The 72,089-nt window shown below is 36.8% G+C and overlaps 1 pseudogene; it reads right to left on the minus strand.

Moving 5' to 3' along the window:
• Window positions 1-34,446: 34,446 nt before the first annotated feature.
• LOC149142083 (18S ribosomal RNA) lies at window positions 34,447-36,259 on the minus strand (annotated as a pseudogene).
• Window positions 36,260-72,089: the final 35,830 nt, after the last annotated feature.

Genomic DNA, 72,089 nt, shown 5'->3' on the forward strand with positions numbered 1-72,089 from the left:
GCCATTTTTTGTGGGCTATATTTTCCAGATATTATGCTTGCACATAGGACTCATTTAATTGTCTTGGGCTCAATTAACATCACTTGCATAATGCCACTAGCTACTTGATGGGAAATGCTACTACAATCACACTACTCATAATGATATATTATTTTCGAAAGCAAACAAATCCTAACCATGTCATGGTATTTCATGAGCCTAATAGTTTTTTGGTTTACATGCATGTAGTGAAAATGCCCAAAATGCAGTACTTTTTACACATATTGATCGAGGAGGATATTGTTAGATCAGTTGCACAGGTTTAGTTTCTTTGTCAGCATTCAGTGTCTGGTATCTTCATCTTCGACAGTAATGTTATGGTTTTGTACATGGTTGTCATCAGTTCTGCTAGGATTTGGTTGTCGACATGGGTTCGTCATCCGTTTTGCAGGGTTTAGTTGTCAACATGGGTTGTCTTCATTTGATGTTTGTTGCAAATGTAGCTTTGTGACAAAATATGTGTAAATGGGTTTTTTTAGATGTTAAAATGTAAATCTTGACTCTAAAAACTAAAACCTAAGACATTATGCATTAAAAACTTAGTCCTAGCTTTAAAACTATGGTACAAACCTAATGATAAACCCTAACACTTAAAAGTACATCTAAAACCTAATCTATAATCATATGCGAATCAATCATGTGATCAATACCATGAATATAGTTTTTAAGCAAAGACACATGGAATGCATCATGAATATGAATGGATGTAGAAAATAAAAGTTTATATGGAACTGATCTGATCCTCTCAAGGATCTCAAATGGTCCACAATAGTTTGCTTCCAATTTGGCACAATTGTCCAACTTTACTGAGATCTTCTGCATTTTAACCTTAAAAAACACACAATCACCAATTTTAAATTATTGATGAATGCTATGCCTATCTGCATAATTCCTTTTCTTGTCCTAGGAAAATTTCAAGTTATTCCTAATTTTTGCAATTTGTTCTTCCATATCTCTGAGTAATTCTGGACCAACCATGACTCAGTTCACCATATTGCTACAACTCATAGGAGTATGACATTTCCTTCCATACAATGCTTCAAACAAACTCATTTTTAGTGAATCTTGATATCCATTATTATACACAAACTCCACCAAATGTAGACAATCCTCCCACCTAGATGGTTTATCCATCACGTACATTTGCAAAATATATTCAATTACTTGATTAACCTGCTTAGTATATCCATCATAATCTAAATGATACAAAGTACTAAAATTCAAATCAGTATCGAATCCCTTAAATATTACTATCCAAAAAATAGACATAAACTTCAGATCTTTGTCCAGGATAATTTTCCTGGGCACACCATGTAACCTAACAACTTCCCTCATAAAAGTATAATCCACATTAGCTACTTTATATGTTGATTTCACTCAAATAAATGAGTTTCTTTGGTAATATTATCAACTGCCACCATATTCACATCATGCCCTTTTGTTTTCCTAGGAAATTTAGTAATAAAGTTCATTGACACTACATCCCACTTCCAGTCTAAATTGGGTATGGGATTGCTGGGTGCTTTTGCTTAGTCTTATCTCTCTAACATTATAAACATCTTGCTATGTAATATGCTACATCCTTGTTTAACCCAAGCCAAAATTACTTTTGTTTGGTTTCTGTAATAATTTTTTTGATAACCCAGGTGTCTAGCAAAAGGAACCTTATGCATCTCCTTCAGAACCAACTCTTTCACCTCTAGCACATTTGGCACATATACATGAATTCTATAAATAATAAATCCATCTTATCCAAGCTCATAATCCAAATATTTTGGTTGTTTTTCCTCCTACTGCAACTATTCTTGATATACAAATATTGTTGATATCACTTCCTAGATTGCAAGATTCTAGTCAATATATTTGTCTTACAAACACTTAATGTAGAAGCATTCATCAAGTACGCTCTCTGGCTAAGAGAATATGCCACCTTATTATATTTTCCTTTAATATACTTAATCTCAAAATCATATTTAGCTAACAATTCTAGCCACCTAATTTGTCAAGCATTCAAATTTGGCTCCTCAAACAAATGTCACTATCTGTAGTGATTAGTTTGCAACTTAAATCTCCAGCCCGTTAAGCAATTTCTCCACATCTTAAGAGCATGAATTATAGCTTCCAATTCCAAGTCATGTGTATCATAATTCTTTTCATGTTCCTTTAACGTTCTGGACTCATAACACACCATGTGTCCATTCTGCATAAGCATTCCCTCTAAACCTTCTTTACACACATCAATGCATATCATAAAATTTTCTTTTGTGTCTACAATCTTCAATATTCAAGCACTTGTTAACAAATACTTTAAGTGCTACAAATCCTTTAAGTTCTGAAAGGCTCCTTCACACTTAGAGGTCCACTCAAATTTAACACCCTTCCTTTGTAACAAAGTTATGGGACAGGGAATCCTAGAAAATCCTTCAATGAATCTTCTATAATAACCATCTAGGCCCATAAAATACCTAACTTCCATAACATTCTTTGGTTCCTTCAATTCCTCTATAGCCCTAATATATTCTTGGTCCATAACTATCCCATCCTTCAAAATAACATGGCCTAAATAATGAATTTACTTCTGATAAAAATAACACTTACTATTTTTAGCATATAATTGGTGCTCTTTGAGAACTTGTAAAACTAACCTCAGATGTTGCTTGTGCTCCTCCTTTGACTCAGAATACACCAAAACTATCATCCAAAGAGACAATAATGAACCTTTTTTTTTTGTATATACCATTCATTAAGCACATAAATCACTTACTATATTAGTTAATCCAAAAGGAACCACCATGAGCTGGTAATGTCCATAACCAATTCATGAAGTTATCTTGCTGATAACTTCTTCCTTAGTCTGTGATTGGTGATATCCTGACCTAAATTTAAGCTTGGAAAACACCTTAGCTCCTTGAAGCTAATCAAAAAAATCATCCATCCTTGACAATGGATATTTATTCTTAACAACCATTTGGTTTGGTTATTGAAAATCCACATATAACAACAATGTTCCATACTTTTTCTTAAAAAACAAGACTGTAGCAGCCCAAGGTGAGACACTTGGTCATATGTACCCCTTCTTTAGTAACTCTTCAAACTACTTTTGTAGTTCTTTGAGCTTTCGAGTGCTCATCAGATATGATGCTTTCGATGCTGGAGCAACTTCAAGCACCAGATCTATGGAGAAACAAATATATCTTCCTAGAGGTAGTTTAGGAATCTTAAAAAACACATCAACATATTCCTTTAATATACGATAATCCTCTAAATTAGTTTGTTGATCCCTATTAGGTTCCTCCAAATGGATTGCCAAAAATGGCAACCTTTCCTAAAATTATTTCTTACTTGCATAGTTGATATCTCTTTGAAAGATACTAGCCTAGGAAATCCTTGGACTTGCCTATGCTAACCATCATAATCAATATAGGAAAAGGACTTGTTATAGTATTCCAAAACCACATGGTTCCTCTCTAGCTAATCCATGCCGATCAAACAATCATAAGATCCCAATGAGATTATATTCAAATCAACCACAATATTCGGCCCATACATATTAGTTAAACATTCATTCACCAATTCTGTAATTTTCCTTTTTACCCTAGTGGCTAATTGAACCAACCATTCCTTATGGTGCTTAGATTTATTCAAATTAAAATTTGCTACTAGTTTCATATCAATATAACTATGACTAGTTCCTGATTCAATGAAAATAATAATAGGTTGATTATTTAACTTGCCTTCAACTTCAATCATATGTGCTTGGTGCTGAGCTTGATTGTTATCCAACTTTTCATAAATCTTGTCCATGCTTCAACCCACATCCTCTACTATATCAACTACCTGAATATTATGCATAATCTTTTGACTTCCATCCTTATGAGGGCAGTCCTTGAATCTATGGTTTCCCTCACAACCCCAACATTTCAGAGGTTGGAACTGGGGTTTCTTGTTCTAGACATTACTACCTTTGGACTCAACAAAAACTAGAGTTGATTGTTGCTTCAGTTGGGACCCATTTATGAAAGGTGAGGGTTTAAAATCCTTCTTCCTTTGTTCCATGAAGCTCTTCTTCTTATTTTTTCACATCTTATATATTACTAATTTAATCTTACTCTACTCTTATTATTGTTTATCCATCCTCATGGCCGCAACTAGACTCTTGGCCTCATCAAACTTATTTTTGTCTACATAGAATGAAGGTAATATGCTAATATACCTCTGGATTTTTACTTTTTCATCCTTAATGAATTCCACATACCTAAATAAATCCCTAAAACTCTAATCATATTCCTCCATAGTCATATTTCCCAACTGAATTTTGAAAAACTCGCATATTCTTCTCATAATAACGCTCATACAGAAGGAGGAGGTAGGAGCAGGAGGGGTTCTGTTTAGCCTTGATGAAAAGAATTTGTTTCAATGTTCTAGGGGTCTAGGCATGACAACCAATAACCAAGCTGAATTCATCACCTTGTGGAAAGGTTTGGAACTTGTAAAGAGAATTCATAGAATAATGTTTTTGACGACTCTGTGATCATCATTAGACAAGTGACTAATGCAAAAAAAAGATTTGAGCTCAAACTTCCCTCCCATTTTGCAAGAATCTCTTTAAGTGTCTCTTTGTTCAAGCATTTACACCTTCTACATGTTTATTGAAATCTGAATTCTGAGGCTCATGTGGTGGTAAAAAAATGATCTACCTTAGGACAAGGTAAAATAAAGATAAACCAAGGTATTATCAACCTTGATCCAATTCCCTAAGTCCTTTTTGAAATTTGAGAAGCATGAATAATATTCTAATGATTTCCATCATAATAAATATTCCCTACCTTGGTTTGAGGTCATCAGTCTTGATCTCCATTCGTCTTGAGAATTTAATGAGTGATATGGTTAGGTTGTTCTCCATTTTCTCTCCGGGAATTTTTAAAATCCCTGCCTAGTGGCACATAATGGGTAATAAGTAATCAATGTCAAAAATTTCTATATGCATGAGGAGGTAATTACATTTACTTAATTTGCACATGGAGTTGGTGCAGTTTATTTTAGGTATTTAGAGTTGTTCATTGAGAAAAGGTTCAAATTTAATGCCACCATCCTGCATCTACCATCAATAGTTTCCTCAATGTCCTTTAGAGAATTTATGTCGAGATATGGATTTTGTGTTTCAGATTGGATCATGCGAAAATTTTAATGTGGTTTACTTATTGGTCCCTTGGGATTCATGGGGACTTTACGAGTTAATTTTTGTTTCCATCTTAGGCGAATGTCTCTACTATGTTGGTGAACTTACAACCTTTATCCCAACATCTATCTCTGAGTATGGGAAAGCCTTAATTTAATCTAGATCATGATAATGATGCTTTTTTCTAATGGAAAAAATACTGGAATCAACCAAATCTCTGTTGGAAGCCAGGCAAAGGAAAAATGACATGGTGGAAAGATAAAGACAATCCTTCTAGCTTTTATTAGAAGCTAAATTGCTTTGTCATGTGAATAACATGGAACATATGATAAATACATCGCATGGGGAGGGCTACTCTCTTAACTTTGGAAAACTTCATCTCAAAAAATGTTCAACTTGGCTTCAGAGGCTATGGTCCCAATATTGCTCATGAACAAACAAAATCTCATCATCCGTACAACCTTCCTAGAAACGTTCGTATTTAAAGAATGGGAACTTCAATGCTTTTGATGTTTTCTTTTAGTTTCTATGTTATCCTATAAATACTGTTTACTTCTTGGAATTTCCTGTCGTGTCTTTAACATAAGCGTTTTTGGTGAAATTTTGATATGCAACTCTAGAGATGGAATTTTGTATACTAAGTCAAATGTATATCTCTATGTACAAAACTTAGAATTCAATTGTAAGGGTTTTGGGGCACTCTCAAGCTCCTATTAATATAACATCATTAACCATTTCTTAAAAAAACACTTAGACAAATGATTGATAAATATGTAGAAATTTGAGGCTTTGAGAGAAGTAGATGGATGGAGCTCTACAAACCCTCATAATGGCTAGGGTTTTGTCTTAACTAATCATTCTATGCTTATTTTACATGAATATTTTGTATATATTTTTTGTAATAGAGAATTCGAGTGATTCGACAAAAAAATTAATTTCTTTTGTAGGTATCGTTGTTGGTTTAGAAATATATTCTTTTGTTTCGTATATTTCCATGGTGAAATTTGGTTCTGGTCTTCCGATGTTTCAAGAAATTCCTCCCTCCATGTTCTTGTGGATGATGAAGCTATCACTTGTGAAAAAGAATTCAGAGTAAGGTTTGGTTTGCAAGTTTAGTGGTTTTGGCCATGGCTAGCTAATCAACATAAATGGATCACTAAGATATGGAATCCCCTTTTGATGGATTAATTAAATATTCACCCTTTGGCATGAGCTTTTGTTGTTGTGGTTTTTGATAAATAGAGGAAAAGAAGGCAATTTATGGGTAGTGGTTTTGAAACTATCATGCAACCCTCGACTCCCACTTTTGATCTAGTAATGGCATTAATCTCTTCAATTCCATTTTGGGTAAGGCTTCCGAACCTTCCCTCGCAATTTTGGTGTTGGGAAAACTACTGAGAGGGGGTGGGTGGAGGGATTCAGTATTTTAAAACCACTTTAACTTTTCATTTCATATTCTGATTTCTGTATAATACTTTCATTCATATAACCAATGTATGTACGTGACTTTAGTGAAAGTAAGCAATGTATATGCATTTAACTAACTTTTCATATATTTCATCACCTGTTCATATTTAACTAGTGCATCATTACTTCATTGTTCATTCATTAAGCATAAACCATGAGTAGTAAAGAATAGATAGATCATCAACACACAAGAAACATATAAACACACATGAAAATGATTTTAGGTGGAAACCCAATGTGGGTCAAAACCACTGTGTCTGTCATCTTTGTCTTCTTCTTTTATTATTAAGAAAAATCCTTAGAGTCTTGTACTAGTGCAAAATCTTACGAGTATGCAGGCACCCACTTGCAGAAGGCTATAACCTTCTATCATTCTCCAACACCCACTAGAAGGGATCTCCAACCCCCTGATCTCATTTACGACATGTTTACCAGATCCTACTAGAAGGGAGCACCTACTTCATACACAAGTTTACCATCTACCATTGGAAGGAAGCACTAACTCCCTCACTGAAGGCTCCAACCATCAACACCTCTTTGTGGACTACGTTACATAATATTTCATAATGGATTCACCTGACTCAAAACATCAAACCTTTAGGCCACTTTTAATCATATTTTCAAACTGGACCCACTTCCAACATTAAGACCAATAGAAAGTAACAATTTTGAAACCAAACAATGAACCAATTGAATCACTGTATTACCATCAAACCAATCACTGAATCTCAATCAACCATTGCAACAAGATCAAACCAATCCATAACAAATATAAACCATCACAACATACCAATGTAAAACCATTACAGCAAGACATACATAGTTCATCATCACAAAAACAAAGTGTTGTCACTTCAATCCCTGATCAAATATACTTCAAAATGTATACACTATTGTTCTGAAGAATTCATGCATATGTATGTGCTTCCTCTGTACAAAACCCACATACAGTACTCAGTTTACTAAATACTAAATCCAAATCACTGTAATACTCAATCAACCACTTAATCACATACTGAATCAAACACATATTTCTGAATCAATCACTAAACCAATTGCAGATCACACTGTAACATCATTATCAATCAATGTTCCATTCCACAATCAATTCAACCCATTCAACACTATTAAACAAATATCAACGTGATCAAGACTTCATCGGCATACAATAAAAAATAAACTTGGCATCATCAACTGTAAACATCAAGCATCAGTTCAAATACTAGTTTGTAAACACTGCTTCCATAAGGCATATCCACACATGTACACACTTGCCATACACAACACATGCGTACATATCTTCACATACTGCAAAAAAATTCATAAAATATATATGCAATCTTATAGATATGAATCCACTTATGTACACAACTATTCCCAAACACACATGCGTACACATCTAAAAAAAATTTGCTGCAAAAACAATTTCACTTTCTGCAACCTTTGCTATCAATATTATAGACTTCTGAATAATTCATTTATACCACAACATCATTATAATTCAGGATTTATCATTATTAACCATTTTGACATTTGTAACAAGTAAATAAATCAAGCATATATGTCAACGCATTTTTAGATCTTTCAGATCTAAGTCTTCTCCATGCTCCTTGGTGCACACCTGTCCCAAATCAGATCACACATGTATAACCCATTACTTGCACACCTAACACCTTGATCTCCATCTCCTTATCTTTAGCCTTATCCAATACCTTAGGACAATAACTTGGTAATCTCACTGGTATTCTTTGATGGGATCAAATAACAGTTGACACACCAAAGCCCCAAGGGTTAGCTCAGCTAGTCGAGTCCCTGTTGTTAAGTTCCTCACCGATCGGGAGGTTATAGGGTCAATTCTCCTCAATGCCCTTGGGGTTAGTCCCTGCTAGTCTGGTCGACGGGCTTTAAAAGAATCTCTTCGTTGTTGATCTGCACATATTTTCCCATGGATGTAATGGCCACCCAGTGTCCGTGAACCACAAGTTAAAAAAAAAAATAGTTGTCACACCAATTCCTATGGCCCAATACCATGGTAATGACCCCTGGTATTCAAAATATCATGGTTTAGACTTTGTATGTGACTTTCCCTTGTAGGAATAACGTATGTACGTGACCCTTCTTCATAGGATCCGTGTATACTTTCTCAAACCTCACTTTTAACATTTATATACCTCTAATCTGTCATTTCCCTATCCATACCATATGTAGCATTTACATAACCATCATGTTGATATCTTTATCAAGTAGGTTGGCATCAAGGACAACACATTAGCCATAATGCCAACAATCTCCCCCTTTGGACTTGATGGCAACCATTTTTGTGTTTGGTCATCACCTAGAAATACCTACAAACACACTTGAAAATACCAATATTCTCACCAAGCTACCAAGACTTCTCACCAAGCCTTTCTCCAAACATAAAACTTCTCTCCCCCTTTGACATCAAGGGAAAAGAGTTGAACAATGTTGAATGAAGGCTTCATACTTTGTAGAGAGGATCGTTGTAGGTCTGACCTACTAAATATGAAACCTGTATACTGACCATGTTCCCCCTAAGCATATTTTGAGTTGTCTGAAGATATTCAATTGATGACTTAAACAAACATGACCTCTCCTATGACCAATGACTTTATGTTCCCATGATTACATCAATCAACCAACATGTGGGGTGTACACATTGGACCAAAAATTTACAACAATGTCCCAACATAATGAGATTACATACATGACATGACTTGATTCCAAGAGGCCATATATGACTTAATTTTACAATGATTTACAATATGGGTCTTTTCATGACTTTTACATCAAGAGACATATATGAAATTTATAACCAAAAACAAGGACCTCAATCAATGAGGTAGTAAGATCATGATAGTCATCAAAAACCACCATACACCAAATAGGAACCTGCAACATGATCATCTGATCACAACAGTATAGACAACAACATGAAAATCTTCATCATCATCATGTGGGATATTATAGTCATCAATATGTGACCAAATTTTTAGTGTTTCCAAGCATCAACAAGTACTTGTATCAACAACATATCAATAAACATCATCTTGACTTCATGTAACATGTTTTTTCCACATATAGGAAGAGCTATAATACATAGGAAACAATATCAATCTCTTGAACCATAATGCCATCATATTATCTTCATGCATCCAACAAAGATAAGGCGAACCTTCAACATTAATAATGACCATAGCATATACTTCATCAAGTGTATCAAGTAGAATCATCACAATATAAAAAACTTCATCAAAATGAAAGTCAAGTAATCATACATAAGATCCCTATATGAAGTTCATCTGTCATTTATAACCCATGACATAGTGACATCAATATGTATATATATTCTCATCAATGAGATGTTCCAACAACAATAAGTAAATCATGAACTCATCAAGCAATCGTAGCATAAGATTTTTCAATCAGGCTATGTTAGTAATTCATCTCCTTGATCCCATATCATTAATATCAACATGCTCTCTTCAAACATAAGAAGAGTCACAATCCTCAAGAAACATATACATCATCATATGTAGCATATGCATCAACAACATTTGTACAAACAAAGATAACCTTTAGTCATCACAAATATGACCAACAACATCATTAACCAATGTCATATTCATATCTTTAAGCTTTAGCAAGGGTAGGACACCATTAGTCATTTCAGTGAATGTAACTCAAGCAACATATAAGCATCATCCATAACTTCATCATATGGAATCCATGTATCGTTGACATAATGACAACAATATATGTATCTTCAATAGTAACAACAACAACTGTACATCAAAAACTATATGTACTCATCATAAACATCAACATGCAACAAGGAATGGACCATTTAGAAGCATAATCGATGCTCCCCCTGAACTTGTGCCAACTCTTTACTATCAAATATGATTATATCCACCTCATCAATCAAAAAATCCATCAAAGAACCACATCAACAATAACATTTTGCAACAACTCATGAACCATCATGAAACAACATCATTCCTAAGCAACATATGGGCATTATTAACAATCTTCAGTAAATCAATGTCAGTTCCATAATGCCAATAACCAACTAATAAAAACATATGAGAGACTCCCCCTAAATTTTTTCCACTATTGATTCATCACTGAGAAATATAGTTGACTGTCTAGACCAAAAAAAACTTATACACGCCACTGTCCTTCATGTGATCCATGTACATAAAGTAAACTATTGATTTTTCATAATATATAGGACCTCCTAAACATGACATGTCTGTTCCTATTCACTGTAACTTCATCAAATGTAGTGTCATTAATATAAGCATCACTAGATGAATATCAAAACAGAATAAGTAATTAAGATGTACATTCATAGATCCCCCTGAGATCATACACCAGTGATCTTGTGGACCTAATAATCATCACCTGCTCTTCATGAGGTTATGTACCTTACATTACTTTTTCAATCACTGTTAGAAGAACACATTAAGAAAAATAGACTATAATGGGGATCATCTTCTTTTACACTAAATCTAAAGAAGGAGAGGAACTATACCTCTTATTTCTACCTGAATTTGTCTCTGCTAGCACATATAATTTGTCTGGATTTTTGTATCCTCTTGCTATAACCTTTCAAGTTTCTTCGTCCTTTGACAACTATTTGACCTACACTTGGAATATTCTGGTTTAGCCCTTGAACTAATAATGCATCAACTAATTTTTCATACTTATCAAGTTTGATTCTACCTTTTCTCATAACTTTTGCTAGAGAACTATTTCCAAGAATCACCTTACCATATTTATTTTTCTTGAGTGACTCAAACTTGTCCTTATCTCTTGTCATGTGATGAGAGCATATGCTATCTATGCACCATTCATCTTCATATGCAAATGAGAATAGAGCAAGACCAAACCTTATTTGTTCTTATTCCTTTTGCTTAATATGAGAAATGCTGGTGGATCCATCTTTATCAGGTCTTTTGGTAACAGTTTTCTTATATGGTTGCTTTCCATGTTGTCTATGAAGAGCCATTGATTTGTTCCTGCATTATTTTACTAGATGCCCAAACTTGTTACAATAATAACATCTTATATGACTAGAAAACAGAGCCGAGGAATCATAATATTTCTATTTCGTATTCCTTCTATTGCAATCAATAACTTTGTGGCCAAATATGTTCTAAGAAAAATAATATCCCTTATAGAAACCTGAGTACCTGGGAGCTGATGAATTTCCTATGATGTGGCTATTTTCTTGAGGTGAAACAATCTACTTTTGCTATTGGATGCAACATGTCCATAATTATGACATATAAAGCATTCAACATTATTGATCAGAGGAGAGAATCGATTAATGTTTCTATTATTTGGAGCAAATGATTTCTTTTGAAAATTCATCTTCCTTGGATGTTGATCTGGTTGACTTCTTATCTCTTTAACATGAATTTTAGATTTTGTATTTTTATCCTTCAAGATCCTTGCACAAGCCTATGAACTAGATTCTCCTTTTATAGTTTCATGGAAACCAAGACTAAATTTAATGGAAGGAGACCTTTGAATGCTAAGAATGTTATCAAAAATCTTAAGACTAGCTTGAATCTCAAGTGTTTATCCTTTTCTTCTAATTTAACTTTTAGAATGCTTACTTCAACCTCCATTCTTTGCTACTGTTTTTGGTTTTCCAGATAATACTTCCTCATTCATTCTTCAACCTTTATTCCTTCTTCCAATTTCTCCTTTAATTCAATAATCTCTTCCTTCATCCCATTCTCTTGTTCTTCAAATACTTGAAGTAGCTCTTCATTTTTCTTGTTTTACTTTTCAAGAACTTCTCTTAGAGAGACGATCTCAAATTCAAGTCCTTCACAATATTTTTTAGATTCTACTGCAACATTTACTTATTTAACATGATCTCTGTTATCATACACATGAAACATATCCTTAATATTGTTAATCCTTTTTAAGGAAAAATCAAGTTTTATTCTAAGATTAATATTTTCCTCTAACCTGTCTTCTTCTAAATCAGTAACTCCATCTGACATAACATACTCACATTTTTATATAAGATTACATGTTGGTTCTCCTGATGAACAATGTTCCTTTGTTTTTCCTTCATGGATTGCTTGCAAATCATCCCATAATTCATTTGCAGTTGTATAATGCATAACCCTTTTTAATGTTGAATCATGTATGTTATTAATGATGTCACTTAGTGCCTTATTATTCTTTTGCACTTCTTCACCTGATGGGGGAATTTTAGTGTAACCATTTTATACTAAATGCCAAACATCAGAACCAAGGTCCATTAGATTAGACATCACATTTTCTTTCCATTCTTGATAATTATCATTACTTAGCATAGGATATAAAACCCCTGGTGAAAATTCCATGTAAAAAAATATGTAAGACCACGATTGATGGGACATGTATTTAGGGCTGAATGGTGGGAGAAACATCCTAGTGGGTGTTGATTCAATTTATTATGGCTAAGGGAATTGGAAAAGGCAATGGACAAGGTTTTGGAAAGGCATGAGGCATTAATTGGCCTTTATTTATGAAAATAATGGAAATTAGGAGAAAAAGGAGGTGAAAGGTCACATGTTGCATGCGAGGAGGAAAATAATAATGGAAAATGAAGAAAATAGAGGTCTCATTCATCAAAAGGCTTATGAGGATCAATTGGTAGGCTTTTTGACAGGTTTGGTGGAGTTCTCTTCTATTCTATTCTCTCTCTCTCTCATACTCTTGGACACTTAGAGTTTTCTTGGAGCACTCTTGAAGAGTGTGGCACACTTGGAGTTGTGGAGCAAGAACGCAAAGGAAGAGTAGGAAAGTGCAAGAGAACATTGGGATCACCAACTACAATGGTTTTTTCTTGTAGGTACTGAGTTGCATGTATGTTTTCCTCACTAGTTTTGGGATGCATGTGGTTTATTGTTATGATCTATCACTGACATGGAATATTCCCTGGATTGATAGTGGATTAGCCAGCCTTGCCATTTCTAGGATAACGATGGTGTTGTGGGTTTATTTATTTGTTTTTTTGGTTGGTTCTCATGTTTCCTTAGCTTGGGTTGAGTTACTAGTCTCGTAGGCTTCGTTGGACAAAGGCTCTAGAGCCTTGTAACAACTTAGGTTAAGTTACTAGTCCCATAGACTTGGTTGGAAAAACACTCAAGATCCTTGTAACAATTTGGGTTGAGTTACTAGTCCCATAACCTTGGTTGTACAAACGTTGTGGAGCCCTTGGTGGGTTCAATTAATAGTCCTAGAGCCCTGGTTGGACAAATGCTCTGGAGCCCAGTAAAAGTTGTGGGTTGAGTTACTAGTCTTGGAGCCTTGGTTGGATAAATGCTCTAGAGCTCGGTGTAAGCTATGGGTTGAGTTACTAGTCGTGGAATATAGGTTGGAACAAATGCTCTAGAGCCTTGGAAGGCTTGGATAGAGACTGATTTCAGGATAGCTTTGTGATGTCCGATCATGAGGTGGAATCACAATTTGATGGCTTGCGGTGGATGGCCTTTGGAAGCCCTGGATGAGTTTTGATTGACATGTTCTATGAGATCCCACATTCATGCTTGGAATATGGCATGAGGGTGAATGAATGAAGAGAGATTTGGCTCAACCATTGTACGATTGGGTGGAACATGGAAGTCCCATCCAAGTTTGGATTTTTCATCATGAACGAAAGGTTATTTCTCCTTATATTTCTATGAGCATTTTGATCGATTATATGTGGTCTATATGGTTGTACTTTCATGAGTATTTATACTGCTATTATGCTGGTTATTTATGTGTTTTATGACAACAACCATGTATGTCTTTCATCATGTTTTTACTTGTAACTGAATGATAAATGTAATATATGACCTAATGGATGGAATGTTAGTTGATGTGTTGAGGCATCAATGGTTCTTAATGATTCTTAGCTAAGTATGGGACTCCTATGCCCAGAAATGTTATTTACACTTGTAGATTACATATTCATGATATGTTTGACAAAATGCTTGTCATGGCTAGTAGGGGTCCAGTCAAGGTCTTGAACAAGTATTTTCTTTAGTATTTCCATTTCCATGTTATTTTATTGATATGAAGAGATGGTTCAGGGCAATGACTTGGGTTTTGGGACTAAAAAAGTGGCTAAAATCCGAGAGTCCCTGGCATAGCATTGACAAATTTAGTCTCTGGTCATTGGAAGGCAAGCCTGTGAGAGTGACTTTGGGTTTCTAGTCGTTGTCATGCCTATAGCACGAGAGTGATTGAGGCTTAAGTTGTCCAAAATTTTAGTGGGACCCAAGGGCAAGCTATCTAAAGTATATGATTAGTTCCTGAGGGTCTTGTAGCTAATGTTGAATGTTTGTATGGTGTGTTTCTGTCGGTTCCACTTCCTTAATGTGACTTAGGAGGTCAAATCATATCATAGTGGCCTATTGTTGCATGTTTACCCTAGCTAGTTGGGTACTTGGGTAGATGTGGGAGGAGAGTATTAGAAAGTGGTATCAGAGCGTGGTTATGCTCTCCTTGGGATGTGTGTTGATCATGCTTTCATGTTGGTTGCATATGTGTTCATTGTTTGTAGTCCATGTGCTTGTTGCATTTGCATGATGTTGATCATGGTTATAGTGATGTCGCCATGTGAAGGTTGTTGATGTTGTTGTCGTGGAGTATGTTGTCATGAGTGTACGGTTGTATATGAATTTGTTATGCATGTCAGTGTTCACATGTTATTAAGTGCACATGAAGTGGTTGTTATTTTCATGCATGAGGTCATGGTTTGTGTAGTTGATATGGTCATGCATTGATGGTTGGACCCTAGCGAGAATGATGTGTATATGGTTTCATACTCATGTGTTATTTGTCTATATGCATTTTTTATGCATGCATGGTCTTGGTTATAGTTATGCATGAAATGTAGGTCAAACATGCCTTGTGACGCCATTGTATGAAATTTAGGTCATCGTGATGCTATTGGTTGTTATGATGCTAATGTGTTGGATGAGATAGAGTAGGAGATCCAGATAATCAAAATGAAGTTGCAACGTTATACTTTGGGGTAAGAGCAGATCACCATACAAGTATTGTATGTTTGACATGCATGTATGTAAGTTAAGGATTGTTATTTGCATTAGGCTTATATACATTAGGTTTATGTACATGTCTTTTGATGTTATGGTTACATACATGATAGATGATTGTTGGTTAGTATAGTCAAATCCACATGTGTCAAATAATCAAGAAGGATGGTAACATGTGGTTGTATGCATTGCTATTATTGTCTTATGTCAAATAACTTGATGATTATGTTATATGTTGTTAATGAGTATGTTACAGCTTAACTTATTATTGTTATATGATAGTTAACTTGATGATTAGGGTTATTTAATTTAAGATCTTGATGTTGTATGTCTCATACTAAGTTGGATTGGTCTATGCAAATGATTAGGGTTATGACATTTAGGTATGAGTTAATATGATGTGATATTATGTTGTGCTAATCTGGATTCATTGTGCAGACAAGATAGCCTGCCTTGAGACATATTAAGGTATGAGCTTGCTTATGTCGTCTACTTTGTGCTTGACTATTTGATTATGTCGTCTATTTGGTGTTTGAGTGTTTGATGTCTAATATGTCATCTAGTTGATTTACCTAACATGGTATGTTTGTGAATTGTTTAAATGTTTGATTAATTGCATCATATGAGTATGTATTGCATGAAGAAATGATCTTGCTTTAAGATCACTTTACTAACACATATGTGTTGAGATAGTTGATATGTACTTGAATGTAGTTGATAGTTGTAGCATTATGTCTTATGACTATGAGTTGCTTATGGATTATGACATGATTGTTAGTCTTGCTAAATGTTGATTTCGTATTGATAGATATGATGGTCTTGATATTTAGAACATATGGTTGACATGTGTGAGCATTTGCAGGGAACATGCTTGGTATTAGCGTGATAAGGTAATAGTTGATGTATTTATATAACTAATAGTTGGTTGATGTAATAGTACATAGTAAGCCTCGATTGCAACAAGTTAGAAAGGTAAAGGAAAGGAATTTGGCAAGCATTCATTTGACTATGTTTGGAAACCCTAATTATTGAAAATAATACTCGGGGGGGTGAATCATTATTATCAAATTCTTTTTCAATTTATACAAAGATTTGCAGATCTGAGTAATGAAACTTGTGCATACCTTCCAAACTTATAATTTAATTTATTCTTCAGATGTTAATCATTAATCTATGTGTCAGAACCATATACAGTAAGCAGGAATAGAAAAGTAGAGCAGACAGTCACACAAAAGAACACAAGATATAAGGTGGAAACCCAATGTGGGTGAAAACCACCTGCTGCAATATGTCTCTATCTTCTTTCAATTAGAAACTTTTTTTTACAATGATTCTGTACTGGTGCAGTCTTATACGAGCATGCAGGCTTCAACCTGCAAAAGGCTACAACCTTCTCTCGTTCTCCAGACTCTCCTGGAAGGGAGCTACAACCCCCTTAGCTCTTGTACTAGTTGAGGTACCAGTACGTAGGTGATGACCTACAGAAGACTTCTCTTTTCTTCCAGGGACCACGTTTCATAAATTTTCAGACTAGATCCATGAATATCAATCAAACATCAAATAGATCTGCAATCAACCAACTTCCTTGTACAAATATTGAATCAATAACTTCTCAGAACATAGAACCAGTAAGCAGACACCAATTCAGAACCCGGAACACTGTAGTAATAAACAAAAGCAGCTAAAACATATTTCAAGAAAAGTCCACTACTTCACCAATAGAAATCTGCGTACATACGCATATATGTCAAAGCGAACCTGCGTGTATACGCAGTATTCACTTCCTTAACCTGTGGGTATCTGCACCTCTGCTGTGTCGAACCTACGGGTATCCGGGTCTCTGCTGTGTCGATCCTGCGGAATACGTGCTTGTGCTGTGTCAAACCCATATATATCCGCGCCTCTGTTGTGTTGATCCTGCGGAATACGCGCCTGCACTGTGTCAAACCCACGTATATTTGTGCATCTTCTATGTCGATCCTACAGAATACACGCCTGCGCTGTGTCAGGCCCGCATATATCCGCGCCTTCGCTGTGTCGAACCTACAAGTATACGCGCCTCCACTATGTCGGACCTACAGTTATATATCTATAAATGATAATTTATCCCTTTTCTTAACCAGACTTCAATTATACCCAGATTATCAGATTTATAGATCTAATCATGCACCAAAGAGATATCGACCTATCAGTAGATCTTAACCATCTTGTAATGATCAGGTTCCTCCTTGATTTAGATCCAACTATAACTCACCAACCGATCACCAATATTTCAAATCTTGCTCTTCTCAAGATATTCAACACATCAGTCACCTGCAAGCCAAATGATCTCCTTTCCTTTTTATAGTCTAGGCCTTACTCAAACCATGGTCCAAAACCATAGGGATCCAATACTAGGGACCCAATACCTAGGTTCAATACTTTAGATGCAAAACCACAGACCAAAACCATAGGTTCAAAAATGTTGGACTAAATACCATGGACCAACCATAAGATTTCCCATGTGTGCACGCTTTTCTCTGCATGAAAGTGCGTGTACTATACGTACGCACCTTTTGATTGGTACACCTGTGTATATGTATGCACCTTTTTATTGGTGCACCTACGTATGTACACGGCTTTGTGAAAAGGAACATGTGGGTATCACATTTTCTACCATTCTGAGAGCCTGAACAGTGATCTGCTATTTGAGTGAGTTGCCATCAAGGACAACACTTACGTCATCGAGCCAAACCTGTGCCAAACTTGTGTCATAATGCCAACAATCTCCCCCTTTGGACTTGATGGCAACCCAAAGTCACTCAAAGTCTTTTCTCCCCCTTTGACATCAAGGGCAAAGGGTTATGCTCCCCCTGAGTACATGCTGAAATCTCTGCTCTGCTGTGCTGTCCAAGCTCCCCCTGACATATAGGCACGATCGGCAAGAAGGTGTTCTACAAAAGAAATCCGACTTTATACATCATAACTGACCTTCCTATCACCAAAGACTCATACATACGACTCCCAACCGTGGGGATACATGATATAATAAGCACATTACATTATCCATCCTAGGCATAGTGGGGCAACCAAGATAGGCCGTTACATGACCTTGATAAAAGAAATATAGAGACAAAATATCTACAACAAGACTCTGACTAACATTAGCAGCATCTGTCAATCATTATTCAGATCGATATCCATGTTCTCCTTCTACACTTTCTCCTCCTGAAATCAAAACAACTGAATAATTGAACCAAGATCTTCTACGATAATGCCAACAATGCATTATTAGAAGAATGTATGCTCCCCCTGTACCTATGCTAGATGGTCTCTGACAGACCCATATTGGACTCTTCTCATCCTTGCTTTTCTTCAAGTTAACATATACACGACTGTACCCACATAAACCAACGTATGTACGCGTATATCCCATATGAAACTCGCATACAACCAACAATCTCTGAACCAGACAAGATTCAACAGCAAGATGATGCATCAACTACCCCCAGCTTTTGTCTGAGGTATTAAAAGGTCTCCCTGGGCAGTGGTTTGGTGAGAATATCAGCAACTTGTTCCTTAGAGGGAACATACTCTAATTTGACCTTTTGTTCAAGCACTTGTTCTCGGAGAAAATGATACTTGATTGGTATGTGCTTAGTCTTTGAATGCATGATAGGATTCTTTGAAATATTGATAGCACTTGTATTATCACAGAAAATGGAGATAGGTGGAGTAGAAGTGATTTGCATATCATGCATTTTTTGCATCATCCAAAGGAGTTGAGTGCAGCAAGATGCAACAACTACATATTCTGCTTCAGCTGTAGATAATGCAATAGAACTTTGTTTCTTGATGAACCAAGATACTAATCTAGGACCCATGAAGAATGCACCAGCACTAGTGCTTTTTCTGTCATCCACACTTCCTGCTCAATCTGCATCTGTATATGCATGAAGTGTGAGATCTATACCTCTAGGATACCATAAGCCATAGTTTTGAGTTCCTTGAAGATACTTGAAAATTCTCTTAACTGCCTAAAGATGAGTTTCCTTTGGATTTGCCTGAAACCTTCCAACTATTCCCACTGCATGCATAATTTCTGGTCAGGTACCTGTTAGATAGAGCAGACTACCAATCATGGATCTATAGGTTGGTTGATGTATTGCTACCGATTCATCATTTGCGCCAAGGCTGCATCCTGTCACCATAGGGGTACATACTGGTTTTGAATCCTCCATCCCATATTTCTTCAAGATCTGCTTGAGATACTTGTTTTGTGATAGAAAAATGTCGTCTTTGTTTTGGTTGACTTGTAAACCAAGAAAATATGTGAGCTCACCAAGCATGGACATTTCAAACTCTTTCTGCATCACCAAGGAAAAATTTTGACTCATGTCTTCTTCATTGCTACCAAAGATGATATCATCAACATACACAACAAGTATTAGCAACTTATCATTGTCAATTTTTATATATAGATTGCTATCAGTTGATCCTTTTATAAAACCTTGCTGATGGAGGTACTTATCCAACCGATAATACCACGCCCTTGGAGCTTGTTTAAGGCCATAGAGAGCCTTTTTGAGTCTGCATACAAGTTTTGGATCATTTCCAAGAATAAACCCATCTGGTTGTTCAATATATACTTCTTCATCCAAGTCTCCATTCAGGAAAGCAGACTTCACGTCCATTTGAAATACTTTGAACTTCTGAAAGCTAGAAAGGGCAAGGAACATCCTTATGGCCTCTAGTCTGGCAACTAGTGCAAAAGTTTCTTCAAAGTCTATGCCTTCCTGTTGAGCATACCCTTTGCAAACAAGTTTGCCCTTGTTTCTAATCACATCTCCATTTTCATTCAAGTTATTTTTGAATATACATTTTGTTCCTATGACATTCTTATCTTTTGGTCTAGGAACCAACTCCCAAGTGTTATTCTTTTCGATCTACTCAAGTTCTTCCTCCATGGCTTTTACCCAGCATTCATCTTTGCATGCCTGTCTTACATTTTGTGGTTCAGTGGAGGAGAGCAATGCTAGATAGCCTGAAGCTTCTAAAATGGTTCTTCTTGATTCTACACCTACCTCTTTTTGCCCCAAAATTTGAGATTCTGGATGATTCTTCTGAACGTAGCTGGATGGAGTCTTTTCTTCTATCCTTATCTGTTCTTATGGTGCCTCATGGGTTTCTTCTTCATCATGAATCTAATTTGATGTTGATGGATAGTCCTCATCATCTTCGAAATCTTCAGATTTTACCTGCCTAGGAGTGTTTCCTTCTTCATCAACCACTACATCAATACTTTCAACAATTTTTCCAAGTCTTTTATTGTAACACTTGTATGCTTTGCTATGGGGAGAGTAACCAAGGAGAATGCCTTCATCTGCTCTAGGTTCAAACTTGCCAAGATTTCCATCAGTCTTCTTGATGTAGCATTTGCTTCCAAAAATTTTGAAGTATTTTACTGTGGGAGTCTTACCATACCAAATTTCATGAGGAGTCTGAGTGCTATTTACTCGGACATTTGTCTTGTTGAGAATAGTGACTGCAAAAAATGTGGCTTCACCCCAGAAGGTTGCGAGAGTTCCAGACTCATCAAGAATAGCATGAGCCATTTGTTGAACTGTTCCGTTCATCCTTTCCACTACTCCATTTTGCTGAGGAGTCCTAGTAGTAGAGAATTCCCTTCTTATTCCATGTTCTTCACAAAAATCAAAAAATTCATTCGAGGTAAATTCTCCTCCTCGATCAGACCTGAGGCATTTGATTCTGCGATCTGATTCATTCTCCACCAAGGCTTTGAATGATTTGAATTTTTTGAAAGCTTCATCTTTATGCTACATAAGTCCTATCCAACGCATCCTGGAAAAGTCGTCAATGAATAATATAAAATATTCTTCTCCTCGAGGTGATCTTTTCCTAGATGGACCACATACATCAGTATGGACAAGTTCAAGTGGCCTTCTAGTTGATCCTTCCTTCTCAAGGAAATTAGTTCTGGTTTGCTTACCAAATTGACATGATTTTCATATTGTACTGTCTGGAATTTTGATGTCAGGTAGATCACGAATTACCTGATATTTGCATGATTTCCTTATTTGTGAGAAGCTTAGATGCCCCAATCTTCTGTGCCATAGCCAGTGTTCATCATTCTTGCTTAGATAGCATTGTTGTTGTCCTCCCTTGAGTATATATAAGTTGTTTGGAGTTATTATGCCTTTGATCGTTGTTTCTCCTGTATCAAGCTCACGAACAATGCATCCATTTGATCAAAATATTACTTCATTTCCTTGATCACACATTTTACTGACACTTAATAAATTATGCTTCAAGCCATCAACATACATAACATTTCCAGCCTTGACCTTTTCTTTCAAAAGAACATAACCTTTACCTTTTATGAGTGCAGGGGTGTCATTTCCAAATGAGACTTTCTTTTCCTTTTCTAAGGCACTATATGACTGAAGGTTATCTTTATCACCTGTCATATGTTTTGAGCATCCACTATCGATGTACCACTAATTTTCTTGTCCTTCTGCATATAAGGCTATCCCACATCTTTCTGGTTGCAATTCTTTGTTTTTCCATGTTTTGGGAACTAATGAAACTTGCTCCTTCTGAGTTGTTTGCCGAAACCTGCTCCTACATTTAGAATGTGCATGACCGAAATTGTTACAAATAGAACATTCTACTTCATTCTCAAGAGCAGCAAAGTTATTGTAGGTCCTGTTCATGGTCCGAGTCATACTCCTTTGTTTTTGAGCTTCTCTAGTCATGATTGTCTTGTAGGAAACACATTGAGCTGCCTTGTGACCAAATTTATGACAAGAGAAACATTGGCCATTGAAGAAGCTCCTACAATTATCAAATCTACCAACCAAATGATTGTAGTTTCTATCCATTCTTGAGGTAAATTGAGAATTATTTTCCTGTGGTTGGTTGTAGCTTCTGTTCATCCTTGAAGTAGATTGCCCCCGATTTACCTGGTAGTCTTTGTTCATTCTTGAGGTAAATTGTCCTTGACTTATGTGGTGATAAACATTATGCTTTTGCTAAGGATTGTTAACCTGTTCACTTCTCCTTGCAGCTTCAAGATAACTTTTGGAAGTAGATGGCTTCTGTGCTTGAGATGTTTCTTTGGTATACCCAAGACCTGTCTTGATTAGAGGAGAATGTTGCACTTTGATAATCTCATCTAAAGTTTCAAATCCTTTAGTAAATCTAAGATTAAGAGCTTTTTTTATTAATGTCCTTTCTAAGCCCCACAATTTCACATTCTAACTTTTCATTATGTTTCTCCATTTCAGCAAGTTGGGAAGTCAGAGTATCTATAATCATATTTTTCTCTTCTAAGCAAATTTTGAGTTTAGAAATTTATTCATAAAGACTTTCTTCATCTATAGCATCCAAGAAATCATCATCTTCAAATGCCATCAAAAGTCTATAATCATTACCTTGTTCATCTTCATCGCTATTTGAAATACCATCACTGTCTTCATGTGTGTAATAACTTTTCTTACTTACATTCTGTTATCTATTCCATCTAACTGGTTCCTTACCTTTGTCAAGCTTACCTTTATGAGGACACTTGGCAGCATAGTGACTGACTCTTCCACAAGAAAAAACATTTGAAAGGGAGCTTACCTCTGAATCTTCCAGAACCCCATTGAAGGTCCTTGAAAAAATTTGACTCTTCCTCTTCTTCCGACATATGTCCTGAGTCATTGGAATCTCCTTTTCCCGAGGCTTTGAATGCAGCTTCTCTCCTGTCTGATGGTCCACCTTTTCTCATTTCATAAGAAGTTAGGATTCCGTGCAGCTGTGACATGGTAAGGCTCTGTAGATTCTTCTTTTCTTCTATGGCAGAAACTTTTGAATCAAACTTAGGAGACAAAGATCTTAGAACTTTTTCAACCAAAAAAACTTCTTTTATTTCTTCACCCATGTTTTTCATACAATTAACAATCTCATCTATGCGAAGGAAATAGTTTGCCACACTTTCATCATTGTACATTCTGAGCTTTTCATATTGAATTCTGAGAGTTTGAAGTTTTTCTCATTTTACCTGATCATCTCCTTCATAGCTCAGAATGATCTTGTCCCATATTTCTTTTGTGTTTTTAAGCTACATAACCTTGACTAATTATGATTGAGATAGACTCCCTAATAGGGTATTGACAGCCTTTGCATTTGTTTCATACTGCTTTTTACGAACCGTATCCGTAGGAGTTGCTGAAGGAAATGTGTATCCTATTTCCACAATATCCCAAACTTTTGTACCTAGAGATTGAAGATAGGTAGTGATTCTTACCTTCCAATAAACAAAGTTGCTCCCATCGAAAATTGGTGGCCTGATTGATGCTTCCTTTTCATACTTGCTCATGATGATAGATCTTCCTTCAAGTGATCAAGCTTCTCCTGAAGGACCTGCTCTGATACCAATTGTTGAAAATAATACTGAGAGGGGGTGGGGGTGAATCAGTATTATCAAATTCTTTTTCAATTTATACAAAGATTTGCAGATATGACTAATGAAACTTGCGTATACCTTCCATACTTATAATTTAATTTATTCTTCAGATGTTGATCATTAATATGTGTGTTAGAACCATATACAGTAAGCAGGAATAGAAAAGTAGAGCAGAAAGTCACACAAAAGAACACAAGATATAAGGTGGAAACCCAATGTGGGTGAAAACCACCTGCTGCAATATGTTTCTATCTTCTTTCAATTAGAAACTTCTTTTTACAATGATTCTGTACTGGTCCAGTCTTATACCAGCACGCAGGCTTCAACCTGCCGAAGGCTACAACCTTCTCTCGTTCTCCAGACTCTCCTGGAAGGGAGCTACAACCCCCTTATCTCTTGTACTAGTTGAGGTACTAGTACGTAGGTGCTGACCTACAGGAGACTTCTCTTTTCTTCCAGGGACCACGTTTCATAAATTTTCAGACTGGATCCATGAATATCAATCAAACATCAAATAGATATGAAATCAACCAACTTCCTTGTACAAATATTGAATCAATAACTTCTCAAAACACAGAACCAGTAACCAGACACCAATTTAGAACCCGGAACACTGCAGTAATAAACAAAAGTAGCTAAAACATATTTCAAGAAAATTATGCTACTTCACTAATAGAAATTTATGTACATATGCATATATGTCAAAGCGAACCTACATGTATATGCAGTATTCACTTCCTTATCCTGCAGGTATCCGCGCCTCCATTGTGTCGAACCTGTGGGTATCCGCATCTCTACTGTGTCAATCCTGCGGAATACGCGCCTGTGATGTGTCAAACCCGCGTATATCCATGCATCTGCTATGTCGATCCTGTGGAATACGCGTCTGCGCTGTGTTAAACCCGCATATATCTGTGCCTCTGCTGTGTCGATCCTGCGAAATACACGCCTGCGCTATGTCAAACCCGCGTATATCCGTGCCTTCGCTGTGTCGAACCTGCGAGTATACGTACCTCCACTATGTCGGACCTGCGGGTATAGATCTATAAATGATAATTTATCCCTTTTCTTAATCAGACTTCAATTATACATAGATTATCATATTTATAGATCTAATCATGTGCCAAAGAGATCTCGACCTATCAGTATATCTTAACCATCTTGTAATGCTCAGGTTCCTCCTTGATTCAAATCCAACTATAACTCACCAACTGATCACCAGTATTTCAAATCTTTCTCTTCTCAAGATATTCAACACATCAGTCACCTGCAAGACAAATGATCTCCTTTCCATTTTATAGTCTAGGCCTTACTCAAACCATGGTCCAAAACCATAGAGATCTAATACTAGGGACCCAATACCTGGGTTCAATACTTTATATGCAAAACCACGGACCAAAACCATAGGTTCAAAAATGTCGAACTAAATACCATGGACCAACCATAAGATTTCCCACGTGTGCGCACTTTTCTCTGCATGAAAGTGTGTGTACTCTATGTACGCACCTTTTGATCAGTACACCTGTGTATATGTACACACCTTTTGATCGGTGCACCTGTGTATGTACGTGGCTTTGTGAAAAGGAACCTATGGGTATCTCATTTTCTACCATTCTGAGAGCCTGAACTGTGATCTGCTATTTGAGTGAGTTGCCATCAAGGACAACACTTACGTCATCGAGCCAAACCTGTGCCAAACCTGTGTCATAATGCCAACACTGATTCCAAACAAATGATTACTTTGCACATAGGAAGTATTCTTGACCTTAATATTGTCTGAAATTATATGGATACATGCTATATTCATGAACATGTACTTGACAGGTATATTAGCTAGTCTCTAGTTCTAGGTGGATCTGTCAAGGGGATTGGAGTCCCTTAAGAGATGGAATGGATGTGTTCAACTACAAGGAAATGTGCTTGACACAACAAGATAAGGTATCTGGTTTATGGTTATATTTATTTATGCACTGATAGTTATGTGTTTATGGTAGTATGATGCAGGGGATTGCATGGAAAAGAAATTTCCATGAAATTTTGAAGAAGGATCTAGTTGAGATTTCCTTAGGAACCATGGGGATTGAGTCATGGTGTTTGTTGCCAATCTTGTGCTTGTGGTCTTTGGTGAATTGTTGAGCTTGATTTTTGGTTTTTCTTATGTCTGGTACAAGTCCTTGCCACTTTTGTTGTGGTGTCATATTATTGTTATGGGTTTTCATGGTATTCTTCTTGTTTCTCTCTTGTCTTGCCTTTTATGTGTTGAGTCTTGGGAATTGGTTTGGGGAATAGGAAATTTAATGGAGTTCAAGAAGAATTAGATGAAACCTAAAAAGTAATGTGAGATTCAAATGAAGCTTTGTACATAAGTAAGCACAATGGAAGGTAAGACTATGATAGTTGGTTGGACTAGTTGGGTCCATTGCGGTAAATGGATGGTGGAAAGATAGTCATGATAAAGGTAAAGTAAATAGATTTGAGGTATCATATGCCTCGACTACGTCAGGAAAAATTCTCTAAAAGTTGTGCATGGTGTGTGTTAGGGCCTAGATCGACCTCAGGCTGAAGGGAGGCAATCTTAGGATAACCACAAACCAAGCTTAACCTGGTAGCTAGCCCTACCAGGTCGGGAGAGGGCTCTCTCCTTGTCAATATCAGTTGAGATGACTGATTCAAATACGGATTTAAGGCTAGGTATAGTAGATCTATGGTTTTTGGTTGATTTTGATGGTTGGTTGCTGGATCAAATGGAGCAGGTAGCTTGGGTCCAGGAAATCAAGTCAGGAATGCAGGGTGTTCTGTAGGGTGAGGTAGGTAGGTGTTCCAGCACTTGGATTTGATGAGATGGTAGGTCTAAGACTTGTGAGGAGATGAATAGGGCATGCAAAGATCATGAGTCCTCTTCAAGAAACTGAAAACATCAAAAACTAAATGTATTCCCAAGGCAGAGCACTGTTACCAATGTATTCTACCTATCTATCTTGATTTCATTTAGTTTAGAAGAGTGGAATAGATTATGGCACACATAAAACATGAGAAAAACCAATGATAGAAGGAGAAACAATGCAAAAACACATTACCACAAGAATCCCATAAAAATAGCTGCAAAACCTTGGTTTATTTCCTTGCCAAACTGCAGAAGTGATGTATAATGAAGCTCAAAGCATACACAAGAGTCCAACCTTTACAAATGACTAAGAAAGTACATAATGTAGGCACCAAACCACCTATTCTAGTCATCAAGGGTCAAATCCATGAGAAGATGTGTTAGGCCCCTATACTACTAGTGTAACCCCTTATTGTTATTAGTACAACCCACTTATTATATTGATGTACCCATGTAGTGTCCATATTGTTACTATTGTGCCACATAGAAGCCCACTATTGTTATTGTTGTGCCCTACAATATTATTGTTATGTAGGCTTTGATTGTATTGGGACCACTTAGACTCCTATATATAGAAAGGAGGTATTTTCATTTGTATCATCCAAGAATTGTTCATTTATGTAATGTAAAGGAGGTTGCCCCCTCGAAGAGGCTGAATTCTAAGGTGTGGATCTCTCTTTTCTATCTTTTTGTGAGCTGGTTTCATAACATTTGGTATCAGAGCTTTGGATTCTAGGGTTTCGCTGCTTCAAAGAGGTCATCATGGAATTTTCGCTATAACTTTTTTTCTGTGACATTTCAGAAGTCGCAAGAAAAACCCATTTGAGAAGAATTGGTGCTGAACCGTGGGTCCGAATTTCAGATATTTTCGCACGATATTTTCGGAGATATAATCTGAGGAAGTTGGCCTTTTTGCAGACTCCTGAATTACATTTAAAACAGGTGACCTGGGGAAAATCGTCATAACTCTCTCTCTGAGGATCATATTGAAATTTCGTAAAAAGGTACAAAAAGAGGACGGACTGTTGTTTCTTGTGTGTGTGTTTCAGATTCAAAGGTTGAAACAGTGACTCGTGGAACGTGGTACAATTTCGCTCTGCTGAAATAGTCTATAATCAGGTCATCTTGGGAGATTGTGCATAACTCTTTCTTGGAGAATCCAATTTGGATCAGATTGGTGGCATTGGAAAGAGGACACAGAGGGCTACTACAGGCTAGAATTTCAGAACTTAAAGATCTACAAGTACAGAGTTACAGTCGTTTCAAGGTAGAGCTCCTAAAATCAAGAAAAAGCAAGATGAGGAAGTTTGATGGCAAGGATCCGGTAAATTGGATACTTCAGATGGAGCAATATTTTGATATAAATGGTGTACAACTGTTACAAAAGGTATGTATTGCATCTTCATATTTAGAACCAGATCAATTTTTATGGTACAAAGGGCTTTGTTCTCGTAAAAAACTTGTTACGTGGTCAATTTTCACGGAGGAAATGATAGCACATTATGAGGATACAAAGAGCAACACCTTCCTTAGAGCAACACCATAACAATTGGAAAGTGTAAAAGGGCTTTGTGACATAGTGGAAAGCAAAATTATGGAAACCAAGAAGCATACCCCTCACAACTATAAAGATGGAAGTATTGTTTCTCCTAGCCTTCCACAACCTACAAGGGTTACACCACAACAATTGGAAGAAAAAAGAGAAAAAGGGCTTTGTTACAATTGTGATAGAAAATGCATTACAGGTCATAAGTGTGCTGAGAAGAAATTATTTTACATAGAATATGAAGAGGAGGAAGAAAAGGATCAAGAAACATCAAAAGAAGAAGATATGCGCCAGGACCCCATCCCAGAGAAAGAAGAAATGAATCCAACCATATCTTGTAATTCATTGGTCGAAATTACCACTCCTCAAACTATCAAGATAGAAGGACATATCAAGAAGAAAAATGTTCAAGAAGTGAAAATTCACATTGAGCATCAAGAAATGAACCCGACCATATCTTGTAAAGGACTGGAAGAAATTACCACTCCTCAAAAGATAGAAGGACATATCAAGAAGAAAAAGGTTCTAGCAAAGAAAGATCACATCGAGCATCAACAGCAAGTTCTCCAACTTTTAAAGGATAACGCCACTTCGGTGCAAAATCAAACGAAACAACAGGTAGATCAACATCGTAGTGAAAAATGTTTTGATTGGGTATTTTTACTGCTACATCTCAAGCAAGCTATTTATGAGAAGGAAATGTTAGCAATATTACATGCACTTAAAAAATGGAGACCTTACCGAATGGGAAGACTCTTCAAAGATGAGGATGTGGAAGCATTGTTTTGTGCTATTTATATTATCCAACCAAATTAGATAAACGAAGCAAGGGAAGAATGGAAGAAGGACGAAGAAGTATGGCCACTAATTCAAAAGTTGCAAAAGATCCCAATTCAAGCAATATTGCCAGAAATTGAAGAGGAAGGAAAAATCATATTGGAACCTGGAGCAGTCACAGAAACAAGAACCCGACAGCTACGAAATCGATCAATTTCAGAGTATCTCATCAAGTGGAAGAACTTACCCGCTGAAGATTCCACAGGGGAGGACAAGAATCTTATACAGAAGCATCAAGAACTACTCAAGCGTTGAGGACAACGCTTTTTGAAGGAGAGGGGCATGTTAGGCCCCTATACTACTAGTGTAACCCCTTATTGTTATTAGTACAACCCACTTATTATATTGATGTACCCATGTAGTGTCCATATTGTTACTATTGTGCCACATAGAAGCCCACTATTGTTATTGTTGTGCCCTACAATATTATTGTTATGTAGGCTTTGATTGTATTGGGACCACTTAGACTCCTATATATAGAAAGGAGGTATTTTCATTTGTATCATCCAAGAATTGTTCATTTATGTAATGTAAAGGAGGTTGCCCCCTCGAAGAGGCTGAATTCTAAGGTGTGGATCTCTCTTTTCTATCTTTTTGTGAGCTGGTTTCATAACAAGATGGGTGGTTTCAACCATATCTAGACTAAGAATGGGAATATAGGCAGTGGAACAACTTGCCTCTAAAACCATGGAAACTGATTCAATCAACCTCAAACCACCTCAAAATGATGAATCTACCCCCAAGAGTCTTTTTTAAATTACATTTACACACAATAGCATCATTTAAATTCATAGATTCATCCAAAAGGAGAGGAAAATTCAAATTATAGAAAAACTAGGCGAAATTTTGATTTTTGGGTAAAACTGGCAAAATCCATCCTATGCGCAGCGCCTTTTCAAAGCCAGTTTTGAGGGCCTTCCCCTTAACCAAATTGAGCCCAAGATGGCTTGTTGGAAAGGTATATCTATTGAGTTTCTGAAGCATCTTGAATTTCTGAATTTGGAGGTCATTTCCCCCTCACAAATGGAATCTCCCAAGACTGCTTCATGTGTGTCGAAAAGGTGGCAGAGAGGTCATTTTTTGATGGTTTTTTGACCTTTAGGTGACCAAAATCTTCTCCAAATTTGTTGAAACTCTCAGGGATTGATGTTTTCATCATGCTGAAATTGAATATGTAATCCACTTCTCCAAAAGGTTCCCCCATCAAAAGCGCAACGCCACCTATTGGGGTTTCTTGTGTTTCAAAATTCAGAATTTGAAAATTACAAAATTTTGTCAAAATTGTCCCGGAACTAGCACAAGGCACCCTCAAGCACTGCTTTGATGAGCTAATGATGCATCAGCTAGGATTGCTAATTTTTTTTGCTCCTTTTTGCTTCTCAAATCTTTCCTCAGTCTCGCCTTAAGCTTCCTTATCCTCATATTAGATATCTTGTTCTGGGTCATATAGTGATAAGCCATGTGGCAAAGCATTTTCTTCTCTTTATTGGCCTTCTCTATCAACATCTCAAGGTGGATGTTCACCCTCTCTATTCAAGTTTCCTGGTCATTCTCAATTTTTTGCTCAATTGAGGTCATCTTGACCTTTGCCTTCTTTGCCTTTTGCTTCTCTTCTCTAATCATTTGCAACTCCATAATAACTTGATTGTTAGTTAATTTCTTGTTTTCCTGGTCAAGGTAATTAATGATCCACTTTTCCCTTTCCAAAATTATTGACAAGGCTTGAATGTCAGCCTCTTGTTTCTTGATGGTGCCTTTAGCACTTTGGGTCTCCAAATCAATGACATCAATTCCCTGTGCTTCCTCATGAACAACTAGGTCAAAGTCCCTATCTTGCTCATCATTAGGATTCTCCTCTTGCATTTTCTCTTTGGCTTTACCTTTGTCCTTGTTGTGTTGCCCAACATGTAACTGTTTTGTTGAGGAAGAAGGCAAAACCCCTTCCACTCCTTGTGGAGATGGCATTTTCCTGTGGCCTGTAGATGAAGGTGAGACCCCTTCGACTCATTTTGGAGATAATATTCACCTAGTAGTTGCAAAAAGGTTCCTAGTGCCTCTCTCACAAGTGAAAAATACTAGCACTCCAACAGTTTTAGCTTCTCTAACTTGTTCATGTTTTGAAGGTTCACCTTCCTCATGATGAACTGATGAAAATATTTCAGGGCCTTTGAACACTTCATGAGAAATGAAGGTTTCCCATGGCATATTCAGTAGATTCAACTGATTTAAAACAATGATCTTGATCACAGAGAAGTGGTAGATGCTATTCAGTTGTTGGGGATATGGCTTTTTCTTAACATAGTGTGCCCTTTTTTCAATATTCTGGAACATGAAGTAATAAATATCCATCATTCTCACTCTAGTAAAATGCATCAATCATCTAATGTGGTAGGCATATAACCTTGAAAACCTACCTTCACAAGTAAAATATTTAATGATGATTTTCATGAGTGGAGCAAACCTGTCCTCCAGGAATTTGAAGGGAAACACTCTTTTTAGTTTTCCAAGACATGTAGCCTTGATGTAAGGCTCATAAAACTCCCGGTCAATGTACTATCCTTTGTTCCATTTTTCACCTACATTTGGAATGCCTGTAGCCTCTGAAATGATAGTAGGTGAAAGAGTGAAGGTAACTCCAGCAAGTTGTACTTCATTATTGTCCAGGTGTGTCACAAATAGCCTCGCTAATTCATGATGGAATTTGACCCTCTCCACCATTTCAGAGAAACCATAACATGACTAATGTTTGAAACATGAGATGGCAAGTGAACAAGCAAGTAACTCTCTCAGACTAATGGGCTCCTCCCTGGTTATCTTTCCCCTTTTGTGAGGTCTCTTCTGCTGCCAATTTATTTCCCTAGAGCTGTCACTGAGGGTCTCCTCCCCAATTTCATAATCACTTTCCATTGGTTTTAATGACTGTGAATGCTAGTGAGTAATGAAGGAGTAGTGTGGGTGGGTGATGAGTATGAAGAGATTTAAAAAAGAAGGAAAATAAGTGAGGAGAAATGGGGATATGAATGGGATTAAGGGAGTGAAGGGTTTGGAGATTTAGGGAATAAGGGGAGTGAGTAGGTTTTGTATATAAGATATAGGGTTTTAGGGATTATGTATGTAAATAGGGTTTGGGATTGTTATGAGTGGTAGGGTTTAAATGGGATTAAGGTTTTAGTGTATGGGAATTTGGCAGTAGTAGCAAAAATGAATGAAATACCAACCACAGTGAACAACTATAATGAACAGTGAAAACGAGGGTTTGATTTTAATGGATGAAGACCAACAAGAAAAACACTTTACAACAAGGAGGAAGAGTGCACTTGCTTGTAAAGGAGGTGAACCTGGAAAGTTGAAGTGTTTTGAGGCAATTTGAGGTAATTTAGGTGATTTAGCAATGTTTTGGGGGCGCTCAACAGGTGCACAGTGCCCTCCAACAAGTGCATAGCACCAATCCAATGCGCAACACCAGTGCTATTTAACACTGGCAGAAGATCCCAGGTGCGCAGCGTTCATCCAATGCGCAGCACCAGGTGATAGGTGCGCAATGCCAGGTGATGGTTGCGCAACACCTGCGATTTTCTTCAACAACACCAAGACTTGCTTCCCTTTGCCCAATGACAACTAAAAATCACTTTTTGAACTCTCTTTGGCTATTCAAACTTCAATAATGAGGTGGCAAAAGATATGAATGACCTCTTATAACTTTTCAACCCTTTTGATTTTTCATTTCTCTAAACCCACTTTCTAATGTTTATTTGCTTTCTTGAAATGCTTTGTTTCATTGATATTTAACCTTTTGGTTTTGGATAGGTTGACTTGATGCTAATTTCTTTGACTTTTTTGCAGTGGCAGGAGTTGGCAATGTCACTAGGTGACCAGGAGCAGCTTAGGAATATTTATTACATATAGAAACCATAAAATACATTGAATTACATGAAAATAAAATAATAAAATACAAATGCTCTGTTTTACCTCAAAACAAGTTTTGAGGTTTAAGAGCTTTATTAAGCTTACAAAAAAGGAAATTATTATTATTTTATTTTAACTTTGTTAACCCCCTCATGTGTCTACTGACATTTATTACTCTTTTGAATGACCATGGTGAAAAACCCTAAGACCTAGTGAGACTAAAATCTAAGACTGATTTTTATAAATGAAGTGAACTGGAATGACTATGAATGATTGAAAAGACATGCGAAATAGGTCAGCAGGTATATAGCATGAGGGACAAATGAAATGAAACCCTACCATCAGTTGATCCATGACGTAATGGAGTGTAGTTCATCAGAATGGGACACCTGATATGGAATGCAAATGAGAAATTTCATCATTGATGGTAGTGTAAAATCATTGACACTAACATTGGCTCTAATGGGGATGGTATCTCCTTGGAGGTGCCAAGAACCATAGATCTCTGGAAAAAGTAGACTAGTGCCTCTTCCATTGGGCAATACGTTCAATACATTTCGAAAACTAAAAACCCAAATGACTCAAGACTCAAACTAACTGAAGACTCAAACTGACTCAAGACTCTAACTGACAAACTGATACAAAAATCTCAACTTTATAGCCTTCACCTCGGGCCCCAAGCTAAAATGAATTGCATATTTTGAACACTTGCAGTGAAAAGAAAACGGTATATACAATGATGACTTTATGATTTCAGAAATTACCCTAGAAGAAGTAGCGCTTCAGGAGCCTACCATTGACTAGTCCTCCTGAACAATCTTGTCCGTCCATCTCTTTGAGTAGGAATGCATTTTTCCCTCTGTATGCAGCAATCTTATAGGGTCCCTTCCACAAGTGTTCGAAATTTCCATGCTTGTCTTTATCTTCATTCCTCGCATCCCACCATAACACCACACCATCAAGCTAGAATTTAGCTACTTTAGTTTTCCGATCATAGATCTTTTTTATCTTCTCTTGCAATTTGAAACCCAACCAACATAAACCAAAAAAGAAAACACCTGCTATCAATGATCTCACCATAGGTTCACCTACGGTAACCTTGTTACGACTTCTCCTTCCTCTAAAAGATAAGGTTCAATGAACTTCTCACGACGTCGATGGCAGCGAACCACCATCGTGGACGCAATCCGAACACTTCACCTGATCATTCAATCGGTAAGAGTGACGGGCAGTGTGTACAAAGGGCAGGGACATAGTCAACACGAGTTGATGACACGTGCTTACTAGGAATTCCTCTTTGAAGACCAATAATTGCAATGGTCTATCCCCATCATGATGCAATTTGAGAAGATTTCCTGATCCTCTCGAACCAGGAAGAAAAACGCGTTGGCTGCATCAATGTAGTGCACGTGCGGCCCAGATTATCTAAGGGCGTCACAAACCTATTATTGCTTCAAACTTCCATGGCCTAAACGGCCATAGTCCCTCTAAGAAGCTGGCCGCGAAGGGGAACCTCCACATAGCTAGTTAGCAGGTTGAGGTCTCGTTCGTTATTGGAATTAAGCAGACAAATTGCTCCACCAACTAAGAACGGCCATGCACCACCACCCATAGAATAAAGAAAGAGCTCGTAATCTATCAATCCTTATTATGTTTGGAACTGGTAAGTTTCCTCATGTTGAGTCAAATTAAGCTGCAGGCTCCACTCCTCGTGGTGCCCTTCCATCAATTCCTTTAAGTTTCAGCCTTGCGACCACACTCCCCCCGGAACCCAAACACTCTGATTTCTCAGAAGGTGCTGGCGGAGTCCTTAGAGCAACATCCGTCGATCCCTAGTCAGAATCATTTATGGTTGAGACTAGGATAGTATCTGATCGTCTTTGATCCCCCAAATTTCATTCTTGATTAATGAAAACATCCTTGACAAATGCTTTCACAGTGTTCTGTCTTTCATAAATCCAAGAATTTCACCTCTGACAATGAAATTCGAATGCCCCCAATAGTCCCTATTAATCATTACTACGGTCCTAAATGCCAACACAATAGGACTAGAATCCTATCACGTTATTCCATGCTAATGTATTCATAGCATAATCTTGCTTTGAGCACTCTAATTTTTTCAAAGTAATAGTGTTGGAGCCACGACCCAGCCAATTAAGGCCAGCAGCACGTCATCGAAAAAAGGTACGGAAGGGTAGGTGCACACTGATTAGGCAGACCGACCTTTATGACCCAAGATCCAACTACGAGCTTTTTAACTGCAACAACTTAAATATATGCTATTGGAGCTGGAATTACCGTGGCTGCTGGCACCAGACTTGCCGTCCAATGGATCCCCGTTAAGGGATTTAGATTGTCCTCATTCCAATTACCAGACACGATGAGCCCATTATTATTATTTATTTTCACTACCTCCCCATGTCAGAATTGGGTAATTTGCACGCCTACTGCCTTTCTTGGATGTGGTAGTCGTTTCTCAGGCTCCCTCTCTAGAATCGAACCCTAATTCTTCGTCACCCATCACCACCGTGGTAGGCTTCTATCCTACCATCGAAATTTGATAGGTTAGAAATTTGAATGAAGCATCGCCAACACAAGGGTTGTGCAATCCATCGAGTTATCATTATTCACTAGAGAAGCGGGCAAGCCTATGTCGGCCTTTTATCTAAAAAATGCATCCCTTCCAAAGAGTCGGGATTTGGTGCACGTATTAGCTCTAGAATTACTACGGTTATCTGAGTAGTATGGTACCATCAAAAAATTTCTAACTGATTTAATGAGCCATCCACAGTTTCACAGTCTAAATTAGTTAACACTTAGACATGCATGGCTTAATCTTTGAGACAAGCATATGACTACTGGCAGGATCAACCAGGTAGCACCCTCCCACTTAAAAGGGCATTCTAGGTTCTCTCTTACCAAGAGCCAACCTAAACACCCATCAAGTCAAAAAGATATCAAAATATCATGTAAAATTTTTATGCCTTGCACCTCTTGCATCCCAAGAAAGAAGCACACGTAACATGCCAAGGACATGGCGAACAAATGGGTAGACCTGCCGAGCCACAACACACCAAGGCCACTTCAAAGTTTGCAACCACGCCCCAACCAACAAGAAAACGAGCGATCACTCACCCACTCCCTTAGAAATGCCTCCAAAAGCCTCCATGCTCTGTACCAAGGCCACCTAGGTGTCCACCCATATAGCTGCAATGGTGGACCTCGATCTCCCGATCACCTCCGACAACCTTGATGCAAAGTAAATAAATGGAGAACGACCAACCATGCAACCTCTATATTATAAATGAGCCCGAACCCTCCCCGACACGCACCGAGGCCACCTAGGAATCCACCCGGACAATAGCAATAATGGACCTTGACCTCTCGATTTCCTATGGCAACCTCGATGTGAAGGAAAAGGAAGGAAATAAAAAGAGGATGACTCACCGCAAATCCTATCATAGAGAGTCCATACACACCTCCCCGCCCCACACCGATGCCACCTAGGAGTCCACCCAGACAGTAGCAATAGTGGACCTCGATTAGATGATCACCTGCGGTACCCTCGACACAAAGGTAAGGAAAGGAAATAATACAAGACAAACTGAGCCCACAACCTCCTTTAGAAATGCCTCCCCACCCTCCCCTCCCTACACAGAGGTCACCTAGGAGTCCACCCGGACAACAGCAACAATGGACCTCAATCGCATGATTGCCTGCGATAGCCTCAATGCAATGGAAATGGAAGGAAATAAAACAAGACCAACCAAGCCCATAACCTCTCTTAGAAATGCCCCCCGACCCTACCCGCCCTGCACCGAGGCCAACTAGGAGTCCACCCAAATAACAGCAATGGTGGACCTCGATCACTTGACCACCTTATCACATCCTCAACACCCTTATCTGTTGGCACCAAGCTTGGCTTCCTAACCACATCATCTTGATCAAAGAGTTCTTCTAAAGGAATAAGACCTTTAGGAATGACACTGTCCTTTAGCTACAATATTTCCATCTGATTTACTTCAATTTCTAGTTCATCATCATCACGATCATCATCTATGGAATCATCCTTGTAGTTACCTTCATTTTTCAAGAAATCATTAATCTCCTTATCATCCCAAAAGACCTACTAATACCTCAGATTGTCAGGAACAACTCGGCGGTGCTTGACATGGATCTCAAACTTGTTATTTGAATTCATCAGGATCTTCAAATTACTAGCAGCAGTAGCAAGTGAATCTGCAATTACATTTTGTGCACATGGTACATATTTCAAGGTATAATCTGGAAACATCCTTAGGATATCTAAAACTGCATTATGATAGGCCCTCATCCTCAGATGTTTGGCTTGATATTCGCCCTTAACTTGCTTGATTATCAACTCTGAATCCCCGTAGACTGATATCCTTTTTGCTTTCAGCTTTTTGAGAATTTTCAAAACTGCAATTAACGCTTCATATTCGGCTTCATTGTTAGAACAATAAAAGGAAAATTTATAAGAGAAAATTATAACATTACCGGGGACTTTATTTGGCTAGAAAACAGGGCTGCGGATCCAAATCCCAATGTCAGCACCATCCTTACCCACAGCTCCATCAAAATCCATGCTCCATAGGCCTGCTTCTTCCTCTAAGTGCTGAAATTTTGTTTCATCTTCTTTCTTACCTTGACTGATCTCTTCAATTTGCTACTATTCATTACCTTTCTGCTACTGCCGGAATGCGGACTGCTCGGAGGTACTTGCAAGTTTTTGTCTTTCTTGATCAAGGACTGCTCTGAAATTCTCTGAAATCTCTGGCACATCTTCTACTTCAACTAACTGACTATCTATATCATTCAAACCACTATCTGAATATAATACAAATGATTCTAAATTTGTATGTACAACATTAATCGGATGATTAAGTGGTTTCTCCTTGCTCTGATCATGTACCTCATTTTCTTTTCCCTATATAATTTTCTCAATTGACCAAACATGGGAATGGTAGCATTGGAGAAATCTAGTTGTAAAGTTCCTTTAAGCTTTGCACCCCACGATATGGACAAAAGCATACCAAAACGTGGCAGTATGTATGCAACAACCACATCCATGAGAACATTCTTGGCTGGGATTTGATCTAAAGACACCACCAATTCTTTGATAAGACCAATACATCGGACTATACAGGAATCAAAAGAATAGAGGTCATGATATTTACAAGTAATGTCTAGGCCCAAATTTTCCATAATGTCTTTTGGCATAAGATTATGCGAGGCTCCGGAATCAAACATGGCATTATGAAGGACATACTCATGAAATCGAAGGCTTATATAGAATGGAGGCACTTCACTATCCTCAGACTGACCTTCTAAAGTAGGGCCAAAGATGAGGTCTGGGCGATCATCTTCTACATTGACCATATCAGATAAAGGGTGTATGTTCAAAATTTTTGACACTTGGTTTTTATAACTGCTGTTCTTCATCAATTCAGTCAAAGGAATCAAAACCTTTAATTTAGCAATCTCATTTTCTAAACTAAAAGCTGAAACTTTATCTACCTCTTTGACTGAAGAGTCCTTCTTTTCAACCTTTTCCTTTGCTGCACTTTGCTGATTTGTCTTCTCATTTGCAGATGGTCCTTGGCTGGAAGTTGGGTCAGCAGGCTCCTTCCCTTTCTTCTGAGTGCTTGAGGAGTCATTCTTGGGTTGCGCCTCTTTTCGCTTTTGAACCGGGCTGACTAGTACATCTCTGCTTCTCAACGAATATTGTTTCTGTTGCACTGTCAATGCATTCATATATCCCCTCTGATAATCATTTGATTCATCCTCTAAAACCCCTTCATTTTCTAGTATGAAATCTTCATCTGTTTGAACATTTTAAACCTCTAAATATTCTTCATCTTCTGTGGGAAAAATGGGCAAACTATCAGCAGTAAAGAAATGATTAGCTTCCATAACCGGATCATCATCATCTTCACTTTCCATCTCATGCACATAATTTTGCTGCAAAGGTGTCTTGACTTGCTGATGTGATGACTGATCTTGTGCCTTCTGCTTCCTTTTTTAATCCTGAACTGAGGTTGCTGCTGTCCTCGGAAGTTGGGATTTTTGATTGTGTTTTCAGGCTTATCTGCAATTGTCAACCGATCAAATATCTTCTCAATTTTTCGGAGTATATGATCTGCCTTAACATCTGAAGAAGATTCCTCCTCCTTTATAGTTACTTTCTTTTCAGTTTTCATCCTTGCTCTCTTGGCCAACAGATTGGCCTCTACACTTACTGCATTCTTCTGCATATCCTCAAGTGTGGTAGGATCTCTTTCTCTCAATTGATATGCCATATCAGAATTGAATCCATCAGGAAATTTGATCAATGCTAAGCCCATTGGTGGCTTGATGTCAACTGGAATAACATTATAAACTGTATTGAACCTTACACAGTAATCTTGGACACTTTCACCTACATTCCTTTTTATATTTTCATACTCAGAAAGAATTTGGAGTGGATTTTTCTTTACCTCCCATCGGTCCAGAAATTGTCTATGTAGAACTGGCAAAGTATTGATGGATCCTACTGGTAATGCTCTAAACCACTTTCGAACCTCGCCTCCAAAACTTTGCACAAATAATCACATGGTCACATTCTCTTCATCTACCTCATGGAGATCATAGAAGTCATTCATCCTATCAACATGTTGTTGTGCTGTGATACCTTGAGTGGCATCGAACAATGGTATCTTACTTTGGTAATCAGCAGGCATAGCATCCAAATTCTGAGGCAGAATGAGAGGTGCATATCTGGTAGCCATGGCTCGTGGCGGATTTGAAACTGATGGTGAAGTAACTGAGGGATTTGTGACAATGGGAGGAGTTGATGTCGCAGAAGTGACAGGTGTTTGAGGAGTAATGACCGACTATTGAGGGATTGAAAGTATGAATGGAGGTGTTGGATGATTCTATGAAATATGAGGAAATGATGATGAGGCAAAATATGTTGAAGTTGAATCAAAGAGTTCAGGAATTTGATCAGTAGTGATGGATGACTGATGAGAGTTTTGAAGCTTATGGTTACTTATCAATTTGGCATTTTCAACTTCAAGTTTCTTGATGAATTTAGGGTCTGAAACTATGTTGAGTAATTCACTGTTCGATGTGGTTTTAAACAAAGATAGACCAAAGTATTCATCAAAATGAAGATCTTCAAGGAACAACCACTCCATAGGGCATGAATGAGATCAAAAAATTGGTCTAGGACTCGATAAACTCTCTTGTCTAAGAATCATAGGAATGAGATTAGGATTTTCAAATACGGGAGGAGGATCAGGACCAAGATTTGACTTGGTGTATCTTCTTGAAGCCAGTGTGTTTGGAAATTCTCAAAATTTTGATATTGCTTTACAACTTTCCAATTTTCAGCCTACTGAATTCTAAACTTATCATCCAACAGTTTAGAATTTCTCAATTGTGCTGGGGTGATTTATCTTTCTTCCCCAGTATGGTCGCCACTATGTTAGGGCCTGGATCGACCTCAGGCTGAAGGGAGGGGAGAGGGCTCTCTCCTTGTCAATCTCAATTGAGATGACTGATTCAAATATGGATTTAAGGCTAGGTATAGTAGCTCTGGGGTTTTTGTTTGATTTTGATGGTTGGTTGCTAGATCAAATGGAGCAGGCAGCTTGGGTCTGAGAAATCAAGTCAGGAACGTAGGGTGTTCTGTAGGGTGAGGTAGGTAGGTGTTTCAACACTTGGATTTGAGTGAGATGGTAGGTCTAAGACTGGTTAGGAGCTAAAGAAGGCATGCAAATATCATGACTCCTCTTCAAACAGCTGAAAACATCAAAATCTAAATGTATTCCCAAGGTAGAGAATTGTTACCAATGTATTCTACCTATCTATATTAATTTAATTTAGTTTAGAAGAGTGAAATAGATTATGACACACATAACACATGAGAAAAATAGCTACAAAACCCTGGTTTATTTCCTTGTCAAACTGCAGAAGTGATGTACAATGAAGCTCAAAGCATCCACAAGAGTCCAAACTTTACAAATGACTAAGAAAGTACATAATATAGGCACCAAACCACATATGCTAGTTATCAGGGGTCGAATACATGAGAAGAGGGGTGGTTTCAACCATATCTAAACTAAGAACAAGAATATAGGTAGTGGAACAGCTTGTCTCCAAAACCATGGAAACTGATTCATTCAACCTCAAACCACCTCAAAATGATGAATCTACCCCCAAGAGTCATTTCTCAATTACATTTTCAAACCATAGCATCATTTACATTCATAGATTCATCCAAAAGGAGAGAAAAATTCAAATTATAGAAAAACTAGGTGAAATTTTGATTTTTGGGCAAAACTGGCAAAATCCATCTTATGCGCAACGCCTCTGATCCTATGCGCAACGTCTTTTCCAAGCCCGTTTTGGGTGCCTTCTCCTTAACCAAATTGTACCCAATATGGCTTGTTGGAAAGGTCTATCTGTCTAGTTTCTGGAACATCTTAAATTTCTGAATTTCGATGTCATTTTCCCCCTAAAAATTGGAATCTCCCAAGACTACTTCATGTGTGTCAAAAAAGTGGCAGAGAGGTCATTGTTCGATGGTTTTTTGACCTTTAGGTGACCAAGATCTTCTCCAAATTTGTTGAAACTCCCAGGGATTGATGTTCTCATCATGCTGAATCTGAATATGTAAGCCAATTCTCCAAAAAGTGCCCCCATCAAAAGCTATTGGGATTTCCTGTGTTTCAAAATTCAAAATTTGAAAATTACAAAATTTTGTCAAAATTGTCCCAAAATTGGCACAAGGAACCCTCAAGCACTGCTTTGATGAGCTAATGATGCATCAACTATGATTTATATTTTTTTTTGCTCCTTTTTTCTTCTCAAAGCTTTCCTCAGTCTCACCTTAAGCTTCCTTATCCTCATATTACATATCTTGTTCCAGGTCATATAGTGATAAGCCATTTGGCAAAGCATTTTCTTCTCTTTATTGGCCTTCTCTAGCAACTTCTCAAGGTGAATGTTCACCGTCTCTAACCAAGTTTCTTAGTCTTTCTCAATTTCTTGCTCAATGGAGGTCTATCTTGACCTTTTCCTTCTTTGCCTTCTGCTTCTCTTCTCTAATCATTTGCAACTTCATAATAACTTGCTTGTTAGTTAATTGCTTGTTTTCCTTCTCAAGGTAATTAATGATCCACTTTGTCCTTTCCCAATTGATTGACAAGGCTTGAATTTCAGCCTCTTATTTCTAGTGAATAATTAAGGAGTAGTGTGGGTTAGTGATGAGTATGAAGAGATTTCAAAAAGAAGGAAAATGAGTGAGGAGAAATGGGGATATGAATGGGATTAAGGGAGTGAAGGGTTTGGAGATTTAGGGAATAAGGGGAGTGAGTAGGTTTTGTATATAAGATATAGGGTTTCAGGGATTATGTATGTAAATAGGGTTTGGGAGTGTTATGAGTGGTAGGTTTTAAATGGGATTAAGGTTTTAGTGTATGGAAATTTGGCAGTAGTAGCAGAAATGAATGAAAGACCAACCACAGTGAACAACTATAATGAACAGTGAAAACGAGGGTTTGATTTTTATGGATGAAGACCAACAAGAAAAACACTTTACAACAAGGAGGAAGAGTGCACTTACTTGTAAAGGAGGTGAACTTGGAAATTTGAAGTGTTTTGGGGCGATTTGAGGTAATTTAGGTGATTTAGTAGTGTTTTGGGGGCGCTCAACAGGTGCGGAGTGCCAATCCAATGTGCAGCACCAGTGTTATTTAACACTGGCAGAAGCTCCCAGGTGTGCAGCGTTCATCCAATGCGCAGCGCCAGGTGATACGTGTGTAGCACATGTGATTTTCTTCAACAACACCAAGACTTGCTTCCCTTTGCCCAATGAAAACTAAACTTCGCTTTTTGAACTCTCTTTGGCAATTCAAACATCAACAATGAGGTGGCAAAATATATGAATGACATTTTATAGCTTTTCAACCCTTTTGATTTTTCATTTCTCAAAACCCACTTTCTAATGTTTGTTTTCTTTCTTGAAATGCTCTGTTTCACTGATATTTGACCTTTTGGCTTTAGACAGGTGGACTTGATGCAAATTTCTTTTAGTTTTTTATAGTGTCAGGAGTTGGCAATATCACTAGGTGACCAGGAGCAGCTTAGGAATATTTATTACATATAGAAACCATAAAATTACATTGAATTATGTGGAAATAAAATAATAAAATACAAATGTTGTGTTTTACCTCAAAACAAGTTTTGAGGTTTAAGAGCTTTATTAAGCTTACAAAAAAGGAAATTATGATTTTTTTTTTAACTTTGTTAACCCCCTCATGTGTCTGCTGTCATTTTGAATGACCATGGTGAAAAACCCTAAGACCTAGTGAGACTAAAGTCTACGACTGATTTTTATAAATGAAGTGAACTGGAATGACTATGAATGATTGAAAAGACATGCGAAATAGGTCAACAGGTATATAGCATGAGGGAAAAATGAAATGAAACCCTACCATCAGTTGATCCATGACCTAATGGAGTGCAGTTCATCAGAATGGGACACCTGATATGGAATGCAAAAGAGAAATTTGATCACTGATGGCAGTGTGAAAACACTGTCACTAATAGTGTGCATAGATAAATGGCGTTCTCTTAGCCTTGACCTTATGATATTTGGTAATTATGTTGTGATCATGATTGTGTTCATGTTTATATATGTATACATGTGTGTATGTATGTCATTGTTTGACAGGATGATGATTTTTTTATGCTAATGATTATATATGTATGTATGTATGTATGTATCTATGTCTCTATCTGACAGGGTTGTCAAGGATCGTTCGTGTGGAAGAATTATTTCTTATGCAAGTGAATGGCATGAAGAGATTCCCGATTCACAAGGAATCACGTGGGAAGAGTAGCTTGACACATCTGCGAGGTCAGTATCATGTGGTTATGAGTTGATATTATGTGATTATATTATGTCTATGTTATGGACAAGTTATAACAAGGGATGCATCAACAGAATGAAAGTGGTGTGGTCTATGGCATGCTAAGATAAGCATGGATGGTAGAGAGACATTAGAAGTAAGGTTACCTGGTAGAGAAAATGTGGTTTGGATGTGTGGTACTATTGTTGTTTATATGTTGTATATGTTGTACATGTTGCATCTATGATGTTGTGCACATGCAATGTTGTGTATATATAGTGTGTGTACATGTTGTTTATGCAATGTTATGTACATGGTGGTACAAATAGTGTTGCGTGAATGTTTCATATGCAGTGATGGTTATAGATAGTGCTATGTACATGATGGATATGTGGTTTTGTGTGCATATGGTGTTGTGTACATGTTGGATTATGCAGTATTGTGTATGGTGTTATGTACATGTTGTATATGCAGTGCTATGTACATATGGTGCTATGTAGATATGGTGTTGTGTGCATGATTGTACAAGTGGTGCTATGAGCATGTGGTGTCATGTACATGTGGTACAAGTGGTGCTATGTGTAGGTGGTGCTATGCACATGTCGTGCATGTGACACTATGTACACGTGGCATCTTGTACATGTCATGCATGTGGTATTGTGTACATGTGGTATTGTGTACACGTTGTACAAGTGGTACGATGCACATGTGGCATGGTTTACATGTTGTGCAGGTGGTGCCATGTACAAGTGAAGTTGAGCACACATTGTGTAGGTGGTGCTTTGTATAGATGGTACTATGTATGTGTTGTACGTATGGTACTGGTGTACATGTGGTATTGTGTGTGTGTCGTACATGTTGTGTTGTGTACATTTGGTGCTATGTATGTGTATTGTGTAGTTGTGGTATCATGATATGCATACTCATTGTGTTGTACTATGTGTAGTACATGTATTTTGTTCTGTTGTATGCCAGGTGTAGGTACATGTATTGTGTGGAGTTGTAAATCAGGTATAGATTTATGAGTTGTGTTGTATATCGGGTGTATGTATATGAATTTTGAGGTGTCGCACTTGGTGTGTAGATATATGTCTTGTGATGTAAATTGTGCATGTATATGTGTTGTGTTTTATTGTACATTGGGTGTAAGTGTATGTATTGTGTTGTGTTGTACACTGGGTGTAGGTGTATGTGTTGTATGTTAGGTGTAGATGCATGTATTGCATGGTGTGATATGTTGTGTGTAGTTGTATGTGTGGGATGTACATTATGTGTGTGTGCTCATGGTTGAGGAGAAGACACTTGGTGTTTGTTGGGTCTGGAAACTGATTGAGAGTGCGAATGGAATAAAGACAAGGTAGAAGCTAAGGATCGACTAAAGAATAAGTATAAGTATTTTATTTCAGTTTAATTATGCATGTTATTTATGATTCTAGTCTATGATGATTACATGTGATCTATGATTCTGGATTATGATGGTTACATGTGATTTATGATGTTGATATATGATGGTTGTGTTCTTAGCTAACCTGATGTGATATGTTTATACATGATGATTTAATCAAAGATGCTCGTTTGACTTGTTGTGATAGGAAGTAAACATGATTGCAAGTGTACCTTATTGACCAGCCACCAATGAGGTATGATTTGAATTTATTTCAATTTATTTTGAATCTAATGGAGATTATGTGCTTGGAACAATAATGCATGAACATTCCCAGTTGGGTGGCTGAAATCGAATGCAAGAATTAGCAACGTCAACCAAAAGAATTGGAAAATGTAGTAGTATATTGGTAAAGCACTTCAGGAGCAGGGCCATTGTGGGACACTAGTGCCTAATAGTGTCCATTGGTTTCCATGAGCATGCTATGACCGATATGATGGTTTGAGGCAGGTATATGCCTTGGTTTTGTATCTTTTGATGCGAGGAAGCCTTGCCAAGGGATGTATTACCTGAGATGGGGGTTATAGCAGAAATTGGAAGGTGAGTGACTGCACAGAAGGGGATGACAAGATTTTCTGAGGGAGTGTATAATAGAGAAAGGAAGGCCACATATGGATTTGTTTTTGTCATTAGCATTGCTAGATGGAATCAAATGCACATTGGGAGTGCGCCATAGAAAAATGAGTCAGTAAAGTGGCATGGGATTGTAGCGCTAGACATTAGATGAAGATTTAATTTTGCAGTGGATTTTGGACTTCCTGGGAAGGAGGTGAATCTTGGTATTTCTTTGAGGGTGGAGGTGTGAGCCTCTAGATTCCTTTTTTGTGGATGTAGGAATCATATCCTTTTATTTTCTAGTTGAGAAAATGTGCACATGTGTATATGTGTGTATTATTGTAAATACTATATCGAGTTGGTTTATAAAGCTTCACAAATAGTATGGTTATTTGCTGGTTGAAGAAAATGTGTATGTGTATATGTGGTTATTGTAAATACCGTAATGAGCTACGTTATAAAGATCCAGTAAACAATATTATTATCATATTTTAGCAGTGGTCATTGTAAATACTACAACGAGCTGTGTTATAAAGCTCCATGGACAGTATGTTTTGTTTTCAGCAGTCTTTTTGGTTACAAGTCTCATTGAACAACGAGGACAGTGTTCCCCCAAGGGGGATGGTTCTATAACAACCCTGGTGAAAATTTCATGTATATATATATCTATATAACCACAGTCGATGGGACACATATTCCAAGCTGAACGGTGGGAGAAACATCCTAGTGGGTGTTGATTCAATTCATTATGGCTAAGGGAATTGGCAAAGGAAATGCTTAAGGTTTTGGAAAGGCATGAGGCATTCATTGGAATTTATTTATGAAAATAATGAGAATTGGGAGAAAAAGGAGGTGAAAGGGCATATGCTGCATGTGAGGAGGAAAATGAAGAAAAATAATGGAAAATGAAGAAAATAGAGGTCTAATTCATAAAAAGGATTCTGAGGATCAGTTGGTAGGATATTTGATAAGTTTGGTGGAGTTCTCTTCTATTCTATTCTCTCTCTCTCATACTCTTAGACACTTAGATTTTTCTTAGAGCACTCTTGGAGAGTGTGGAAATCTTGGAGTTTTGAAGAAGAAGGCAAAGGAAGAGAAGAAAAACGTAAGAAAACATCGGGATCAATAGCTACAATGCATTTTTCTTGCAGGTACTGAGTTGCATGTATGTTTTCCTCACTAGTTTTGGCATGAATGGCACATGCATGTGATTTATTGGTTATGATCTGTCACTGGCATGGAGGATTGCCTAGATTGAGAGTGGATTTGCCTAGCCTTGATATTTCCTGGATAGCCATGGTGTTGTGGATTTATTTATTTATTTTTCTAGCTGGTTCTCATGTTTCCTTAACTTGGGTTGAGTTACTAGTCTCGTAGCCTTGGTTGGAAAAACTCTCTGGAGCCCTGTAACAACTTAGGTTGAGTTACTAATCCCGTAGCCTTGGTTGGACAAATAATCTGGAGCCCTATAACAGCTTGGGTTGAGTTACTAGTCTCATAACCTTGGTTGGATAGATGCTATGGAGCCCTTGGTGGGTTGAGTTACTAGTCCTAGAGCCCTGGTTGGACAAACAATCTGGAGCTCAATAAAATCTGTGGCTTGAGTTACTAGTCTTGGAGCCTTGGTTGGACAAACGCTCTGAAGCCCGGTGTAAGTTGTGGGTCGAGTTACTAGTCCTATAATCTGGGTTGGAACAAATGTTCTAGAGCCCTGGAAGGCTTGGATAGAGATCGATCTGATGATGGTTTTGTGATTTATGACCGTGAGGTGGAATCACTATTTTATGGGTTGAGGTGGATGGCCTCTAGAAGCCCTGAATGAGTTTTGATTGATGTGTTCTATGAGATCCCACATTCATGCTTGTAATATGGCATGGGGCTGAATGGTTGAAGAGATATTTGGCTCAACCATTCTACAGTTGGGTAGAACATAGAAGTCCCATCCTGGGTTCGATTTTACATCATTAATGAAAGGTTATTTATCCTTGTATTTTTATGAGACTTTTGATGGATTATATGTGGTCTATATGGATGTACTTTCATGAGTATTTCTACTTCTATTATGCTAGTTATTTAGGTGTTTTATGACAGTATCCATGTATGGATTTCATAACATTTTTACACGTAATTGAATGATCAATGTATCTATGACCTAATGGATGGAATAATAGTTGATGTGTTGAGGCATCAATGGTTCTTAGCGATTCTCAACTAAGTATGAGACCTCTATTCTTAGAATTATTATTTACACCTATAGATTACATATCCACGATATGTTTGACGAAATTCCTATCATGGCTAGTAGGGGTCTAGTCAAGGTTTTGAACAAGTATTTTATTTAGTACTATCATTTTCATGTTATTTTATTGATCTAAAGAGTTGGTTCAATTCTGGGCAGTGACCTAGGTTATGGGCTTGAAAAAGTGGCTCAAATCCTGGAGTGGATGGCATAGCACTGACAAATTTAGCCTTTGGTTGCAGGTAGGAAAGCTCGTGAGAGAGAATTTGGGTTTCTAGTCACTTTCATGCCTATAGTAAGAGAGAAACTTAGGCTTAAGTTGTCCAAAAGTTTAGTGGGACCCAAGGGAAAGTTGTCTAAACTATAGGATTGGTTCCTAAGGGTCCTGTAGTTGATGTTAAATGTTTGTATTGTGTGTTTCCGCTGGTTCTACTTCCTTAACTTGACTTAGGAGGTCAAATCATATCATAGTGGCCTCTCGTCACATGTTTACCCTAGCTAGATGATTGCTTGAGTAGATGTGGGAGGAGGGTTTTACATAGGCATACCTTTATTGTTCATTATTTTTGACTTGCCTTGTTCTTCTATTACAGATTTTCCTTGACTTATAAATGCAGATATTTCCACAATTTTAGATGCATCATTGTCACTTATCTCCTAAGTTGATTTCTTCCTTTGAGCTTCCTTCTTATTTTGCTTCTTTTCCATCATAATTGATCCACTTCAAGTGGTTAATCTTTAACTAGAGTGACCTACTATGATACCAATTGTTGGGAAAAATACTGAGATGCAGGGGGGGGTGAATTAGTATTTAAAACTACTTTAGCCTTTCATTTCATATTCTGATTTCTATAGGATACTTTCATTCATAACCAACATATGTATGTAGCTTTAGTGAAATAAAACAACGTATATCCAATAAACTAACTTTTCATATATTTCATCACCTGTTCATCTTTAACCAGTGCATCATTACTTCATTATTCATGCATTAAGAAAAAACCATGAGTGGTAAAGGATAGATATATCATCAACACATAAGAAACATATCAACACACATGAACACCAAGATTTTAGGTGGAAAACTAATGTGGGAGAAAACCACAGTTGTCGATGTCTTTGTCTTCTTTTATTATTAAGAAAACTTCTTATAATCTTGTACTGGTGCAAACTCTTATCAGTACATATTCACCCACCTGTATAAAGCTACAACCTTCTCTCATTCTCCAACACCCACTAGAAGGGAGCTCCAACCCCCTATCTCATTTACCGGCTTCTATTGAAAGGGAGAACTTACCCCCTGCAAAAATTTACAAAATACCACTAGAAGGAAGCTTCGACTCTCTCACTGAAGGCTCTAACCCTCAACACCTCTTCATGGACTACATTTCATAATATTTCATACTGGATCAACTTGACTCAAAACATCAAACTTGTAGGCCACTTTTCATCATATTTTCAAACTAGACCCACTTCTAACATTAAGCCCAATACCAAGTAACAATTATGAAACAAAACACTAAACCAACTGAATCACTGTATTACCATCAAACCAATCATTGAATCTCAATCAAACATTGCAACAAGATCAAACCAATCCATAACAAATATAAACCATCATATCATACCAATGCACAACCATTATACCAAACCATACATTGTTCATCATCATAGAAACAAAGTGATGTCACTACAAACCCTGATCATATATTCTTCAAAACGTATATGCTTTTGTTTGGAAGAATTATTGTGTATGTATGCACTTCCTCTCTAGAAAAACCGCGTATAGTTCTCAGTTTACTGGATACTAAATCTGAATCACTGTAACATTGAATCAACCACTAAATCATATAGTGAATCAATCACTGAACCAATAAAAAATCATATTGTAGCATCACTACCAATCAATGTTCCATTCCACAATAAATTCAACCCAATAAACATTGTCAAACATAGATGGGCATCATCAATATTTCATCGACAGACATCAACAAATAAACTAGACATCGTCAATTGTAAACATAAAGCATCATTTCAAACCCTAGTTTGTACATGTTGCGTCCACAAGGCATATCCACGCATGTATGCACTTACCATACACAACACCTATGTACATATCTTCACATACTGAAAAAAAATTCATAGAATATATATGGTATCTTACAAAGATGAATCTGTGCATGTACATGGATATTCCCAAACACACCTATGTACAGATATGAAAACTTTTCGTTGTAAACACAATTTCACTTTCCGCAAAATTTATTGTCAATATTACAAAATTATAACTAATTCATTTATATCATAACATCATTATAATTACAGATTCATCATTTTATCCTTTTTTAGATTTGCAACAAGTAAATCAATCAAGCATATATGTCAACATACTTTCATATCTTTGAGATCTGAGTCTTCTCCATGCTCCTTGGTGGACACCTTTTCCAAATCATATCACACATGTATAACCCATTACTTACACACCTAACACCTTTATATCCATATCCTCATATAGATTTAGCCTTAGCCAATACCTTATGCCAATCCCTTCGTAGTGTGGTTGGTATTCTTTGATGGGATCAAATAACTATAGTCGCACCAATTAATATGGGACAATACCATGGTAATGACCCTTGGTATCAAAAATACCATGGTTTGGATTTTGTACATGACTTTCCCTTGTAGGACCAATGTATGTATGTGAACCTTCTTCATAATATCTATGTATACTTTCTCAAACTTCACTTTTAACATTCATCTATCTTTGATTTATCATTTCCCTGTTCATACCACTTGTAGCATTTGTATAACCATCATGTTGATATATTTACCAAGTAGGTTTCCATCAAGGACAACACATTAGAAATAATGTAAACATTTGGAATATTCCATTGCTTTCATCTACTGGGAATGTGCTTTGGGAAAGTTTTATCATTGTTGTACTGAAATTTCAATTTTTATAAAGAATACTTATGCCCGAATATGTGTGGAGATGGACTTCAACAAGGGTCCAAACTATGTTTGGGTCCAAAATCTCAACTATGAGAATATTTATTTTTGGTATAAAGCATGCTATGAAATGGGGCATGCAATTAAAAACTTACCCAAGCATTAAAAAAAAAAAAATCAGAAATAAACTTGAAGACCCAAATGGTGGGAAGGAGCTTAGGGTATTCACTATACAATATTTAAAGTGGATGTGTTTTGGGATAAGAAAGAACCAAATGATAAAAAAGAATCATATATGGGAAAATAAATTGCATCAGTGGCAACATAATCCAAGTAGGAAGTATTGAATTCCAATGAGGATCCTTTAGTCTCAACAAAAGTAGGAAATCAACAAACCCTTGTGAAAATGGATCTCCTTGTGAATCCACAAGGATTCTTGTTGGAAAGGCATATTCTTGGGTAAATCAAGTAAACAAGGAAGAACCAAGATTTCACTTGCTGAAGAATGATATGTTAGAAATAGAAGAAAACATGGGTTGGACTCAAGTTGGGAAGAAAGGAAAAGGAAATTCGCCAAGGAAAACAAAAGTCAGACTAAGTAAAAAAAAAGTGGTGAATAATAAAATGTTAATTTATTTGGATAGTAGGAGTGTTTTGGAAAAATTTTAGTTGGAAAGGATCTACATTTTTTTATTATTATGGGGAGCTAGTTTGAGGGGTTGGATTGAGCCCCCATGCTCAATTTCAAGCCTCCAATGCATATTGGAATATGTAAAGGTTCTAGCCTAGTGACCAGTTTTTTTTAATATGAATTCCTACATGTTTCTTTGAAAAAATGCTAATACAAAAATTTTCATTGAAAATATTCCTTAAATGTCTGTCATGTCAGCCTCTTCTCATCCAAATGTGTTACTTCCTTCAATTTATCCCACCACAAATTTTTTTCCCTTATGGTGCAAAATAATAATTGTAGCTTCTAGATTGGATGAATAATTAAATAGTTGCAAATACTTTCACATTTCCAACAACCAAGCCTAAACTTCTTCACCCTTTTTATGTTCTTTTTTGAAAGTGGGAGGTTTAATTTCCATAATTAGTGGGAGGTTATATATCAGTAGTATGTTAATATCTAGGTTTGACATAGGAAATTCGTTGGTACATGTTGAAGCATTGAATACATTGTCTAGAAAGCAAAAATTATAAAACTCACGTACAACAGAGAGTAAACAAATTGTTTGAAGAAATGAATCATTGAAAAATTCATTCAAAAACTCAGAAATTTTTAAGAAAATTAGAAGCATTACAAACTGGTTTTGACAATGGTATCATAGCATGTTCTTGGACAACTGTGTGGTATAAGGACAACTTGTTAGTGATTTCATGATAGATATGGGACAAGTTATAAAAGGAAACACACTTATAGAGAGCCCATTCCTCTTGTATACGAAGATATCCTAGATAGTTAGAGTTAGGAAACACTAGATAAAGGAAAATAAATAGAAGAAACACCTGAGATACAAGGGCCAAATATAAGTGACAAGAAGGAACAATCCTTTAAACATTTGCTTAGGGAAATAAATGATTTGGTTAAAAGCCAGAAAGAGATGGTGGACCAGGAAAAAGGGATGACAAACAAAGAGAATTCCACTGTGAAGAAAACCATGAATGAAGAATGGTCCAATAGTTCAAATGGAAGCCATGCCCACACCACTGCACAAAGCCATTCACACCCATTTAGAAAAACACCTAGAACAAACATGTCTCAATTTCTGCATAAGACAACAGGGAACCAAATAAAGCAGCCTAGCCAAGGAATTCCTTATGCAAATTATATGGAGGAGTACCAGACATTGGGACATGATTTCAAGACTTTCATGAGCTTCAATGATTTCTACCACTTCAGTTGAAAAGTAGACCTAAGCCATTCCAAGTAAGTTGGAGGTAGAATAATGAGATACAAAAAACACTAGGGAAAGTTACCATCCTTTATTTTGATGGGTCATCCAAATGCTCAGCTCGGTTGTGGGTACAAAAATTGGATACTTATTCCAGTTGCATCAGATAACAGAGGATGAGGCTATCAAATTAGAGACATTGCACTTGGATGGTGAGGCCCATGAATGGTGGTACCATGTGTTGGTGACTATGGTTCAGAATAGCATCACCTCATATACTGAATTCATTAAGAGACCCATTGAGTGGTTTGAAAGGACGGTTTCAAAGCTTCATTTCAGAGAGCTAGAACACCTCAAGTAAATAGGCAATCCAAAGGCTTACATATCATAGTTTCACAAGATGGGAGTCATGGTCACATATATCATAGAGGTAAAATTGATAAGGTTATTTGTAAAGGGGTTGTCAGAACCTATACGTGGATGGGTCAAAGGATTTGAAACCACTACTCTTTGTGTGGAAATTAACAAGGCTAGGGATTTACAGGATGCCACTTCCAAAAACGAATTCACTCCTAAACTCTCTTTCCCTCAGAAGAATAAAGAGGTAAAGCCCATTCAAAAGGAGTGGACCGAGAAACCAAATGTGGATGAAGAGATCTAGAAGGAGCTAAGAAAGAAGAATCTCTACTTCAGTTGTGAGGTGACATGGGCATTGGGGCACAAATGTGCAGGTAAGGACAAAGAAAGCAAGGCTCATTATCTGAGGTGTCATACGGAGAGTGACAATGATGATGGAGATGAAGAGCTAGTGTAGGGAAAGGTACATGGAAAAATGCACCAGAAAGTTGGAGGCGAGTCCTCACATATAGAGGGAAAATCCCTTACCATTGCATCCATGTTGGGATTCCCCACGTATCACACTTTCAAAGTTAGAGGGGTTTTAGGAGGGAACAAATTGATGTTATTGATCGATAATGGGGCTTACCAAAATTTCATGGATGCATACATGGTGGATTAGAGAGGGATTTATACTTAGGATTTTGCTGGTTTTATGGTCATTATACCTGGAAAACATCAGATGGCTTGCAATAGATACATCCCCAAGTTGAAACTAACTATGGGGAACTACATAGTGATTGAGGAATTATTCTTGGTGGATGTGCTAGAGACCAATGTGGTGTTAGGATGTCAATGGATTTACTACATTAGGAAGTATACTATAGATCGAAGAAATATGGAGATGGAATTCAGAAACCCAGTATTTGGCAGAAGGGTTGTTTTGAGGGTGATGCATTAGTACTGTCTGAGGCTAGTATCGTGCAACCACATGGAAGCAGTATTGAGGAAGGCAATGTTGAGTGGGTAGTAGAGTGTCTTATTACAACCAACATAGATCTAAATCAACCATGATAGCACTCAAACGACATTTGTAAACGAAAAAATTTTGTTGTTGGAATTCCTCCATGTAAGCCACTACATAGGGGTTTTGACCATGTCATAGAATTGGAGGGTGTGTAGGTAGTGATAAGAAATCCTTACCAACATCCCAAGATCTAAAAAGATGATATAGAGAAGGCCATAAGGGATCTGTTGAGGTTGGGCCATATTTGACCTAGATCTAGTCCGTTCACTTCTTTGGTAGTGATGGCTAAGAAGAAGGATTATGCCCTACAGATGGCATAGACTATTGAGTTCTCAATAAGATGAAAATCAAGAATTGATATCCTATCCTTAGGATTGATGAGTTGATAGATGAATCAAAAGGGGAAAAGTATTTTTTGAAAATTGATCTTCATTCTAGTTATCATCAAATTCTTGTTTGGGAGCAGGACATCCCGAAGACAAATTTCAGGTGCCACTATGGGTACTACGAGTTCTTGGTTGTGCCATTTGGGCTAACCAATGCTCCTGCAAATTTTCAGTCATGCGTGAACCATGTGTTAGATAAAATTTTTAAAAGTGATTGCTAGTTTTATTTAATGACATACTGATCTACAATAAGGCATGGGAAGGCCATCTAAGGAAATTGGACAAGGTAGTATGGGTTCTAGAGGAAAAAGAGATATGTGAAGGACACCAAGTGTGAGTTTGGAATGACAAGGATGCGCTACCTAGGGCATGTGATTGGGCATGATAGAGTTCAGGTACACCAAGAGAAAATTTGGGAAATCATTGAGTGGCCCACCACAAAGAATGTTACAATATTGAAGAGCTTCCCATGTCTTTTTACATACTACATCAAGTTTGTTAAGCGGTTCTCATAGTTAACAATTACTCTTACATATCTCACTAAGAAGGGAGCCTTCAGATGGTTAGAGAAAGAACAACATTTGAGAGGATGAAGGAGGTGATGAGTACATGCCCTATGCTTTCTCTACAAATTTTCACCCAACCATTTGTGCTAGAATATGACACTTCATGGGTGGGAATAGGAGAAATCCTTATGAAAAATCATAACCCTATAGTGTTTGAGTGCTGAAAACTCAAATATTATGAGTGATACTATTCTATCTATGATAAAGAGATGTGGGCCATCATGCATGCATTAGCCAAATTCAAGCAATATCTAGTGGGGAACAGGTTTAAGGTAAAGACAAACCATAAGAGCCTGGGGTTCCTCATGGAAAAAAAGAACTGAGTGAGAGAAAACAAAAGTGGATCATGAAATTGTAGGCCTACGACTTCGAGATAGATTACGCTGAAGAAAAAAAAATATAGTGGCCAATGATCTTTCGAGGATGCCACCCTCTCTCAATTAGGGAGATGATAAAATATTGGATGTCGCAATTGCTTGTGGAGTACTCAAAAAATAAATTCACCTATGAGATTATGGAGGGGTTGATTCATGATGACAGGTGTTATGCAACCAGCTCACGAAATAGAAGAAAAGATAGAGCAACAACTTCAAAATCATCCTCTTCGAGGGGTCAAATTCCTTTACATTACACAAATGAACAATTCTTTGATGATACAAATGAAAAGACCTCCTCTCTATATATAGGAGTCTAAGGGGTTACAATATAGTCATGCCAACATAACAATAATAATGGAAGGGCACAAGAATAACAATATTTGGCTTCTATGGGGCACAATAATATCAATATGGGGACAACATGGGCACAACAAAAACAATAAGGGGCTACAATGACAATAATAATAAGGGAATACACTAGTATTATAGGGACCTAACATGCCCCTCTCCTTCAGAAAAGTGTTTTACTCAATGCTTGAGTATTTCTGGATGCTTATGTATAAAATTCTCATCCTCCAGTGTGGAATCTTCAGCAGGTAGGTTCTTCCACTTGATGAGATACTCTGAAATTGATCAATTTCGTAGCTATCGAGTTCTTGTTTCCATGACTGATTTAGGTTCTAATATGATTTTTCCTTCCTCATCAAGTTTTGGAAATATTGTTTGAACTGGGAGGTTGTCACCTATAACCTTCTTTAAGCATGAAACATGGAAAATTGGGTGCACTCAGAAGTTGTACGAAGCTCCAATTGTATTCCATAATACCAATATTTTGTAACACCTTGTACGAATGATAATACTTTGGTGATAATTTATTATCCTTCTTAACTTTCTTGAGGGACATTTTTTTGTATGGTTGTAGTCGTAGGAATACACAATCACTTACATCAAAACTTCTTTCGTTGTGATGTTGATCTATCTGTTGTTTCATTATATTATGTGCCAAAGTGAGGTTATCCTTTAAGAGTTGGAGAACTTGTTGTTGATGCTCGATGTGATCTTCCACTACTTGAACTTTAGAATTTTCTCTTAAATATGATGTGATGGATGGTGGATGATATCCATAAAGTGCCATAAATGGGGTCATTTTTTTGTAGTATGGCAGGAATTGCTATACCACCATTTAGCAAGAGGAAACCATTTGACCCATTGTGTTTGTTTATCAGATACAAAGCAACAAAGATATCCTTCCAGACATTTGTTCACTATCTTAGTTTTCCCATCAGATTGAGGATGATAAGATGAGCTATTAGCTAACTAAGTACCCAAATAAAAAAATTATTCTATCCAAAAATTTCCAGTGAAAATAGGATCTCTATCGCTTACAATAATTTTTGGGTTTCCATGTAGCTTTTGAATTGTTTCCATAAATGCAGTAGCAACTATACTGGATTTAAAGGGAAGAGATAATGCACAAAAGTGTGCATACTTGGTAAGTCTATCAACTACCACCATGATGACACTCTTTCCTTCAGACTTGGGTAAACCTGCGATAAAATCCATTGAAACCGCTTCTCAAAATTGACTCAGAATGGATATAGGTTGTAATAGACCTGGGGTATTAATTGTTTCAACTTTATTTTGTTGGAAAACCAAACATTCTACCACAAACTTTTTAATATCAGATTTAAGGCCATCCCAAAAAATTCCTTTTAACCTTGTGCTAAGTTTAAAAAAATCTCGAGTTCCCTCCTAAGGGAGAGGTGTGCAATTCCACAAGAATCTTTTGTTTGATTTGGGAATTATTACAGAGGTATAAGCGATATTTGTACCATAACATATCATTTTTTTCAGCTGAATGTATCATATGTAAAGGGGTCTTGTTATAAATTTTGAATGAGGGCCCACACTTCTTCATCATTCTTCCATTCATACCTTGCTTCGTTTATCCAATCTGTTTGGATAATAGAAATGGTGCTAAGCAATTCTTCCACATCCTCATCCTTTCTTGAGAGTGCATTTGTAACAACTTTTTGCTTCCATTTTTTGTAAATGATTTCAAAGTCATAACTCAACATCTTTGTGACCCATTTTTCTGCTCTTTTGAAGATAATATTTGTTCTAAAAAGTATTTAAGACTATCATTATCTGTTTTTACCTTGAAGTGTCTTCCCATTAGGTAAGGTCACCATTTCTTAAGTGCATGTAGTATTGGCAAAATTTCCTTCTCATAAATAGCTTTGTGTAAATACTTTCCTTTGCGTGGAGGACTTTCAAAAGCAATGGGTTTTTCTTCTTTCATTAAAACAACACCAATTCCATTTCCCAAGGCATCACATTCCACAATAAAGGTTGTTGTGAAGTCTGGCGTAGCTAAGACTGGTGCTTGGCACACTTCCTCTTTAAGATGTTCAAAGGCTTTTGTTTGTTTTGGAGTCCAAGAAAATGAATCTTTCTTTAGTAATGTTGTTAGAGGTGTTGCTATAACCATAATTCTTAACAAACTTGTGATAATACCCTGTCAACCCGAGAAATCCTTCCTTAATGGATTTAATTTTTCTAGGGTCTACTTTAACACTTTCATGAGATACAATTTGACCCAAATATTCCAATTCTTGTACTCCAAAGAAACATTTGGAGGTTTTTGCATATAATTGTTTCTCCTCCAATAGTTTGAGCACTCTATCAACATGTTGAACATGATCCTTCCAAGACTTGTTATAGATTAGTATATCATCAAAAAATACTAACACATATTTTCTAAGGGTGGTTTTGAAAATGGAATTCATCAAACCTTGAAATGTAGAAGGTGCATTGGTAAGGCCAAAAGGCATGATCAAAAATTCATAATGACCCTCATGAGTTCTAAATGCTATTTTCAGAATGTCTTCAGTCTTCATTCTAATTTGATGATATCCTGAACGAAGGTCCAAATTGGTGAAGTAAATTGCTAATTCATCCAATAATTCATCAATGCAAGGAATGGGAAATTTATCTTTAATAGTGAGCTTGTTGATCTCCCTATAATCTGGACACATGCACCATGATCCATCCTTCTTGTGCACCAATACTACTGGAGCATAGAAATAACTTTGATTAGGTTGAATTATACTAGCCTCTAGCATTTTTGAAACCATACGTTCAATTTCACTTTGTAAGCCCTGATGTTTGGAGGAAAACTTCTTGTAATCAAATGAATAACATGATCAAGATCACAAATAGGTGGGAGGCCTTTGGGAGTCACAAATACCTTGGAATGATTGTCCAAGGTCTTTTTGGAGATCTGGAGAAATAGATGATTTCGATGTGGGAACCTCTAGCAAATATAATTGTGTAATTACGCCACGTTGCTCGTTCTTTAGAAGCTTTGTCATGCCATTAGAGATGATCTTCTTTCCCGGTTTCCTTGCGATACCACTTAATTCAACTTCCTTCCTTTTGAAAAAAATTTCAAGAAAAGTTCTTGAAAATTAAAAGCTATCACACTGAAAGATTGTAGCCATTGGACTCTTAGTACAACATCAACACCACCCATTTTAATGGAAAGCATTAACTATTCAACACATATTCTCCCATGGATAGCTTGATATTATGTCACTTTCCAGAGAAATTTATGGTTCTTCCATTTGCAACCATTACTTGACACTCTGTTGCTGGATATAGGAATCAATTCAATTCCTTCGCTATCTTACAATGAATAAAATTATGGGCACAACCAAAATCAACCAACACTATTACCCTTTTCTTATTGACATGTCCTTCTATATTGATAGTTTGAGGAGTGGTTATTCCTGCTAATGCATTACAAGATATGGTCAGATTCATTTCTTCTCTATCCAAGCTTTGTTCTCGGTGTGCATCCTCTTCTTTTGATTTTTCTTGTTCCTTTTCTTCTTCCCCTTCACAATCTATGTAAAATAATTTCTTCTCAACACACTTATGACCTTTAGTGTATTTGCTATCACAATTGTAACAAAGCCCTTTTTCTGTTTTTTATTCCAATTATTTTGGTGTCAACCTTGTAGGTTGTGGAAGGCTAAGAGAAACAACACTTCCATCTTTATAGCTGTGATTGGTAGGCTTCCCTGTTGCTATAATTTTTCTTTCAATTTTTCTTGCCAACATGAATGCCTTCTCCAATGAATTTGGTTCCCAAAGGTGAACCTCATGTTGGATGTTATCCTTTAATGTCCCTATGAACACATCAATCCTATGCTCCTCTTGGATATCTTTTACCCTTATATTCAATTTTTGGAAGTCGTCAATGTGCTCCACCATTGAAACTTTTTGTTTGAGTTTTATCAATTGGCTAAAAAATGTGTTTCTTTTTGTATCCTCATAATGTGCTATCATTTATTTCGTAAAAATTTCCCAAGTGAAAATTTGTTTACAAGAGAAAAGCCATCAATACCATACAAACTAATTGGGTTCCAAATATAAAGTTGTAATGCGTACCTTTTGTGTGTTTTTCACATTATGGAGATCAAAATATTGCTCCATCTGTAGTATCCATGTTACGGGATCCTTTCCATTAGAATTCCTCATATTGATCTTTGGAACATGGTGGGCCTTCAATCCAGTGTTAGAGTCTATGAAATCATGACTAAAATTTCTTTTTTCCTCATCATGAGTTTCCTCTACTACCTTTTCGCCATTAGGAAGCATTTTTTATAGCAACTTTGCCAAACCTCCTTTCAAACCTTCCATGTCTTTCTTCAAATCTTCAACGTTTACTTCTAAACCATCCATCTTAGCTTCCACACCATCCATATTAGCTTCCACGCAATTATTCAAACCACCAATGTTAGCTTCCACGCCTTTCTTTAAAACATCCATCTTAGCTTCTGTTACTTTTTGTGAGAGTGAAATTTGTTGCACTTGGTCTTGTAATTTTGATATACCATGTTGCATTTCTTCCTCTTCTTCATAAGTCATGCTAGAAATTTCAGGTCGCTTAATAGGTGTTTCCATTTTCTTTCTTTAGGGCATCAATTAATGATAATTGTGCTTCACTATGTCCCTTGAATTCCTTCAAACTAATTTTTCAAACCAAACGTATGCTAAATTTTAAAAATACTACACACCCTTTTTGGCTTTGTAGGAAATTGATATTGAATCTATTGTATCTCTATAATTTCATATCTCCAAGGTCTAAAATTTCATCCTGTGGTAGCCCTATGAGTACTTATTCCAACCCCACAATTCTTATCACGATTGGATTCTCTAGGAAAGAGTTATTCCAAATCTTCCACGATGACTTTATTATAGACTGGTTCAGTAGAGTGAACTTGTACGAAGTACCATATGTCACTATTTCGACCTTCGGACCTGAAACCTATACAAAAAAAACTAAAGTCCATTATATTTATGTACCTTTTTATTAAATTTCAATCTGATGCTCAGAGAGAAAGTTATGATGATTTTCCCCAGGTCACCTGTTTGAGATATAATTCGGGAGCCTACAAAAACCCTAACTTCCTTGGATCATATCTTTGAAAATATAGAGAGAAAGTATCTCAAATTCGGAACCAAGGTTCATTAAGATTTCAAATCAAACTGTTTTTAATTTTAGCTTCTGAAACATTGTAGAAAAAAGTTACAGCAAACATTCCATGATGACTTGTTTGAAGCAGCGAAACCCTAGAATCCAAACCTCTAATACCAATTGTTATGCAACCAGTTCACAAAATATAAGAAAAGATAGAGAAACCACTTAAAAATCAGCCTCTTTGAGGGGAACCCTCCTTTATATTACACAAATGAACAATTCTTTGATGATACAAATGACAAGACCTCATTTCTATATATAGGAGTCTAAGGGGTCACAATATAGTCAAAGTTGACATAACAATAATAATGGAAGGGCACAACAATAACAATAGTGGGCTTCTATGGGGCACAATAATAAAAATATGGGGAAAAAATGGGCTTAACAATAACAATAAGGGGATACAATGACAATAATAATGAAGGAATACATTAGTATTATAGGGACCTAACAACAGGTACTAGGTTATGAATGCTATCATTTTCTACAATGACAGAGTCTATTTGGTGCCAGAATCAAAACTCAAAGAGAAAATTATATATGTGTCTCACAACTCACCCTTAGAAGGACACCTATGATACATAAATACCTACAAACACGTTAGGGAGAGGTTCACTTGGAAGGGAATCAAGATGGATGTGTTGAAATTTGTGAAGGAATACAACACTTTCTAGCAGAAAAAATCTGAACACACTCATTTGGATGGTTTACTGCGACACTCCTTATTCCAGAGTAGAAATGGGAGAGAATTTCCATGGAACTTATCACTACGCTACCTCTAACATAGGAAAAAGATTGCATATATGTGGTAGTAGATCAACTCACAAAAATCACTCATTTATTTTCCATATCATCAAAATATTTAACATCATAGGTGGTTGAGCTATTTTTCAAGGAGGTCTTCAGATTACATGGGTTTCTGAAGACCATTGTTAGTGATAGGGATAGTAGGTTCATGAGAAACTTCTGCCAATTTCTACTTAGACTCATGGAGGTTGAGCAACGCCAAGCACTAGCCACCACCCAAATATTGATGGGAAGATAGAGATAGTCAACAAATGGTTGGAGGGATAACTTCAAAATTATGTAACCAGTCAGTAAAATGCATGAGTCAAGTGGTTTCACTTGGGAGAGTATTTCTACAATGCCACTTTCCACATGTCCATGGACATGATTCCCTTCAAAGCACTATATAAGTATGATTCTGCAACATTTGCAGGCATGTTATTTGGGGATAATCAGGCACCTCTGGCTAAGGATTGGATTCAGGAAAGCCAATATATTTTAAAGTTCCTTAAGGACAACGTACACATGGATCATAATAAAAAGAAAGCTATACATAGAAATGCACAAAGTGGAGCACAACTTTGAATTTGGGGATATGGCATACCTTCATCTACAACGACACAAACAATCATCACTTAAAACACAAGGGGTGGAAAAGTTGAAACCTAGGTTTTATGGGCCATTCAAAATCTTGAGGCGGGTAGGAGTAGTGGCATATGAACTTGAGATTCCTGAAGGATGTAATATTAAAAACATATTTCATCCCTCATGCCTTAAAAATACCCTGGGACAACATGTCCTCACTTTTACAGAACTTCCACCATTATTGGATGAGGAAGGAGAATTGATCTTGGTCCCAAAGAAAATACTAAAAACAAGGAGAGGAAGTTGTGGAGTGGGAAAATGAAGGAGTACCTGGTAAAATGGTAGGATTTACCTATGGAGGATGCCACCTAGGATGGCGAGCAAGTGCTCAAACATCCTGAGTTCAAATTTCTTGAGGACAAACAATCTTGGGCAGGGAGGATTGTAATGTCCCCAAACACTTAGGAATATTATGGCAACGTTTGCTAGCCTAATATGGTTCCCGTAGGCTAAAGAAGAGAAAAATTTAATAAGGGGACTTAATTATCCTAAGGAAACATTATACAAGTGTAAGGGGTGAAAATGGGACATTTCATAGGCAAGTGAAAAGTCACTTTAACTTTATAAAGTGAAAATATTATAAAGTGACTTTATGAAAGTTAAAAGGGTGAAATGGTGGCAAAAGTGGACATAAGTTTATAAAAGAGAAAAAAGTGAGGAGACTCTCCTCATTCATGCATTTTGTGTTCTTGAGAAATGAGCTCTTGGATAGAGTTTGGGAGGAGAATCTTAGGGTTTGGAAACACTAGCCGCCATAGCTGATTTCAGTGTTGAAACTATACACTCTAACTAGTTTAAGAAGTGAAATCACTCAGATTTCACCGTTGGGATTCAAAGGAGAAAAATACTTCCAAGAGATTTGAGTTGGAAGAGGTATTATCAGTTTAATGTTTTATTTATTTTACTTCATTAATCTTTTCAGGTTGGAGACAAATTTATGAGAGCCAAATACCCAAGCCCAAATCTAGAGTCAAAGTCACTATTACAGGAAGGACGAGTTGTCTCTCATTCTATTGGTCGAGTTCATTGAATCAAAGTATGGGTTAAAGGATTTAGGAGAAGGAACCAATCCTAGCCACTGATAGCACACGTTTCACTTTAATGAAGGTTAAGCTTCATTCTATTATTGGACCAAGTAGTGGGTATAAAAGAACAATGATTTACTACTAAAAAGAAGTCAAATTCCTTTGTTTAAGTGTTGGGGTTCCCATATCACAGTTCTGAACATGTTTCTTTGTATGGGATGAGACTATTCTAGTGAAAGGAAAAGTTTAGTGGTTGTATATTAAGATTGTTGGTAGAGTCTAGTTTGCATGTTTGTACAAGTTGTATGGAGGTTTTCCTTGCTGGTATGAGCTAAAATAAAAACTAATACCACCATTTAGCTGGAGTTCATGTGGCTCTAGGGAGAGATATTCTATGAAAACGTTTCCTATACTCATGTAGGCCACAAACACCAATTTTTTTGGGTCATTAAAGGTGGTTATAAAGTGTTTGACCTATGCTTTACTTCACAGGAAGCATATTTTTCAATCTAGTGCTGGAATATTAATTCAGGTGGACTGATATTTCTATATGTACCTATGACTGTTGATTTCCACTGAATACTAGGTTCTATCTTCTTGAAATTCTCATTATGTATTGAAATTTTAAATGAGAAAAGACTAGCTTGTGGGTATTATTGTTATATGTTAGTACTATGTTAATCTATGGGTTTGACATGGGAAATATAAGTTTGTCTTGGAAGTTCTTTGGTACATTTTGAAGAATTGTATGCATTGTCCATAAAACAAAAATTATAAAAATCACCCACAACAGAGAGTAAACAAACTGTTTGAAGAAATGCATAAATCAAAAACTCATTGAAAAGCGAAGAATTTTTGAAGAAAATTAGAAGCATTACAAATTGGTATTTTAAACTGCCAAATTAGATTTAATATTTAACTCCATGCCTGCTTAATGCTTATTGGACAAGAAGTTCATGTCATCTTGAACCTAGCCATCATGCATTGGCCAGTACCATGGCCATTACACAAGCTTATATTAGGTTCATTGAGTGAATATATATATATATATATAAACACTCAAATTTACCAACAAGCCTACAATTCCAAAGCACATACACATGTGCATGCACACATGCATAAAAACACATGTATATATACAACCCACATATATGACATAATTTTAAAACATCATATATATAAAAATACATGTTAGCAGAAATATACCATACACCCTTATGATGTTATATAACGATATATGAAAATATATATAAGTCCACAAAGAATTATATAGAAATGTATACGATAAATCCACACTTTCCCAATTGATGGCCTACCATCACAGAGAAAATCCTATGGCTACATGATATTGGAGCCCTCAATACGTCGGCTCCATCGTTAACATGTGTACATCCCAGGCTGATTGATGGCTAACCGATGGAATAAACCAACCCTCATCCCTAATTTTCAATAGGTAGTATCAAAATGTTTGAAGGGGGGTTTTTGGGGTGTATTTTTTGGCCCAATACTGAATAGAGAGATGTACTATTGACTTGGCACTAGGGGCCAAACCTACCCATCAAATTGCTAGACCTTCGTTAACCAACATGCAACTTATCACCCAATATGTGTTCTCCATTGTTGATCCTCTAAGCCTGGCCGATGGTCATTGATGATAGGATTCTTGGGTTCCAAGCTATAATTTGCCACCAATTGGCTCTCATGGCCCTTTTCGGATCCTTGACGAGGTTCACGCCTTCTTTGTGGCCTTTTTATCTTCCATGGTTCATGACCCATTGCTTGTGTTTTATGACAATCCCTCCCACGATACACCTCTTCACATGGCACATACATTAATTTGAACTCACCCGCAGTACATTACTTGTGGGGCCCTTATCATGTTTGAACTGACATTCAACAGGGCAAGAAGGGGTTCCACCCTTGGAACCTTACCTCATACATACATACATACATCTCTCTCTCTCTCTCTCTCTCTCTCTCTCTCTATATATATATATATATATATATATATATATAGATATATATATATATATATATATATATATATATATATATATATATATATATATATAGAGAGAGAGAGAGAGAGAGAGAGAGAGAGAGAGATAAGAAAAACAAAAATAACAATAAAGTCCAAATGTATGAGAGTAATGTACTGCACACAGTCTTGGCCCTCAAAGGCTAAAATTAACCCATTTTCTTTGAAAATTTTAGTCTGCGCGCAATGATTTTACCTTCTGAGTCTTGTTAGGGCACCTACATTCTTTATCGGTAAATTTTTAACCACTTTCATCACTTTGACTTTTGTCAAGTAATTGATGAAAAACTTGTGATTTTGCATTTTTCCCCGTTTCAGGCCCAATTAGGCCCAATGTTGTGAGATGGGCTCTAATACGACCTTGTAAGATCCCCAACCACTTGTCAGGTAGCACTACTATAATCACAATGCTCAAAATGATATAATTTAGTTATGGAAGAAAACAAACCCTTACCCTGCCATGGCAGTCCCTGAGCCTAACAATTTTTTGATTTACATGCATGTAGTGCAAATGCTCAAAATGCAATACTTTTAACACATAAATCATAATTACAACATTGCACAACATAAATGAAAATTAAATAACCTTAGTTATTTGCATAAAATAGAATAGATAACATCACATTAACCAACAATTACAAATTTATGCACTCCGAATAAATATTTATAGCAAAATTTAGAGAGTTAAAACATTATAACAAAAAATGTTGAAACTAGAGTTCCAACCATAAATTCATAAACAGTTACAATATAAAATATGAACATCATAAATAAATAAATGAATACAGTAATGAACATAAGTACTTATCTGTATAAAAATAACAACTGGTTGTGAGCTCTCTACATTCCACATAGCCATAAACCTAGTGGTTCATAAATCTCAACCATGGGTCACCCTCAAGCTAGGGCTACAACTCCACAGGAAATGATGAGAACCCAAAAATCATAATACTTACACAACAATGGGAACAACCCAATAGCCACATCCCCAAATATAACACTCTACTTCCCCAAACTTACACCCTAGTGGCACACCCTTCTCCAGGCCTTTCCAAACCCTCTACGATACCCACCTTCTAGGACGCCTTACGACTAGCCAGGAACTTACTCCAACCACTATGCTCTGCTTCCCTCAAACTTGTACCTAAGTGACACACCCTTCTATGGGCTTTCTAGACCCTCTACAGTGCCCACCTTCTAGGACACCTTACGGCCAGCTTGGAACTTCTTATCATAGGGCTCTAGGAGTTTGTGTTGCTTGCAGGGATTTTAGGCACCCTTCCAAGCCATAACCAACTTGGTTCTTGGTCAGTTCCAGAACACATGCCCACAGATCACCTACTGTTCACCAAAAACAAACAACCCTAATTAGTGCCAAAACCCCAAATCGATTTCACTGACCAATTCGAACCAAAATCCACTATTTGTCTCCCACTATAGAATGGATGAAGAATATTGAATATGGTGATGTAATGAAATGAAATGATTGTGATGAGTAATGATAAGAAATACTGATGATCATAATGGGTGATGATGAATAATGTTCCTCTACATACCCTTTTATAATGCATGCCCCCTCTCCTCCATTTGGCACCTCCTTGAAGCCATGTGGGCCCCTAGGTGCCCTCTTCCCCAACAATGAACAAAAAAACCATTGTATGTCACCATGGAGTTGCACTGCCCCCCATACTCTTTTCTGCGGAGTGGAATACACACTCAACCGTTATTTTATTGATATAATAATATGTACAACAATACCACCTATTTACAATCTTGGCCCTTCAGGAACGTTAACAAAAACCGACATATATGCCTGGGCATGCTGGAACCAAATTTTATATACAATTATACATAGGAACACATGACTGCAAAAAAGACTCTGAATTGCCAACCTAATATCAAAATTTTACTTATACTTATATGGTAAACTAGTAGGGGTATTACAACTTTCTTCTAAAAATGAGTATGTAGACCCCAAAAGAACTTGAAGATTACATCTAGGTTCTTGGTAGAGATACCTGACATTATAGCCATCTTCTCGAGTTCAGTGGTCTACTCTAGTACACTCTACCATAGCCTTTTCCTAAAGTAACTCCAACATATCCATTGGTCCTATGCATACTCAATAGGGTACAACTAGGATTTAATGATGGTTTTTAAATCCTCTCACTTAGTTACTGACATATCACCCTCCAAACTAAGTATCTTCGATTGAATTTCACACCAATTAAATGAAAGGCCCTCTAACTTTTGTCTAGAAAATGATATATTCTACTCTTATTGTATATGGTGCACACTAAAATATAACTTTAACTATCACAACCAGTGATTCAATTTTATTCATCGATCTCACCATCGTATGGCTTGATGGCACTAGAACTTGGTTTCCCTTTATTTGTTTCTTTGATCAAGTCCTTTTATGGGTCTTCATTTTCTCCCTACTTCACCTCTAATATGATCTCTGTATTAGAGTCACCAATATCTCAAACGGTTTGAGTTGCCTTTTTAGAGTTTCCATGAGGAGGGACATATTGTGAGCAATACCAAAACCTTGCTCTCCCAACCTCACAAATCTCCATTCTATTAGATCTCAAGTGTTGTTGTGAATAGAATAATTTTCCATGGCTAGGGTTTTATGAATTTTTTTTCAAGCCAATTCCTATATTCTATAATTTCCCACAAATGCTCCAAATAAAAATGCACTTTGATACCAATATGATATATTTCTTGGATATTCCACTGGAACAATTTTCAACGAAAAATCTTACAATATTATGGAATCTTAGACTATGCAAATTAAATTTCATTAGATACCATATTAATTGACTATTAGATTTGATCAAATTTATGAAAAATGGAAATAAGAAATGGAAGAACAAGCGCATAAAAACACCGTCCACATAAATAAACACAAGATTCATCCTAGGAATCCCAATATAAGAGAAACCCGAGGTAGAAAGTGAGGTTTACCATCTTATATGTTAGGCCCCTATAATACTAGTGATTCCCCCATTAATATTGTCATTGTATCCCTTATTGTTATTATTGTGCCCCTATTGTCCACATATTGTTATTAGTATGCCCCATAGAAACCCACTATTGTTATTGTTGTGCCCTTATGTTATTACTGTTATGTCAGCTTGATTATATTATGACCCCTTAGACTCCTATATATAGAAGAGATGTTTAGTCATTTGTATCATCCAAGAATTATTCATTTGTGTAATGTAAAGGAGGTTTCCTCCTCGAAGAGGCTGAATTCTAAGGCGTTGATCAATCATTTCTATCTTTTTGTGAGTTGGTTTCCTAACATTTGGTATAAGAGCTTTGGATTCTAGGGTTTCGTTGCTCCAAATAGGACATCATGGAATTTTTGCTATAACTTTGTTTCTGTGACATTTCAGAAGCTACAAAAAAACCCCATTTGAGCCGATCTCATTTTGAACATCGAGTCTGAATTTTAGAGCTTGTCTCACTATATTTGCGGAGATATGACCTGAGGAAGTTAGGATTTTTGTAGACTCCCAAATTACATTCCAAACAGGTGACCTGGGGAAAATCGTCATAACTTTTGTTTTGAGCATCAGATTGAAATTTCATAAGGAGTTTCAGAAAGAGGATGGCATGTAGTTTTCTTTGTTTCAGTTTTAGGTACTAATGTCAAAACAGTGGCACATGGCATGTCATACAAGTTCGCTCTACTGAACTATTTTATAATCAGGTCACCGTGGGCGATTTGGCATAACTCTTCCTTGGAGAATCCAATATTTATCATACTCATGGGGTTATAAAGAGGACCCAAAGGGATACCACAGGACAATATTGTAGATATTCTAGATCCATAGTTACAGAGATACAACAGATTCAATATCGAGCTCTTACAAAGTGAAAAAAAAAGTGTGTAGTTTTTTTTTTTTAATTTTACATAAGATTGGTTTGAAAAAATAGTTTGAAGGAATTCAAAGGGAATAGCGAAGAATTATTAGCATTAATTAATACCCCAAAGAAAGAAAATGGAAACACCTAGTAAGCAACCTGAAAGCTCTAGCATGACTCGTGAAGAAGAAGAAGAAATGCAACATGATATATCAAAATTACAAGACCAAGTACAACAAATTTCACTCTCACTAAAGGTAAATGAAGCCATGATGAATGACGTGGAAGCTAATATGAATGTCATGCAAGTTAATAGGGAAGCTAAGATGGATGGCATGGAAGCTAAGATGAATGGCATGGACGCTAAGATGAATGGCATGGATGATAAGATGGAAGAATTGAAGATAAATTTGAATAAGTTGCTACAAGAAATGGTCACTAATGGTGAAATGGTAGTAAAGGAAACGCATGATGAGAAAAAATAAAATTTAATTATGATTTCATAGACTCTAATGTTGGATTGAAGACCCTCCATGTTCCAAAAATCGATATGACAAAGTTTGATGGCAAGGATCCCGAAACATGGATACTACAGATGGAGCAATTTTTCGATCTCCATAATGTGCAAAACACACAAAAGATACGTCTTTAAACTTTATATTTGGAACTAAATCAGTTTGTATGGTATCGATGGCTTTGATCTCATAAACAAATTGTCACTTGGGCAATTTTTATGGAAGAAATGATAGCACATTATGAGGATACAAAAAGAAACACCTTTTTTAGCCAATTGATAAATCTCAAACAAAAGGGTTCAATGATGGAGCACATTGAGGACTTCCAAAAATTGAACATAAGGGTAAAAGATATTCTAGAGGAGCATAGGATTGATGTGTTCATAGGGACTTTAAAGGGTAATATCCATCATGAGGTTTGCCTTTAGGAACTTGATTCATTGGAGAAGGCATTCAGGTTAGCAAGAAAAATGGAAAGCAAAATTATGGCAACCAGGAAGCCTACCACTCAACTATAAAGATGGAAGTGTTGTTTCCCCTAACATTCCACAACCTACAAGGTTGACACCACAACAATTGGAAGAAAAAGGAGCAAAAGGGCTTTGTTATAGTTGTGATAGAAAATACACTAAAGGTCGTAAGTGTGTTGAGAAGAAATTATTCTACACAGATTGTGAAGAGGAGGAAGAAAAGGAACAAGAAATGTCAAAATAAGAGGATATACTCCAGGAACAAACCCTAGATAAAGAATAAATGAAACCGACCATATCTTGTAATGCATTGGATGGAATTATCACTCCTCAAACTATCAAGATAGAAGGACATATCAAGAATAAAAAGGTAATAATGTTGATTGATTCGGGAAGTACCCATAATTTTATTCATTATAAGATAGCAAAGGAATTGAATTGCTTCCTATATCTAGCACCAGAGTGTCAAGTGATGGTTGCAAGTGGAGGAACCATAAATTTCTCTGGAAAGTGACATAATATCAAGTTATCCATGGGAGAATATGTATTGAATAACCCAATGCTTTCCATTCCAATGGGTGGTGCTGATGTTGTACTAGGAGTCCAATGGCTACAATCCTTGGGTATAATAACTTTTAATTTTCAAGAACTTTTCATGAAATTTTGTGCGGAAGGAAAGGAATTTGAATTAAGGGGTATTCCAGGGAAACTGAGAAATATAATCAGCTCTAACAATATGACAAAGCTTCTAAAGAAGGAACAACGAGGTTTAATTGCACAATTATGTTCGCTAGAGGTTCCCACATCGAAATCATATATTTCTCCAGATCTCCAAAAAGCCTTGGACAATCATTCCAAGGTATTTGAGACTCCCAAAGGTCTACCACCTATTTGTGATCATGATCATGCTATTCATTTGATTCCAGGAAGTGTTCCTCCAAACATCAGGTCATACATATATCCATATGCCCAAAAGAGTGAAATTGAACGTATGGTTGTAGAAATACTAGAGGCTAGTATAATTCAATCTAGTAAAAGTTCTTTCTCTACTCCAATAGTATTGGTGCACAAGAAGGATGGATTATGGCACATGTATCTGGATTATAGGGAGC

The sequence above is a fragment of the Pinus tabuliformis genome, chromosome X (genome assembly GCF_031772625.1).
Source record: "Pinus tabuliformis cultivar Carrire ecotype Pingquan chromosome X, CPIR1, whole genome shotgun sequence".
Taxonomy (NCBI): domain Eukaryota; kingdom Viridiplantae; phylum Streptophyta; class Pinopsida; order Pinales; family Pinaceae; genus Pinus; species Pinus tabuliformis.